The sequence below is a fragment of the Ascidia mentula genome, chromosome 3, assembly GCF_947561715.1.
Source record: "Ascidia mentula chromosome 3, kaAscMent1.1, whole genome shotgun sequence".
NCBI classification, from domain to species: domain Eukaryota; kingdom Metazoa; phylum Chordata; class Ascidiacea; order Phlebobranchia; family Ascidiidae; genus Ascidia; species Ascidia mentula.
In genome coordinates, this window is record NC_138568.1 from 18,814,203 (window position 1) to 18,873,464 (window position 59,262).

A 59,262-nucleotide genomic window follows, 5' to 3' on the forward strand; every position below is an offset into this window, starting at 1 on the left:
ACTGCGATTTTTTTGTTCGTTTTGCTCTTTGACCCCTTCAAACTGTCTCGATTTACAATGCAGGAAATTGGGTGGATTAAGTTCCACATCCATTGAAAAAGGATTTGGTTCGGCCGCACTGCTTTATTACGCGGTTTCGACTGTTTCCGTATTTTTGTTTCGACAAAGTTTTGTGGCTGCGAGCTTAGTAGCTCATTAATGAGTGGGAGCTAGCAGCATTAGGTGCGAGGCATTAGGTGCGAAACATTAAGTGCGAAACATTAAGTACGAAGCGTTAAGTGCGAAACATTAAGTGCGAAGCATTAAGTGCGAAGCATTTGACATTTTCTATAGAGACGGTAGTTCAAAAGAGCAAAAAGAGTGAATGCAATTTAATTGTGACTTTTAAATGTCAACGACGATAACGTTTCATGATATATATATATATATAGCTCTTTGCAGTTTTGCAATACAACAGCTGTTTTTTGCACTAAATTTACTCTGACAATGATTAACAGTAATGCTTATTTTCAAAGAATCCTGTAGTCTCGAATAACCACAGTTTGTGAACTTGTTAAAACAACTGAATATATTTTTCAACACGATGGCTTGGAAACAAGGACTCTTCGGCTGCTTCGGAAATATGGGGCTTTGCGTGTTGGCTTTCTGTGCGGCCCCACTTGCTATTGGAAAGAATGCTGAAGCCGTCGGCGAGGCGAGCTCTGTGCTGTGGGTAATCGCTGTTGAGGTCGCTCCTTGTATAGCTGGGGCCTTGCTCAGGGGGCTTGTCCGCAAGAAGAAGGTTAGTATCACAATCTTAATAGCAATTTTATTCGTAGGGACATAACAAACAAAACAAATTCAAAACAAACAGTAAAGCCCATCTAACTACTTACAATCGAAACGTCTGAGAAATAAATTTCTTCAGTTTGTTACATGGACTTTACTTTTTTTTTGTAAATTTAATTCGTTATCGTGAGAGGTGTTCGGTCGCTTCGCAACGTGGCTAGAGCTAATGACGATTGTACGTGTAACTTCACTTGCGAGTAAGTGAGGATCTGGCATGCCGAGAATCTAATATGTGTGGAATGACCTCGAAGTAGATCCGTTAAAAAAATGGCACTTTCAATTAACGAAACAAGTGCTTTGGTATTATCATTTGCTCGGTGTTATTTATTGCGTGCTGTTATTCAGAAAATACCAACATGGGGTTAATTTATGATATAGAGGACCTTTACCAGCGAGCTGAACTTTAAAACTCATTAGGCCAAACACGGAATGTGCTCTCATCGTTTCGCGTTGTGATTTAAAAGCGTGGTTTGTGACCCTCTGCCCTTTTGTGAATCTCGCCATTATATCCGACTCTCAAGGGGAAAGTTGTGACGCAATTAGATTAACTACGGACAACTGCATTGTTTTGCTTTAAACGGTCACAACATATTTCTGTTGCGACGGCCGTTGCCTTCCTTATATACACCCTGCTCATCCCATGGACCATGCAAACAAATTTTTTTATTAATGACAGTCAAATTTGTAAAGTCAACGACAAAAAAGATTTTTATGAGCAAAGTGGAGTTAATAATATGATTTCTGTGAGATGCAGACAAATGGCCGCTGTTTCGACGAACAAGGTCTCATCAGTGCAGCTTTTTGTGACTTTTCTAGACGACTTTGTCGACCAAACGGCCAGGCCTCGTAGGTCGAAACAGTGGCAATCTGTATGCAGCTCACAAAATATAAAGCTATTTTAAGCAATGTAAACGCCCAAGCAAAGACTTCCACCTATATAGTCACCACAAAGTGGAAGTCTTTGCTTGGCCGTTTGGTCAGCAAAGTCGTCTTTTAGTCACACCAGCTGCACTGATGAGACCTTTTAGGTCGGAACAGTGGCCATCTGTCTGCAGCTTATACACATTTAAAGCTATTTGTATAAACGCCAATTTCGTTACAACGTTGCCAAATACAATTACATCACATCTAGTGTGCGGAAATTGTGCAGTGAAAGGTCAAAGCGAGTGAAACATGTGACACGCTGAAGTTGCACCCATCGTATTTCACTAAACGCTGAAGCAAAACCCGTGAAATGAGTTATGGGCACACGTCATTGGTCGCTCGAGCACCGCCCCTACGTCTATGTTTAACAATAACAATATCTCAGAGCCATTGCCTTCCGCGTGGCATTCGTAATGAATGGTGACTTTGCGCCGCCTTTGCGAACATCCCAATAAAGAAAGAGTGGTTTGATTTCTACTGTGGCTCAAAAATTTCTATCAGGGGTGACACTTAACTCAATGTTTGAGTATGTAGTAATTATTTCCCACATTTAATTCTCATCTACCTTATAATATTTTTATTTGATCTCTACACTTTGCTAGTAATTGTATAATGTAAACATTACTGGTTAACTATAATTATTTGCCAGAAGGGCCCTGTATACAAAACAATCATTGTATTCTTATGCAATTAATTAAACTTACAATGGTTATTAAAGTAATACTGTCATTTGTCCCTACACGCTTTCCTTGGGTTTCGCTGCCTAAATATCGATTTAAAAAAAAACGCAAATGAACTGTTTTTTGTTTCAATGCTGCAGGGTATAGAGGGTTCGTTCACTACAGATGTGTTGATCTGGTTGTGTGTGCCCTGCTGCGCCCTCTGTCAGGAAGTGGCGGAAACTGGGAGTATGGACTATCTCCAACAGCCCGAGATGCAGGCGATGCAGCGCGAGGTCACCAACACATCTTAAGAGCACCCCCAAATAACTCCGCAATGAACAAACTAACTATTGTTGCCTCACAATATATATTCTACTATAATAACCCTAGTATGGCGACCCCCACACACGGGGAATTCCCTCTTTGATGCCTTTGTTCCCCCTTGAACTTGAACCGTCTTTGAACCAAGCCTTATTTCATGAAGACCTCGTGACTCATGTCTCAAGGTCACTGCGTGCCCCCATGCGTGTTCTGGTTGCTTGAACGTTTTTCCTCGGCGCCAATAATCAAGTAAGAAAGCAATATGTGTTCACAGGGGTTTCGATTTCAAACAAACATTGTTAACGCCTTGTATATAGTTGTGTGCATGTTGCTAGACACTTTCACGTCGTTATATACATGGTAAAGCAGGTTGCTTTCTATTTTTGTGGTATTAACTACCAACGCGTACTTAATGAGGTTTGGACGATTTCGCGCTCCACAGCGCCACCTCTCGGATTTGTTTGCCCTACCCGTAGCTTCAGTACTGATTAATGCACCATTGCGTAATGTACAACGTGCTAATTATTTACTAACACGCTATAATGTTACTGAGTCTTTGCATTTGAGTTTCATTGCATTGTAAACTTATTATTCGATCGACGTCCAAATTATTTGTCCCAAATCCTACTTAAAAGAGATTCTCCCACAATGTTGTCTGTTTTTGAAGTTAAACAGTTTATTACCAGGGTTAAAACTATAAGCTTTATTAGCTCGCTGCCCAGAAAAATTTACAGACGAAGTGTTGCTACAAAAAGGTGATACCACCACTAAAACTTTTCTCTCTCCTTGAAAAGAAATTATTGCAATTTTGTGGAAGCTAAACTTTCACAGTGGGGAGAGGAGATGAAAGGGTCGTGAAAAACTGTAGCTTGGTTTGAAATGTGAAGAAAACTTGTTTGCGAGTTTTCTGTTGAAAAACCCTTGTTAAAACTTTTATTGCCAAATTCGCATCGCTCACAATTTAACGCACGGCGTACGTTCGGCTCAAAAATAAATAAAAATAATCCAGGATTTCTTGCGCTTGGTCGGTCAACCGCAACAGTTACGCTTGGACTCATCCACGTGCATTCCGAGGTCGGTGATGTCTGGATCGCTCTCGTGCGGTGAATAATTTTTGTCGTTGACGAGGATTTGGTTGACAAGAAACTTCGCCGCTTCGTCAATATTCACATTCGACTTAAACAAAAGAATTTTTAAACTTTGCTAATTTCTGTTCATCTTTCTTGAGAATTAGGTATATTGGGTTGCCACAAGATGTACCAAAAAATTGAATCGAGAAATTCTTTTCGCTGAAAATATAATGAACCCCGCTAATGAATTATTTTAACACGTGTATGGCCCTAAAGGTTGTTGGAATACTGAATTTTAAGCATGCCGGGGCGTTCCCAACCCATGTAACAAAAATATATTAAAAAGCCTATTGTCTCAAAACATACTAGCGATATCTGGATGATTTTTTTGCTATCGGAGGGTGTTTTATTAATTCGAAGAAAATTCACCTTTGCTGAGGTTTCAAACCAAGCGGCGAATCCTTTCTCTTTGCAATATTTGTCCATTTGATCCTTGTTTCTTGTCAAGCCTTCCTTCATTTCGTCACACTTGTTGCCTAGCAACACAGCAGGAATGCTTTTGCCATCTGGAAGCATCACCTGTGCGGAAGAACGAGACAAGTTTTGTAAATTCGCATTAAAAAATACGGCAAGAAGTTTTGTATTTATGTGTAATAAACCATTAATTTGAAGTGTGAAGTTATTTGAACAAACGTTTAATTAAAGAGCTCAACAATTTGATTTGTAATGCAAGCATTTCTCAGGCCCATGTTTTTATATGCAAAAGCAATTGTAAATATATTTTCATAATGCATCTTTATAATTAATACAAGAAAACTTTAGGATTATAAACCAAAAGGTTTGTAGTTGTACTGCTTTGAAACAAAGGGCTTTGAAACGCTCACGTGACCGATCCACATGAGAAATTTAAACAGAAACAAAGCGTTTCTTATGGTGGAACATCTGACATTAGTTGGACATTCTGATGATTGTTTCTCAAAATCACTTTATAGTGTTATATGGTACTGTTTCTATCAGACATTGTATATTTATGGGGAAAACCAAAAATCCTCTTTTTTAAGAACTGTTCTTCATACTTAAAAAGTCGAGTCTATTTTATTTTAAACGACGTTTTGTCTGCCATCCGGCGTGATTCTTCAGGGTTTTGGCGTAAGAATTCACCGTCGGGTAAAATTAAACAGAAGGACTGTTTTTTTTTCCAAATTTTATTGCATGGGTGGAATATTCTATTATACCTTGCTATCAAGGTCGTTTTTCCATTTTGCAACAGCTTCAAATGTGGAAGCTCTCGTGACGTCAAAGACCACAAAGGCACCAACGGCTTCTCTGTAGTAAACCCGGGTCATGTTGCCAAACCGCTCCTGACCTGGGGTTAAATAAACAAAGGTCTCAACAGTTGTATGCAGGGTTACCAAAGGTCAAACACTGACAGGTGGAAAGCTTTTGTTTTACTGCTTTCCAAGAATGGAAAGTGACGCTCCAAGTCACTGATGCATGAACTGATGTTTCGAAATTTAGTGTATTTTATAATCATGCAACAACATAAATAAATTGTGTAAGCTGCAGACAGATGGCCACTGCTTCGACCTAAATAGTCTCATCAGTGCAGCAGACGACTTTGCTGTCTAATCACCGTCATCCGTTAGGCACCAAGCCAAAACACTATGGCTAAGCAAAGCTCAACCAATATAAATAAAGTTATGTTTTTCAAGTTTTGTTTTTTTATTTTGTTTTGCCGTTTTGTTTTATTTATTTTAACCGCGGCAAAACGGTTAAATCACCTGCTATGTCCCACAGTTGTAGTCGAACCAATGTGTCGTCGTTCCAATGAATGACCTTGAGAGCAAAGTCAACGCCAATGGTCGCTCGATAATGTTGGGAAAATATTTGGTGCACGTATCTCTTTATCACACTGGTCTTTCCAACGCCTAAATCTCCAATAACCAAAACCTTGAAGTGAAAAATATCGTTTGTAATTCTGTCTCAAAAATATTCTTCGTGCAAAAACCTTATTTTAAATTTGTATTTAAAACGATAATTCCAATGACACAGTTAGGGGGTAGATAAACTTTAAAGTAACGCATTCATATACGCAAAATGTTGCAGAAAGTCTGCAATAAAAACAAAGTTCATGTCAACTTGTAAGTAAATAAACGTAACGTACAATACAAATATTAGAAATGCTGTTTATCGTGAAGCTTTATTGGCTATATTTTGACTTTTTTGCAAATGTTAGTATTTAAAAGAGGTAATTATGTTAAAAGATTTCCATTTCACATAACGTTGCAGTCGCTCACCTTAAACAGATATTCCTTTTTTTCTTCCATTTTGAATTAAAAGATTTTCACGTAAACTGTACAGTGTAGTTAACCTAACAGCCTGCTTAAATACAACGTTTTATTTGTGTTGTTTCAACAAATAAACCCTTTTCCAATCATTTTATATTGTTTTGCAGCCACGTCAAACCGATATGTCTTAACCTTGTCCAAGAATTATGACTGTGCTCTGAAAACTAGCTTTATAAAGTTTATTTAGGCGATTCATATTAGAAGTAATATGACAAGCTACTCGCTTTGCTTAAATGTCAAATAATTTGTTAATTGTTACTTTTTGTGTTTTTGGTGACAACCTGTCTGGATATTCAAAGTGGATATTTGTGACAGTTTGCTTTATACTCGTATACTCAGTGTTGATTTACATCCTACTTTCACTGACCTTTGTGACTGTGGGACCAGCATAGAGATTGGCAAATAACGTAACATGAGGAGACATGCAATTCGCCAAAATCGATAATTATGAAATCCCTGCTACCTTTTTGGTCATTAACTGGAATACATCAATATTTTTTGAAAACAAATTTTATGCCAGACCTGACTCTTGATTTCCGTCGGCGCCGCAAAACAAAAAAAATCACACACTTTTTGCCGTAATCCGTACAGAAAGGCTCTTTTGACAATAATATTTATAAATATTAACGTTTCTGTTGCTATGCAGCATGTTATGACTTATACTAAACCATATTATTGTCGAAAAGCCTCAAATAAGCTTAGATGGCAAATGCAAAATCCGCATCACCAAACAACAGTCGGCGAATATTTGTCTGAAAACCAAATGTGTCAGTTGCTATGATTATGTTGCTTGTACAACGTAGTAACCATATGGACACTCTGATCTCATGACGTTTTTCACCCTGCCAGTCCATTCACTTAAATCAACGACAACCATCACGTGTTGTTGCATCTGCGTTTCGACACCAAGTCGACTCAAAGCTAAACTGTGATTGCTTGTGTAAAGTTCCTCACATTGCTGCAAGTACGATCTTGAACGAACAATGGCGCAAGTAACTGTGTTGGCGCAACTGCTTGTATTATTTGCACATGCACTTATAGCAGTGCCAAAATAATGCGCGAAAAAGTCAAAGATTAACTTGCCTCGTGACCGACACAAATCATTATGACGTCATAGAGCAGGATAGCTGTCGGAACGCATTTTGGAACTGACCCATTGTTAAGGCGATTGTTGCTTGTCAGCTTCAAAGTACAGACGGATACAGTTGGGATATTATGGTGTAATAGAATATTGCCTTTATAGCTGGGACTTATATTAGCGGGGATTTTCGCAGCTTTACGAGGATTAAACAGATGGGTAACTTCTGTTACAATCTTTGGGTTTTAAAATCGCTGTGACTTCCTTTTCATATGATGTCGTTGCTGTTTGTTTAACGAGGCTGACTAGTGTGGTTTTGCACATTTATAGCAGATGCGGTAAAAACAATCATTTACACCAGACCAATAAACAACATGTGATTAAACCAATCTTTTCTGTCATTTGTTTCGTTGAAATTAAAATATAATCAGCTTTCGTTTTCTGTCTCGTAGTAAAAATTTCCCCTTATATCTGTGTGTTTACCACAGGTTGTACTTCTATCCAAAACCACATAGGCTAACAGATTTGCCATTTTTAAGCATTAAAAAAGAAATCCTAATTATAAAATTAATGGCAGTACAAGTTGCCCCCGAGTGTCTGATACATCTTCACGCGTTTCGCCAACAACCTGCCGTTACTGTTACCAAACAAAATTATAATACGTTTGTTTTTTGGTTAGATCGGTAGTATAATAATTTACCCAAACAATTTGCATCGATTACATTGCATTTTCCGCACATATAACTTATATGTAAAGCATTTATTTTACAATAGAGCTTTTATTTCGTCGATTAATCAGCAATTGTCTATTGAATAACCGCTCATCATGGACGTAAGTTTCCATGTGAAATCCCTGCCGGATTTAGCAGGGCAATCCAACTTCGCTTTGATGGTTAGGCCCACAAGGACCCACAGGGCCGTTCCAAGATGCAAGATAGCCGTTGCGACGTACGCAGTGTCGCGTATTAAGATTTCTGTGTTTAGAATCCACTTTAGCAGGTAAGAACCACACAGACATCGCACAAAAACGAAGGCAACGCAATGCAACAGGGAGAGATTCTGTTGCAAATTCGTGCTGGCGCGGTTTTCGCTTCTTAGTCCTCTCTCGCGTCTCCATGCGGCCACACCTATAGCCACAGCACTACCACAGTCTGAAACTTGGTTCCTAATACATTCCTCTGGCCTTACATGTCCTTTAGATTGCCTCGAAACCCGTAAAATCTGCAGAAGATTGCTGAAAATAAATGGCAACTCGTGAGCGACGAAAGCGGCCGTCAACAACCACCCGATTTCTGAGTTCTTGCCCAGTAGGTGATGCGCGAGAGCTTTTCGATGCGACTGAGTTGGCTTATTCCAGGACGATGAAGGGTGCAGATCCATTAACATCGGAATGACTGCATTACGCCATACAGACATCTCATTAGAAAGAGCCCTAAGGCTCAAGGCCACCATGGAGGTTGCCAGAAAGCCGTGGAAAAGGTTTCTTGTACTTGCCTGTTTTTCCAAACTTCCTTTTACTGTAAAACGATCTTGCAATTTCCAGTACATCTCATACAGCTGGTACCCAAGTGAACATAAGTACAGTGATGAATGGGCTTCAACGTCATGCTGGTCAGTGATATGCAAGAAGGCCGCCCAAGCCACAATCAGCACGGAATGTGTAAACGCCAAAACAATACGAATCAGATGATCGACCTGATTTTGAGTACCAGTCAACAGGCGTATTGTAAACGATGGAAGCTGGTGCACAATTGTCCAACAGGCAACAGTCAAAACAGACTGGACCAGATTTTGATGCACCAGACAAATTAACAGAATCATTGTGCTGGCTAAGATTTAACTGTTAACTAATCCGTAGTTAAAAACAATCCTTTTGTCTACTTCAAAAAGATTTTATTACATCACAATGAAATTGTTGCGTCAACTATCCGCCGTAAGCAAGCAGTTTTGCATTGTTTACAAACACCATACTTACATTTTACTACAGCCAAAAACGTGTAATTAGTCGCACATGGCAGCAAAGCCACAAACACAGGAACAGGATATGCAAGGATATGGCTCAGCTGCTGTCAACGATGGACAACAACACCTAACAATACCAAACACGTGGCTTGTGCGCCGCGGGTAGACTTCGAGATAAAAAAGAAATAAGCGAAACTAAAAGGATATATCCGGAGAAAGGGCAGGGCACGACTAAACACACTTCGCGCTTGTAACACCAAATTCCTGATGACGTAAATCATGGCCAAGGCGGTTGTTGCTGCTTGTTTTAGAGATGTGATCACTACATAACATTTATTTTTCCTTGGAACTGCTTAAAGGTAGATGACCTGTGAGGCTCAGTAAACCAGACTTATAACACTTTCATAAGTGTTGCAAATTAAAACTTAGCCAAGAGTATTTCTGAACTTGAACTTTGCACATTGTTTGACTGCATTTTGTGGAAAAATATGTTCAGTCATAATCTTGCATTAATTGGGAAAATTTCGTTGTGTCCACATGTAATGACAGAATAACAATCGAGAAGGCTATCCGTTTTTACACACGATGTGGCAAGTCGGCACTCGGCAGCAACTAGTAAAAAATGCTTGCAGCACTGATAACTGAACACGCATCCAGCGCGTGATCAGGTTTATTGTCGGTCAAAAGACGTTCACGCCCCCTTCTATAGCGAGAAAAACATTGCATATTTACTCCCGCGGGGTACAGGCATCGTGAAATAGTGGCGGCAATTGAAAAAAACTCTTGCGGAACGAAAAGAAACGAATTTGTTGCTCGCCAGCCGCCGGACGAACAGAAAACCACAGAAAATAAACATTCCAGAAAAAAAGGAGAGCGGCGGAAAAGAGGAGACGCGCCCACTGATCGGATTGGTTGATGCCGAAAGAGTGAGATAATAAAAGAAACAAAAGTGGATTTAAGCGAGCGGATAGAGTGGTTGAAGCAAGCGCGTAAACAACTTCGCGAACAGCATGGCCGTCGTTTCGGCTGCGGGCATGCACTAGAACGATTTGTTCGCGTTTTCTTTCGCTAATTACGCCACATTGCACTGAAACAAGTGATAATTTAGAGCAAAGTTTTTGGACAAGGCAACAGGTTAAGTAGCCAGTTGTTGGTTTCTAATCGATTGCATATTTGTGACCTAGCAGATCAAGGTTTTGATTGTTGTTGCTTGCTTGTAAAATACGTAGTAGTCGAGAATTGACAACGTATTTTTCTCATAATCTTTAGCATTCCCGCGTACTTGTTAATATTAGCTGTTAAGTGTACTTGTTTGCTCTGACGCTGAAGCCATTTGTGGTCATTTGCCGAAAGTCCGAACTTCGCTCACCCGTCGCAGAGAAATAACCACAGTTCAATCGAGTTCGAACAAATGCACCAGAAGAAAAATGCCGACAAAACGAAATCGAAAAGATAGCGAACGATCAACTGGCAGCTCTGGAACACCCAGTCTTACATCTGCACCAGATTTGTCATCAGGCAGTGGTATGCCACATGTTTTAAATGTGCTAATGTGTCATAGATATAGTAGGATACATAGTAAAATTGGTAAATTATGCTGTGCTGCAATCGGTATAATCAAGTTATAATTTTTGTTAATAGCATGTACTCAACAACTCCTTGTTAGAAAATAATACTACCTACCAATACTAATTCTTTTCCTTAAAATATCTTTGTAAAACCAACAACTTTACTTTTTGTAACAATAGAGTTATTGTATGCATACAATTCACTTGGTAATTCAAAAATGTTTAAATTCTCCAAACAATTTATCAATGCCTAAACTTATCCTATCAGGAACTAGTAGCAGTAGTTCTGGTTCTGTGGATGGCGAGAGTGAGGAAATGACTTTAAAAACCTGCTGCTTTCCTAGTGGTTGTCCTCTTGGCGAAGACACATTGACTGAAGAAGCTGCTGTAAGTTGATTAAAGTGTAATATTCTAAAGGTGTCTACTTAGCTATTTAATAGCCTCATTACTTGCTGAAAACCCACAAAACCAGGTGCGCTTTGTGTACTGTTGGAATCGTATCACCAAAAATTAGTGTTTTGCAAGTGAGCACCTTATTGTGTTGCTGTTGGAATCTTATTAAAAATGTGTTGCTTTGCTTTTAATTGGGCTTAGTTAAATTGCCCAAAAGGGCTGAATAGTTCTACATTTAATTCAGGAAACTGTAACAGGAAAATATAATGTTGGTAGACTGTGAGATAACAATGAATTAGGCTTACCCATATGCTCGAGTATTCGAGTATTTAAAGCATTACACTGCTTTTCGGTTTATGCTTTTTGAATTTAACTTCATGGTGTTTTGTGTTGCAGATGGTCAAAGTCATATGCAATTATGATGCTTGTTCATCAGGTCAATTCATGCATATGGAGTGTTTTGCCCACTGGGAGGAAGGCATTTTGGCACATCTACGTTCCCATGGTAAATAAGTTTTAAAATATAAATCTGTAAACAACAATTTTTTTAACCAAAAGGCAAAGTTTCGTTATAACATTAGTAGGCAATGCCGAGTCATATTGCAGCATTGCAGGTATGCATCACACTCTTGTAAAAGTTCATCATTATATTTTGACTTGTCTGAATTAACTTTTGGTACCTTAGTTAATTTAGGGAACTGACTAATTTCGTGCCCTGCATTGTTATTGTATCCTAATTTTGGGACCTGTGCGGGCAGACATTGGCGACCACGTGCTCACAGATCGGCGCGTGTGTACGTGATATCATGCTCGCGGTCTTTGCTTGTTCGTTTTCCTTGCGCAATTTTAATGTTATTGCTATGCCTGGTACGTGTTCCAAGGAACGTTGCGATTATTGTGTCACACTTCTTTTTACGTCATAGGGTTGTTGCGCAACGTCATAAATTACACTTCAATTGTATTTCAGTTTTTTAAGATCAAAATTGTTCTTGCCTCAACCTGTTTCAAATTGGCAACAAACGTGCAACGCTGTAATCGAAACGGCATTGAAGCCAATACAGGAAGTTCGGCAATTAAACGCCAACGCCAAAGTCAAACAGTATCGCGTGCTGTAAATTTGATGTCAGCAAACATCTGCACCTTTTATGTCCATTAGCATGCGAGGCAATGAACATTCGATGTAGGGTCGTGTTTTTTTGCACGTGTCACAGGAGGCACAACAATATGCCGCAATGTAAGATGACGGTTCTGGTGACATACAATTTTGTCAACGTTTGCACCCTCGCAATCCCCCACCTATCCCAGCAAAAAAGGTCGATCTTTGTAAAGTACCTTTTCTGTAAAAGCCAATTTTAGCAGACCCTGAATTTGAACAGTTGCACTCAATCCAACCAATTCTTGTGTAACAAACCACTAAACTTAACCGATCAACATAAAAACTAGATGTCCTAAGAGAATACAGTACTATATGTGTATTATAACCTCACAAGCAGCTATCATTAATTGCGGTCAGTTGCCGTGCATTTTTTTTTCAGCAACCGTCACAAAGGTAAACAGCAGTGTGTGGAAAGCATGTCAGTGCTTTGCTTGCATAAATACTTGTGCGGTTTAACTCGCGTGTTGCAGTCGTTGTTGAGAACATGTGGAAAATCACTTTCTATGCAGTAAACAACATTACGTGAGCGCCCCCAGATCAACCGGTCCGTGTTTACACCGACCGGCCGGCCGGCCGGCCGGCCGGCATGTCCTCAATTCAACCCCCCCAAAAAACGCCGATCCGCTAAACCCGAATGACATCATGACGTCACAACATGGCGAAAATTGCTTGTCACAGATTTTTTTAAACTCGTTTGATCTTTGCTCGATCGATGTCGCTTCGCTGTCCCCTGTTGTTGTGAGGTTGTGTTTGATGATGGCCACCCTGTATTGGCGTTCGAGCACTAATGCTTGATATTCTGTGCGAACCTGCTGGTGTTGCTGATATTCAATAGTGAATGTTTGTCAAGCAGGCAATTTGTAGCACTTTCTTTAAAGTGTTTATAGTTCTTGAGTACATTGTCCATGACATAATAACATAGGAAGTAATTTGTGCACCGAGTTGTTACCAATTATATCTCTGGACATTGCTCTTGCAAATTTCCCAAATATGAGTGTATTTTAATTAGAAAACACATCAACGCAAATTAATTGAATTTGTTTTAAAAGTAATGTCTGTTTGTTTAGGTCGTGCCCGAAGTTGGTCCGAAAAGCAACGTCGTCAGAACCTTTGGACAAAGCGAGGATATGACCTTGCCTATAGAGCTTGTGTGTGCAAGTGTAAACACGGCCACCTTCGTAAAGATTTGGATTGGGTTCCTCAAGCTTCTGCAGGTAATTGAAAATAATATTTTAAATGTATCATATGCTCTTACCCATCACTGCAAGATGAGCTTGACTGTTATCGTTCATATAAATTAGGGTTAAAAGGTGTTGATCGTATTTCATGAATTATTTCCCTTAGCAGAAAGTCACACATTTCAAAATGATTGTTTATTATTATTTTCATCCACACAATCAAACAGACTCCTGGGAAAGTTTTCAGATATCTTTCTCCAGTTTCACACCCGACACCGCTACTATGTGCAGTGCTAACTAACAATAATAGGACGATTCTTCTGTTGTAATGTACACTCTGTATTACGTCACAGGCTGTGAATGTGGTGATTGGTTTATTGTTCCCCAGTCAATTGTTTCTTCCATGGTTTGCTGTGTGTAGAAATTGACAAGTATCTTCAAGAGCTGGCCTTTTGTGTTATGTAGATACTAAACATGTATATTTCTGAGTGTGCACATGATACAAATGACAAACTTAAATAGGATTGACACAGTGGGCCTAGAACATTCCATAAAAACATTTTTAAATAAAATTAGGTGTCTGTCTTCACAAAATAAGCAAATCCCTTGTTTGCAGGTTTAAATGCTGAAGGTGAGGTGGCCAATGCCAAGAAGAAAAATCGCAAGAAGCACAAAGATCTTCCTGCTCTTGGTGCAGCTAAATATGCAAACATGGCCGGTAGAAGCAAGTCCAAGGCAATTCCTGACAGGTATGTAAACCATTTAATAACAATCATGTCAAACAATTTTGTTATTTAAAAAAACATGTATATACAGCTTTTTCATCCACCAGCTCCTAGCGGAGCTAAAATACACTGGCCAATAGAAAAATATAATTAATGTATTTCTTGCATAAGAAGTCAGCAATAAACATTATGTCTTTTTTTGTTTACAGCAAAGATGCTCGAATCCGTCATAACTCGACAAATTCTGCTATTTCGATTGATCAGGGTTATAGTAGCAGCTCACCGAGCACCACCGAAATAAGCCCCTATCTTTTCTCACCTCCTTATCATCACCATTCTCGTCCCATGTTTAACTTCCACCCCACCCAAATACCCCCAAGTCGTTGCTCCAGCGGTTTCCATACACTTTCTACATCACCCTTACCTGAAATACCCGATGACATGATACTTCAGTCACCAGTGTCTACCGATAGAGGGTCGATTTTAGATGCGTTTTCACCCCCTCTCTCACCTGACACCCCCTCGTGCAGCAGCAATGGCCTTGCTAGAGATATAAACATGAATGACATATATCGAGCGTTCCCAAAGGCATCAGAAAACAACCGGCCTTGCACAGAGAGCGATATACAGGCTATGAGTCAACTGATTGACAATTTGTGGAGAAATGGTAAACAGACGAGCAATCAAAGAGCTGATGCCAATGCTACCCCTACCCCCTCTATACCTGTGCCACAAAATACTGATTATTTTCAACCCTACCCGGCAAACCAGGACCCATTTAACTCATTCAGGGGGTGTGATCCAGGTAGTGCCCCTTTACCCACCTTTACCAACTCCCCCCGAGTTCGACATACATCTCTGCCATCCAATTACCAACTCAGTATTGGCTCTCTGCCCGGACAACCAACTCTGGACCGTTATCAGCAACTCAATGGCCCCACTGAACAAGAAGCATGGCGCAAAATGGTGACAGCATGTCATGGCATGGCACCTCAAGATAATCCACTGCAACACAGAGAACAGAAAGATGTGGAGAAAAGGGAAATAAACAAGTACATCCTCAGTATGATGAATACTGAGATTAGTAAACCACAGGTAAGCTTTTAATTTGTGTTGTTTTGGCTGAGTATGTGAAGTTGTCTTCCAGCGCTCAAAGTCTGATTGTGTATTAATTGCTGGTTATGAGAAAGGATTAGCTTGTTCTCATGATTTTAATTGAGTACAGTCCAGAAATTGGGCAGTGTACATATGGTTTCCTGCTACTGTGCAACTTCAAAATTTCACTCATGTTAAATTGTTATTTTATATATTTTGCACACAGGTGATAACTATTCCAAATGACAAATATAACAGCAATGGGCACAGCCACACAGAAATACGTCTCGTTCCAATGAAATCCACAACATTCGCCAAGAGATATGATTTCTCTGCTTTCAAGGTATACACACGATTATTGACTTAACATTGGAAGCATATTTTTCCAACAAAATTTATTTCATATGTGCAGAAAGTCCTTCCACGCCAACACATTAACCCATACAGAATTAAAATGGAGGGAGAAGGGTATGGAAGTGATGACCTCAGAAACTTAATTTTAGCCAGTCTCAGTATGGTTAACTGCTCCCAAGTATGTGTTTTACTTGTACATTTTTCCCTTTCAAATCTGATAAGGTTTAAGTTTTCCTAAATAGGCAATTACAAAACACAATTTGGTTGAAATGTACTTGCGATTTGTAAACACTTATTGCAACAATGGTGGTGTTCACAATAATTATCTCATTGCATTTGTATTCAACGATTTCACCTAAAACTTTGCACATTCTCAATATAAACATTTGTCCGTTGAAATATTAACCGTCTGTTATTGGAGATTTATTGAGACAATTTGAGTGGGTCGCTTACTCAAAAAACTAGTAAATTTGTGTGTAGTTTTCCAGGATTTTCCTAATTTACTATACCCTAGATTTGTAGTGAGCAAAGTTGTATTTTCATAGATGAACTGCGTTGTCTGCGGAAGCGACCTTCCCATCTATGATCATTTCCCTCTAGTGGACGGAACAATGTTTCTTAGTCCGGAGTGCAACGAGCGCACTGAGAAGAAATGTTTCAAGGTATATTGTTAGCAACACCTCAACTGCTCTTTGATTAAAGTGTTGAATTGTACAGCATTGAAATTTGGTTGTCTTGTGGTCTTTGAAATGTTTCTTAGTTGAAAATATTGGTATTGCAAATTGCAATTTTATAGAGAAGCTTGGATTTCTAAAAATCATTAAAAAAAATGTTTGTCCAAAAAAAAAATTACTATTTGTGTTAAAATTCTTCCATGAAATTTATATATTTACAAAAGTCACAAATGTAAGATGGTGCTAAAAAAAGTTTCACTGAATGCATATAACCACCAGTAATGAAATGCAAATGCCCTGTTTGCATATTCTGCAACCGTCTAGCAAACCAACACGTGTGAAATAACTCGCCAGTTGACCAACAGCACAAATTCCACTCGATTCATCATTGAAATATCGCACCGGAAACTGGTGTCACACATCCACCGTCTCTGCAAAACTTTGCAGCAAAAATTAAATTGTGACGTCATAATGGTGATCATCAGCGAACAGAGGTAGCGTTACTTCGCTACAAACAAGACGTGATTGTTCGGTGTTGCCGCTTTAAAGCAACCGCGTTACAACGGAAAGAAATAGTACTTGTTTGTGCGCAAGTGTTGCATTTGCTGTCTATACCGGATTTAAAGCATATGCATGACATATAAGTTATTTAATTATATTTTTGCCAATTACAGCAAAATCCAGTGTTAGGAAAATTATTTTCGTTTCGGTTCCGCCCACAAAACCAACAATAACATTCCGCAAGATGTGGCAATGCCGTAGAATCTGCCCTTAGTGAGGCAACAATACGAAGTTTATTACGTGTTCCACCAACAGGGTATTCCCCGAGTATTTCACCTGGGATATAACATGGGGATGGGGGTTGTGTTATAAGTGGAACCACTGAGCAAGCATGTTGACCCACGCCTACGCGTTAGTAATGTAAACCTCGATCGCATATTCTGTGCTTTGTTAGGAGGTTTTCAAAATACCCCAAGGCAGAGAAAAACATCAAAAGTAGTAATTATGTCTATTATAAAGTTGTCCATGCTGTAAACAACGCAATGTTTTTGGGTGACCACACACAATAAATTAAACCTCTGCATGTCATGACAATTAAAACTACAAACGACTTCCAAAGCAAAACATTACATTTATTGAAAGGAAAACGTTGTAGTCACATTTTAAGCACAAAATGCAAGTGCCATGTAAACTTACAGACTTCGTGGCCCAAATTGTATAAAATAATATCCATAACCAAGGCATCAATGTACACAGTATAGCGTGTGTTTGGTAAGTCCCGAGGCAGTGCAGTGACGTAATAATGTGCTATGTCGTTTTTCCTTCAGATCAAAGTGGAAGGCAAGCACGAGTTCGTTCACGCAGCTTGTATGAGATGCTTGGAAGGACTGCACACGATCGTTTGCAGAATGTGCGACTCCAGATGGGAGGGAACCCATCACCAACTTGGTAGGTGTAACTTTGCAAGTCCAATTACTGTCCACGAATCCCGTTCTTGAAGATTTTGTCGCGTAATTGATCACGTGATCAAGTTCTTCATGACCGCGCAGTTGATAACGTGATCAAGTTCTTCATGAACGCGCAGTTGATCACGTGATCTAGTTCTTCATGACCGCGCAGTTGATCACGTGTTCAAGTTCTTCATGAACGCGCAGTTGATCACGTGTTCAAGTTCTTCATGAACGCGAAGTTGACCACGTGATCAAGTTCTTAATGAACGCGCAGTTGATCACGTGGCCAAGTTCTTCAAGGGGTGCGCAAAAAAAATATTATTTAATTTTGGAATATTTTATTATGACATCACCAGTTTAAAAATTGTTTGGCACCGAAATCCCCCAAGTTTTTATTTCGCGCAAACGAACCCGAACATCCTTCAAATTTAATTGAACACATTCTATGTTGGATCCGCTGTCACTGTTGGGATTTGGCAAAATATTGCAAGGTCAGCACAATTCAGTCGAACGAAATGATCACATCTCAAACCTTAATGTACACCTGTCAAACGGACTTGCTTACTGCAACAAGCAATTCTGTTCCTCTAACGTCATTGCGGCTTTCTGATTCAATTGAATGCTTGACGTGACCCGTATCGAATGTTGTGTTCTCTTAAGATGAATAGCTCGGTGTGGATCGGTTCAACGTATTGGCTCTAGTTTAGAGGACGACATTTTAATGATTAATTTATGTGGTTATGAACGACCTCGACCTTATTTATCCACGTTACGCTTTGGCACATGGATTGAATTCATTCTATAAGTGCTTACATATTACTACCCTGCACGATTGATGATCCGAAGTTATGTTAAAACCAAAGGATAACAGACTTTTTCATTTGTCAAAACAACAAACGTTGAAACTCAATTCTCAAACAAATATGTCAAGAAAGTTATCCAAACTCCATATGAAGGCCCAACTACAAACTAAGCAGTTTACTTAATAGAAGTCAATAGGTTTTTGTGAGCAGTTAAAAATGTAGGAGTGTACTGTAGTTGGTTTGCTGCAGCGTAAGTTGCATTTAGGCGACCAGTACCATACCTTTTCAAACAAACAATCTGCTTTTCATTCCGAAACTTTCAGCAGAAAGCATTAAGCCACAAAAAGACAATTTTCGCAGTGAAGTAAATTAAATGAAACCAACCAAGCAGCAAGTTGCTGTGAAGTACACCGGATATAGTATGTTGTAACGCGGCAGTGTAATTCCAACTTCGTGGTATATGCCACATACAAGCTGGATAATTTCCAGCACGACTCAATAGCACGAAGTGCCATCTAAAGATACTCAAACAGCAGTGCTTCCTTATTTGGTCAAGCAAAGCCATTGCTGCACCCTTGCTGTAGTATGACGCCATAGTGGAGATTATGACGCGATAATAACAAAACCACTTGTGGAATGCACGCGGTTTATATACAGATGTGTTCCATGCCGAACAGAGTTTTAATTGGCGGAATATAATTTAAACTTAATTGCTTCTAAAATTAAGAGTTTTTATCAGTGCCAACACACAAAAACTTTCGGAAAGATTTGATGTTAATATTCGACCCAACACCAATACCTTCAGCCAGCCAATAATCGTCTGAATCCCAATATTAAATAACGTCATTAATTCTCATAATGTCAGTGAAAAAAATCCCTGCTTTGTCCACAAACAACACTTTGTATTTTCGCTGTGGCGACAAATCTAACTTTTTTTTATCTTATTCTTGCATTAGTTTTAGTAGCGTTGGTTTAAAATCCATGCATAAACGAAAGCAAGATTCGGAGTACCGTCATTGAATTTGAATTAAATTACATTTCAAGGACGTCCCGGCTAATCATAAACTTGTTTTTGCTTCTCGGGATTGTTGCATTCAGTTTAGTGCCCAACGGATGACGGTGATTGTATAGTCACCATAAAGTGAAAGTCGGTGCCTGCCTCGTATTATGGGCATGTAGCTTGAATCATGCAAATGTTGCAACGCGTTCTTGAAGCAAAAAAAATCGTCTCTTTCGGAGCCATGTCTGTTTGACGAGCGTAAATGTGCGGACGCGGTTAACCAAACTATCAAAACCAATCGAGCCAGCGGAGCGACACGTAATATTTGCATTATCGTCTCGTGATGAAAATATTTACACGGCCTTGCCTCAAAGACTGTACGTAAATATTGACACCGGTTTGCGACACAAACTCCTCTTGGCCACAACGTTGCAAAAACAGTCGAATACCTTGTGAAAAATCTACTGAGAAACAACTTTCAGATGTGTAAATTTCATCGAAAGAGTTTACAAGAGAAAGAATATCAAACCGAAATATCCAAGGCTGCTTAATACGTACTAGTTCCATACATGAACACCCATGGGAAATTACTAAATAAAATGTTTCTCTAATCAAATTTGATGAAATAACTTAAAAGTTGCAAAAGTGCAATATTTAGCTCCCGTATGGCGTTTAAGTTTCAACAAATAATTTGTGCTTATCGTTGCAGGTACATTGTACATGTACGACATATTTGCAGCCAACCCTTGCTGCCAACGCCGTCTCTGCTGCAAGCACTGCGGTAAGACCAACACACTGTTCCTTCGCGACCTCTGGTGTCTATTAAAACTTTATATTTCACTCACCAGGTGGCGTAGTGGTCGATATCCGCCAAGGCTTGAAGTTCTACAGCGATTACAGCAAGTCACACATGTGTCCTTCTTGTGGAAGGAGCAGCTACCACTTCGTACACCCTACCACCTCTTACCAACTAATGGGCCTCGTGCTCTCCTAGACTCTTGACGTCATCACATTGAGTGACGTCACGGCACTGCCGCTTCGCTGCTTCTGTTGTAAAGTTCACATCAGCTTCATGCCGTATTTTGTTGTCGCCTTAAAGTGGGTTTAGTTTGTTACTTGCAAGTGTAAATGATGACGTAGCATCTTTTGAAAACATCAATTCGACGCCTATGATTTTTGTGTGAAAAAATGAATTTGTTTTCCAACCAGCGCCTCCCCTAAGTTTCTCTCCGTTGCGCAAAACGTGTGAAAAAAGTTTCAGTTTGACAACGTTATGATTTTTCGGCCTAATCATGATTGTTGTTTTTCGTCACCGATGACGTCACGCTTTGTTGTAGAGCTCGAGTACATGCTTGTATATACGGTGTTTATCTTGGATGACGTCATTGTTGTGTATTTTTTTGTTGTCCAAGGTGCTTTCAACGGAGGTGTAATTGCTGTAAATTGACACACATCAGGGTAACACTTACGTCACAACCATTTTGTGACGTAACAAAACAGGTGCTGTAAGTGGCACCGTTTAAGTTGCGTTGTAAAAGTAACTGAAGACGCAACTTTTAGGTAATTCCCCCATAGCACAATTTTCCCGTTTTTTTCGTCGCTTTAGTGACGCATCGTAACAATGCAGTTGTGTTGCTTGGTAACGGCGAGCTTGAAAATCGCTTTTCGATCTTGTACAGATGTATATTTAGTGGCCCCGCCAACTCAAAACGTTTGCTGATAGAATCAAATTAACTCGGATGAGGTTTCGACATTCCTATACACGCTCGTTGGCACTTGTATATTGAATTTACGGTGACGTGGCATGCTACAATTGGACGTTAGATTTGTAAACGCTTGCTTTTGTTGATAGGAAATAATGATGAATAAACCCTATAACAATACTTGTGTGTGGGTTTTTGCTTTTTCATTGGTGTTGGGCACCAGCATTGGGGTTATTGTGCAAACTGTGAGACTGTAGGTTCAAATTCCGTCACCTTTTTGCAGCAAATGTTGTTGATAAGTATGGCTTTTAATTTAGGTAAGCAAATGTTCTGTGTATACGAAAACCGTTTCAATGTTGGCCAGCGCAAGTTCCTTTTCATATCATAGCCAAGACAACGGTGCTGAACTTAATTGGAAATCGCTCTTCCCACAAGTCACAAAAAGTTCAAATAACGTCAGAAGTCAGCCAGTCTGAATGATGGGTTCCTGGTGCAAATCAGGGTAACTTGGGGTAAATTAAGTCCTTTTTGTTGTTGTTTACTTGGAAGTGCTGCAAACTGTTGTAACAGTCCTTGCTTAGTCCTTATTCGCAAGCCGAACAAAAACTAGTACTACAATTGTATGAAACACAATGGTTAAAGTACTCAAAACACAAGTTTGTCTGCACTTGCATCACCAGTTAACAATATAAATAAAAAACAGCATTATTTTCTTGACAAGGGGTTAAAAACAACAGCCTTGATAAGATTATTTTCCAACACAGCGGGCAAATATATTTTGCAAATGTTCAAATCAGTTGCAGTCATGTTTCTTTACGTTGGGGCATTTTGCTGCCATTCCTTGACTAAAGTGGTCGATCAAATATGTTACAGGTTTAAACACATAATGCAAATTACCTTTTTTAGGTTAAATCAGCTTGCGGCTAATTCAACAGGATAAATTTATCCGTCAGTGGGCAGCAGAGATTTAAGTAAAACACTTGTATCAATGAAGCGGGCGATGGGTAACATCGGTTAAGCGCCCGATGCTATCGGTTTTTGGTGGTTTAATTTTGCTTCAACCTGTTCCTTTACTGACCCACGGCTGTTGGCTGCTAGTCTTCCACTTACTACAGTACAAATAGCCTAATTAAATTTTCGAATACAGAAGAATAATTCGAAATTGTAATTGCAACTTTTATTTCCGTGTACTTCGCGCGTCATCATTGGCAAATAAACAGCGTTAAAAGCGCGTTACCACCCGCTCTACACGTATTGTGACGCCACTGGTATCTTCACCAGTTTTTTGCCTGGTCAGTTGATTAAAGAAGGCGGAACCGCGTTGAGTAAAACTTAACGATGGAACGAAATGTCAAAAAAAAATCAAAATTTATAGCGGCACAAAATTGCACACCGTGGTGTATGGAACTTATGCAAAAAAACACAAGAAAAACTGCGAATTGCACCGAAAAAATTACTTTCCAGCGAGCAGCCATGTGGAACGTTTGTTTGAGGTTTCAATTGTTACGACACAATCAAACAGAATATTTTGTCATTGCAAGTCTGTCGCAACAATTGCTTTGAAAGTAATTGTAATATGTCAAAAACAAAATCAATTTCGTCTTGCTGATGTCACTATTATGACGTCACTAGCGGCACCGCATTTTCACGAAACTTGAATTGTTCCGTGACGTTGATGGGAAAGGAGGTGCGGTGACCGCTGGGGCGGCGACAGAGAGGCGGATCTGATTGCGTGATCCGGTGACGTGTTTGACGATGATTGGTCGGGAGAATAGTCCGCTGAATATCTAGTGACGTAGATGAGCGATGGAGGTGAGGATACAGATTGTCCCGGATATGACGTTGCAGGCACGTGTTCGACCAATGGAGGAGAATCGCTTTCATCACCAGAGGCGCAATGGAGTTTGGCGGGAGAACCGACTGCAAAAAGATAATGAACTTTAGTTTTGCAGCCAAAACAAATCGGATTTAAGTGTTTAGAAATCTTTGTGTGAGAGTGAATATATCGTATGTTGATATGACGTCAGGATTTAGGTCGTAATTATTCTGTTCCATGGAGATTTCCGCAAAAGTCTCACAGTTGCTGTATTGTTAGTTTACAAGCTTTAGCGAATCGAGTGACGTATGTAGCAAAACTTTTAGCGATTGCATTAAACTAAAATAAAAACTACGTCACGACTTTTACCTGTTAGATCGAGTGGGGAGGAGGCCCGCTTTCTTTTGTTGTCTCGTCTGCAACAATCGTCGTCACGTGGTCTGACGTCACGCATTGGCGACACGGAACGAACCGAAGACCTCCTGCTCTCCACAGAAACCGGGGAACCCCGAAAAACGTCGTTAGATTCACTTGCTTGTGACGTCATACAGGCAAGTTGTTCTTTAAATTTGTCGTACGCCGCGCGTTTGTTCTCGACGCCTGACTGCAAAAAAGCGACATTGGTGAAATTCGGTTCGAATCTTCCGATAAGAACTGCAAGAAATATCAAAACAAACCTCACCTCAGATAAAATGACGTCATTGTCGGCGTCTGACGTCACTTTTGCATCACGAGGTCTCATGTGAACTGCAAGGTTGCGGAGACCCTCCCCCATTCCTTCCAATACAGACTTCATTCTTTCACGTTCCACTTCTAATTTTTCGCGGGCGTCGCGTTCCCGCGCATGCGCAGTACGGTAGTGAGCGAGTTCGCTCTCTAGCGACTCGATGCGGCTTTGAGAGGCGGTGAATTGCGCGTACAGGTTGGAGTACTGAAAATAAAATATTACCGTTGAATATTTCGAAAAACATGATTTCTATGTTTTTGACGAAAATGGACTGAGCAGTGTTTTAAGCAAATATATTAGCTTCATTATTGTAGTAAAATAATGCAGAATAATTTAAAAATTTCTACAAAGAAATGGCTGTGCGATAAATTTTAAAGCAAGAAACTGCTTGTAAGTCGCCGGACTTAGAAACGCCCACTGCTGCATCGCAAGAGGTGCAGATTGTATTGTTACTTTCAACACAAAAACAGGTTTCCAGGAAACTTGTTAGAGCAGAAAAATTTAACCTAGAGGTAAGCGACCCTCGCACTACCTGAGATTATCGTTTTGATACCGCTAAAGCTCTTGTCCTGCGGGCGACCTCTTTTTCGCAGAAGTGTCGCGCTTACATAACTGAAAACCGAATGCGAAATTGCGATGAAGGTATATAGGCTTCGGTGGAGTTTATATACAGATGCTAAAGATTACCTCTGCAGGGGATCCGTCTCGGCCCAGAATCGAATGAATCTTGCGTAGTTCCATCTCTAACTCTTGAGCTTTACGCTGCAATTCCACAGGCTGTAAACAGATAAATTTCGGTTGGACTTATTTCGCTGTTGCTCGGTAAAATGGCGAACGATTCGGACGCCCAGGACGTTACTGTTCTTTCACAGCTCAACTTTAGCGTCAACAATCATTTATTGTTGTTCTTGAAATATGGTGCTTTAAATTTGAGTAAGCAATACATGCGATTTTGTGTTTGAAAGTTGTTGTTTATTTGTAGCAAGTTTAAACAAAATACTACAACGATAAAAATGTCGTGTTTCATTTTCTTGCCATCAAAATTAATTACCTTCAATGCCAACAAAATGTACGAGTTTAATTTTAACCTCAAATGAACATGTAAATTTTCTCAAAACTAATGAGACACTAAATTTACGTTGTCAACAAATGTCAAATAACTTACGTTTCTTCGTAGACCGTCGGTGCTTGACTTGTTTTCAAGGACGTCCAATCGTTCAAATAGCTTTCGCTCATCCGACCTCAACTTGTCGTTTTCCTCTTCCAGTTTCCTTGCGAACGTCTGCAACAATTGTTTTTGACTTTTAAATAACGAGAAAGATAAGGAATTTATTCCCGCAACATTGTGTTTGACGTAACAGTGTTTGCACCTGTTTTCTGCACTCGGTAGCAACGGACCTCGCGGCGTTCTTGCGCACGACACAGGTTTCACGCGCTTTAGCGTCGAACGCAGGAACGCATCATTGTTACGTATAGCGCGAAGTTCTTCTAACCGCAGCAAACGAAAGGTCGCGCGTTTCTGCCACTTTCACCGCCACAAGCCGTAAGTCGCAATCCAAAAAACGGTGTTGTGAGCTCACAATCGGTTTTGTTAACGTCATAGAGTTATTGGAACTCACCAATTGTTCTTGGTATTTGTGCTCGGCGGCCAGGGCTTGTGCGGTCATCTGCTTCATGTGATCCACCACAGCGGAGGTGTTAGTGAATCCGAATGGGTGACGAAACCCAGCTGACGCCGAAAACCCTGGTGGGTTGGAAAATGGGGCGTGAAGACCGGGTAAAAGGGGGTAGCGGGAGTTGATTGCGCTCAAATTGCCGAGAGGTTGGTTGTGTTCGAAGGACAGAGCGTCGCTGGAAGTTTGCGGCAGAGGCAAAGCATGTGTGGACATCGGGGGTTTGAATGGGATGCCGGCGGGCTGCGAGAACCAAAATCCGGGTGCAGTAAGGTGGTTTGCTGTCGATGTCAGCAGAGGTGTTGGTCTTGGAGGCGAAGTGCTGTTAAAGCGCTGTGGAGTGTTCTGCGACAATATGGAGAACAAGCATTGAGCACAAGGTTTTTAAACAGTTGCATCAAATAAAAGTTGTTGTTTTTATGTTTACCTCTGATGAATTGTTTCTTTTGTATTGTGTGAAACCTTTGGCCCAACTGTCGTCCTTTCGGTCCAACAAGTTAAGAAATGGTGACGTCGGCGAAACGTTGTTTGATGATGTCATACGTTCTTGGTCTTGACTTTGGCTTCGTTTGTAGAGTCTCCGTCGAATTTGGGAACCTAAATTTAGAGTTATGTTATTTCGTTAATTCCATTTGCGAAGTTTATGATACTAATGTTACAAGACCACTTCAAAAGACTCTGTTACAACTCGTTCTAATTATGGTTGAAAAATCACTCATTCAACCGCTTTCCGGGAAAAAGTGCCATAATAAAATTACAATCGTTGGAAAAAAATGCCTTCAACAAACCTTTGGTAATATTGGTTTAAACCACTTTTTATGATGAAATTATTGGTGGTAGTTTTGATGTGCAATCACCTTTTGCCCTATAGTTACCTTTATGCACAGGAGGAAGCAGCTGGTAGACTCGATACGGTTCACTGATGTCCAATCGGCTGCGATCTGGAAGCTCACGGATGTCCGGCATTTTGTTCAAAGCACACCTCAAGCGTGTTTTCCACACAATGGGTTCGGGCTTGTCAATCCCCTCCCTGTATCTGCCGCTGTGCTTGGCCCATGCCTGTAAAAAACGTAACTAGGTCACTAGGAGCACCGAAGAGCTGCTGTCAGAAGGTACTATAGGGGGTTAGAGAAGAAAAATGTATATAGGGCGTGCGTTCATTTCACATTAATAAGTTGCAGATATGCCGCAATGGTTTATGGGAAAATATAAGGAAAAAAATGGTTTTCTGATAAATTTTTGACGTCAGTTTGTCATATTTGTGTTCCAAATAGATATTTCTAGCAATGGAATAAATTATTCTAGCCACTGCAGAGAATAATTTCATTTAAAACTTACTAAAGCATTCCGCCATGTAACATAACCGCTATCATGTGTTGTAATACAAACTACCACGCAAAGTACCCTATAAGCACATTATCACTATGAGCTGATGCTGGGAACTTTCCAAGACAGTTATATCTCTTGCACGCGACAAGACGTAAAACTTATTGGGAGTTTTTCATTGTTTTGAGAAGTTCCCGCGCAAAGCGAAAGTGTTTTTGAAGATCCTTAAAAGCAACTGTATGATACTGGTTTGTAATGATAGTCCGCAAACGGTGGCGGTCGGTTAAAGCTGCTATTTCCGGGAAAGCGGAGCCCGATTATCTGTTTTCTGCCATTGAGAAAATGCCTCGGTCTGAGGCAATAATGGCGGCGCGATATATTTAGAAGGAAATATCGTCCAGTTCCCGATTCGAAGTTACGATAAAGCGGGGATATCATTTGTCAAAAAAATCGCTGTGTTATCTTTTTCAAGCGAAAGTTACAGAATAACGATTTCGTCTGGGGGTATTTATATGCGTGGCGTCTTTCAGTAAATATAATTACTAGATTGTTTTGCATTTAGTTTAAATAGCCTTGCAAAGGATATACTGAATGTAATAACCTTTTCCATGTTGTTGAATAAACTTTATCAAATAGTTAAGAATGTCCGTAGGGCAACAGCCGCCATTTTAAGTACAGAGCGCCGAAAGCGCACAATCGACTCTTAGATATTTTTAAATTTTTTTAAATGTTTTGATCTAATTGACAAAAAAACTCAAGTCAAGTATTTTCCTAAATTCGGTGATTCCCTTATTTTGTGTCACGCACGTATGACGTCGTTCGATGCAGATAATTACGTCACATGCAAACGTCAGACGATTACGAGTGTCAAGCTTTTTTCAATTTGAAAAAATCCCTGAACGCAACTGAAAAGTCTCATTTGGGTCGTGAATGGAAAGTCACGTAAACACCCGTGTTCAGTAACTCAAAAAAAACATTTCATTTGGAGAAAATTGATTTTGTTTTCGTGTTTTCGAATGGCGCAGTTATCGGAAATTTTATGTGTTTCAAATTCGTAACTCATTTTCTAAATATTTTTTCAGCATTTTTACGCAAAACGTGTAAGATATCAAGACTCTTAACTAGCCTAAATTCTGTGTTACAATGGAATATATTTACAGATAACAATTTTACTTGGTTTAAGAAAATTTTCTTTTCTTACCATAAAAATTTTTGAATCTTCTTCGAGATTGTAATCCTGTCTTCCCGCATGTTTCCATGGCATCCGGAATATCGTCTTCTCGTCGTTTTCCCAAACAAGTCCGGGAATGGTTCCACTGTGACGCAATACCAGCGAATTAAACTCATGTTACGTCACAAGGTAGCAATACATAAAACTATGAAATATTACAAGGAAAGTTTTGTGCAATTTCTGCTTAAAATTTTCTTAATTATCATCGCATTTTTGGTGAAAAACAAGAAATTGGTCGCAAAATATATTTTTGTTATAGTGGATTGCAACTATGTTATCGGTTCTTAAGCAACGGCCAACGGTTATTGTTCAAGAGCTTTAAAAAACAGGATATCGAAAGGACCCAATGAAGTCTATTTTCCTTTTGTGTTATAAATATGCAATAAATTAAGTTTAAATATACATGAAATAAGCATTCATTTTACGTTGAATAAACTGTACGGAAAATATTACTTTTATCCCAACAAGACAACTTTAATCAATTCCTTTTCCGTTTGTGATGTCAATAACAACACAACACGTTTCATGTCAAGCAATTTAACAAGTATTATGAGATGCATACATATATGGCTACTGTTTCAAACTTCATCGGTGTAGCTTGGTGTGACCATGGATGATCTTGCCAGCCAAAAAAGTTATTGAAAGTATTGAAAGAAAGAGAAATGTATATTGACCAACCTGTGAATCATCTTGACGAGCCAAGTCCTCAACCTGTCCCTGTATTCTGGCGCATAAATATCCGAGTCTGTACAGTCTTTTCCATTCATCTCTTCCCCTGTACCGCTCATGGTTTGTTCAATAAAATATTTGTTTAAAGGTTTGCCTAAATCCTGGGAAAACAGAAAAGTTTTTATATATGGTCAAGGTGACCTTGCGGTCATATAGCTACAAAAAAGTTAACGAGCAGATCATAAACAATAAACATTCCCAACAGTTAGTTCGTTCCCGTAATGCAACAAAACTGATTTTAATTGCCTTCCACATTTTCTCCGATAGGCACTCGATGAATTAACAGTAAATTTTTTGCAGTTCTGTCTATTTATCCTCAAAATTCGAGATAGCCTTTTTCCTCCCTCTCTAGCCCCTTCTTCTTACGCCCTCTCTCGTCTGACCACGTACGCGCGAAGACTCGTGACTACAAAACTTTTCGTGGAAGTTATAACTTTTGGCCTACATGAAATGACGCATTACTTGACGGACTTTGGGGTCACAAGGGCCACACCCGGGTTTAAATTTCGGGGTGGCTGAAAGTTAAAAGTATATGTGACCACCATACATATTTATTTGCTAGAAGAATCCGATGCGTGGAAAAATACGTAAAAATTACTTAAAAAATTAAAATGCTGTGGGATATTTGAAAGTGGTTTCTTCCTGAACACAAAATTACCGAAATTTTTCTGTTTTTTAACAGTGCCAGAAAATACAATCACCAAAATGTTCTTCAACGTTAATTACGAATTATGGCGCAATCGCACTTTCTTAAAAGGCCGAACGATTTCGAATGATGTTGGATGCTCGCAATAAGGCAGTCACGTGAATTGTTAGGTGATTGTGGAGTCACTATGACGAGGCCAAACGCGAAACAAGACCTAATCGTTCAAAATTTGCAACAGAAACTTGATTTATTTCCAGATGCGTGACTTGCAGAATTGTGGTTGGAATTTACAAGGGTCTGTCCCGACGGATTGGTTGTGACTTTGGGGAATTCCCTGCTCCGTTTACCGAAACAATAGATTTGAATAGGCTTGTTTGGTTAAAGTTCGCCAATGCAGTGCGTTTAGAAAAAAGGAAAGTCGTCACTGTTAAGTCGGTTAAAATCCACCAATGATGGTTTGTTTCCCATGGTATAGACGCACTGATACGCTGACAAATTTCTAGTTATTTTGTCGGATTGTTTTTCAAATTTTGTCAACTATGGGAGATGTCACTTGTTTGAGACGGAAGGCTGCATTTCGTCGAATCGATTGTCGCGTCACAATTAACCAGCGATTGATCGCGGGTGATGCATTTTTCCCTAGAACGTGCGCGACTTTTTCGCACAACCGAATTCGCGTCAGATCATTCGATAATTGAGATGATTGTGTTTTAGGGCGAGGTGGCGAGATCCCGAAATTCTATCGGCGGATTTTTATTCATTGCTGCGGAGCGATATTCGAATGCGGATAAATATCAGTAGTTTGTGACGTGTCAATGCAGGGATGTTTGTAAATTGATTGACGGATCACTGTTGATTGGGCAGCTAGTTGGTAAAACTACAGTTGGCCACGAAGCCTTGTGAAACCCTCACGATCTGTGCCTGCTGACATTCAAACGACGCAAAAACGTCACTAACGAGCGTGGAAGCGACCTTTGCGGCGCACGTGCGCGCCAAGAATACCTGCAAGCGTTTACGTAAAACACAACACGCACAAGTGTATTCCTGCGCAAATTATTTGCAGTGGTCTTCTTTCGTATGCAACTGTTAACGTTTGTGGGCGTTTTTGGCCTTTAATAGTTGCGATTCCGAGTAGATTCTCCTTTTTCAGTCCTATTTTTGTGCCGTTGCATTGCTTTAAGGCGGTAAACGAGTCGGAAATAGACTGTAGTCGTTATGTATTCGAACGCCCATGCACTTTACGCAAAAGGTCGCATTCAATTTGGTACACGTTTATATGCGGCATGAGACGTGATTTTATTAACTCTGCCCTTTCAATATCGCTCATGTGTACTTGCAAAAAGCACATGTTTGTTTACACACCGATATATGCTCCTGTATACCGCTATACACATAATAGCGTAGATGTTTGGATATGAGCATATACCCACATGAAAATATCTTGCAATTTTGCAAATAATAATAAACAGAACCAACGGTAGAAACGACGAGCGTATAAACAGACAAAGGTAAAATATAGGTATAAGCTGATGTTTTACCAAAAACTGTCAATCTTTATTTTCCCATTAGCATTCTTCTTGACTCTATTTTAAACTACTAGAACGATGTCGCTTCTCCCTAACAGCTGACTGGTTAGTTTTTTGTACAACTCTTTTTCAACATGTGTACTTTCTGCCCAGGCTAACGAATGACGGCAAAAAATCTTTTCCCGGTTTTATCAACCAAACTCACGAGTTTATCACGCGACGGTGGCGCCGGAAATCCCGGACACGTGACTTTCGTCCAATCAGAATAGAGCGTGGGTGACAACTTGCGGTTTCGCGCTCAAAACCCACGCACAGTGGCAGGAAAAAACCTATGATAAACTGTTCACCTGAAAATAATTTGATTTGCACCAAATTCCGCAGGACTTTTTTGTCGAACTTCGAGACTTCACAGTTATTGCAAGGGACGTGTTTATCGGTCGCACCCGAAACCGTTAATTTTATTCAAGTACCGAAGTCTCACCGAGAATCTAAACCTGTAAAACCAGTTCTGGTGCCGCCTGTGCAAGAAAGATTTTTGTTTCATCGTTGGTGACTGACGTTTTACAACAGAGAAAATGTGTGCTTGTGTTTCACAACTAACTTCTCCTTCATTTGACCATTTCGCAATATTAAAACTATTTTTTTGACGTACAATCCTTCAACATATGCATGACATGAGCCAAAATGTGCCCTCCCAGTCACAATTACAGACGGTCTGCAGACGGACAGTTTGGGTCTGCATTCCGCCTGAGCAAATATTGTGAGGGAAACAGATGGAAAACCTGTTACAATCGAGCGTGACCGACGGAGTAGTGGGTGGCGTTGTATTTATTTTTTTGGAAACACTTCAGTTGTTTGGAATTTCTGCTTTCGGAAATACTGTAAAATTAGGTTGAGAAATGTTTTTTTTTTGTATTTTTGCATTGTCGAATTTTCTTTTAGGTTGTTGAAGCATCAAGGCTGTTATGAAACGTAAGTTTTCAAAAATGAACAACGACAACACTTTTTGCGGGTAGCAATCACAAGTATGATTAATTAAAGATAATAATTTGACTTTGGCTTTCTTTTAATTCTTTAATCGATTTTGCGCCAAAAAAATTACCAACATTTTGCACTCCCCTTCATGTCCACCGCCAACCATACGCATCTCACTGAAACTGCAGCGACCTCTCCGAACACGTGATCATCAAGATGCGAAAATTCCGCGGGACGCTTAAGTAGTGAATGACGCGATTTCGAGGTTTAGAGTTTTGCCCTGCAGTGTATTTGCGATAAAATGCCAGCCTTTAAGCTACACATTCGACTGGCGGCCGCATCCATAAACATGTGGGACGCATGCACTCCACCCTGCTCACGTTTAGCATTTCCAGTGCGGTAGCGCACGATTACATAGGTAACGTTTCACTCTCACGTCTTCGTCACGCTGACAGAGAGTTTTCTATTCCGGTAAGGTCGTCTGCTGTACGTGCGGTTTTTAATCATGCTCATTTATATGTTGTCGTTTACATGCCGCACAGTGTGCAGTTTGTTCTGGGATTTTTTTTCTACGGTTAAAACACGATTTTACATGCTCTTGAAATTCGTGACATTTCTGTGAACAGAGTAACTCTTATTCAATTATTTGGGAAGAACACATAGCTGATAGGATTTGTCGAGATTAAAAACTTTGTGGGTACGTTTGTGAGAAAATATCTTTTCATTTTCCCTCTATTTATTGTTCTCCTAAAATAATTATTCTTTTGTACAAGTTATAGCATTTAAACTCACAAAGATGAAGCAAAAATGATAAAATAAATTTACAAGAACTTGTTTGTTCCGAGACTGTGAGACAAACTTCGAATAAAAAAACATTCTTTCCATTCAATATTGCGACGACACAAAACCATAAACGGTTTTCCTGCATTATTTCGTTGAAGAAAACAACGTCTAATCGAGATCTACATTCTGCCACAATTAAGAAACCAAAGTACCAAGAAATTGTTAAAACTCATCAGCAAGGATAAAATATTGTTACGGAAGTTTGTTTCGCACCAACGCCGCGTGCTTAAATGCAGTGACACTACAACATGCAAATGAGGTGCCATCAATGGCGCGGTTGTTTCGATTTCAAACCGTTGATCAACCGCAAAGTCACGGACAACCTCTTACACAGAAGCTAAAAGAAAGCGCATCACGTTCTCGAGCACGATCGCGCCCCGCCCAATCTAATTCCACGCCTCGATAAGCCGATATTTTCTCGACGCCGTCACGCACCATCGCACGCGCTGTCATGCGCCGGACTATTCGAGACGCAGAGATTGCGCTTAGAGTCACGATATAATGCCGCAGTGGTTCGCAAAAATATCCATGTTTGTTGTGAATGAACTTTGGCCCCCACGAGCGTCCCATGCGCCTGATGCCTGCGGCGGTTCTTTGGTGTCAGGGATTAACCTGGCGTGGCCGATCCCTCCCTTCGTGACGGGGAGACAACTTTATCTCCTGCACGTTGTGCGAAAGTCCACCCAAAACCGACAAAAATCATTTAAAGTTTGGACTCTTGAGCATCACAATATATCACCCCATAATATTTGTCAAGGACGTTGCCGGATTGACGATATTTTCGAGAGTGGTTAAACACGACATTTCGCGTGTCCTACGCGTTTTTATTTGTGACGTAACAGTTGGTATTAAAGCAAGGGAAAAGTCGTTGACGCGATAGAAAGTGCGTATGTTGCAATATAAAATTTTCCCGGTTTTATGCAAATCGCAAGTAAGCAAATGCAACCGAAAAAATTCTAGCCTATAAATCGAGAACTATGTCAAATAAGGCCTTTGCTGCGTCATATTGGGGTAATGTAGGTTAATTAGGCTACACCGCGGGTCAGCTTAGGGCTGCTTAAAATTAGAAGCAGTCCCATGTGAGATTCATACGCACCCCGTCTACCGCCCGATGCGTCATGTCACCAATGCGCCATACCCACTTGATTATTGCGTCACAAAGCAGCGAGCTGATTCACTCTGTGAAAAAGCGAAACTGGATATTGACAAATTAGGAGCGTGGCAAAAACGGTTGCAGGGGGATCTGCGTCAATCAGAAGGAAGTCGGCTCTTTTCGTTTTCCTTTTCGAAGAACCCATTGTTACGTCATATAGAAGTTACTTTCTGATTCTTGTGACCAAACATTGATATCCCAAGTGATGACACTTCTCCTTAATATTAATCTATTCCGATTATTTTTTTTGTATACATCTTTCGTGCCTTATTTTAACGTCACCATTTTAGGGGGAACGCAAGAAAAAACATATCCGTTCACTCCCCTCCTCCGCAAATAGAATCTACAAATTCAACCTCATGGCATAAGATTTACTTCAGTTTCAGCGAAAATATATCCACTATATATCCATAAAGTACAAAACGCTTGAACAATGCACGTTCCTTGTAATATGTTTAACAACCTTTTTCAATCACTTTGCTGCATTGCATAATCATAAACATTTACCGAATGTTTCCTCAAAAAAATTACCAAAAATTGACAACACCGAACAACAACAGTTCATAACTAACTCAACATCTAACTCCACCGCTTAAAACTTCCCTTACAAAGGGCTGAGAATGTCTGAAGCAAGCGACGGAAGGAATTGACTTGACGCCCTCTTCCTGGCGAGTCCCCTGCTCGTTAAGCAATGATTGACGCCGTGTAGGGAAACATGATATATACACTGAGGCTTTCTACACTCCCCAAGCAAGACTCATTCGAAATGGCTCGCACGTTCCATTTGGGGGTACTTTATCTGATGAAAAGCACGAATATTACGTAACAACACTCTATTGTCTGACGAAAGACAATTTCTTGAAAACGCGTGTCGAGATTTCTACATTTTTAGAAGGTTTTTGTTTAGTTTTTCCTACTATTATTTCCGGAAGCCTCGAGGTTGACCAAACGTAGCTATAATATTACTATTTCCGTTTTTGCGTCATTTCCGTTTTATTGTTAATTTGGCACACTTAAAATGGAATTATATTTTCATCATGAACAAAAAAATCTTCCTCTTATGGAAGGGAGTTTATATTATCAAAATCCCTTGATAGCTTTATGGCCATGATAGTAGATAATTTTAACAACTTTTGTAACAATTTAAAAGTCGTTTGTTTCACAAGGTTTTCAATAATAATATATTTATATATATGATATACATGTATATTTCGACTGTGCTTGTAGCCTTGTAACCATTATCAGTATCGCTTAATCATATAGAATCTTACGGAATGTGTATTACAAGATGAAGAACGCAAGCTTTAAATTGAAACAGGATGACAGCTTGCGCGTAAGGAGAAGGGCATTAAAGTAGCCGAGCAAGAATTATCTCCTTTTAATCTTGAAGCCGGTGCAAAGTAGGTTGGTTTTCGCGTGACAAGGTTTAACGCCGGGGCTTGCCAGGGAAATACTCTGCCCGACTCCACACGCAATCGCGTGACTTTGAAACGCAATATATGACCTTGAACTTGGTGGGTAATTACCAGAGTGCGATACTTAAAATCATACGGTCGCCCCAATCTGTCGCCAAATTATTAAAGTTTACAGTAGGTGAGGGCTAAGTTGAACGCCACTAAGTAGGCGCCTGCCTTAATTTGGGCCAAGTGCTGCGTGTTCAACAGTAGCGCGGTGAAAATAAACAATGGGATAAGAAGTCGAATCGCCCGCGGCGGAAAGGCGAGCCTGTTCGAATATTCAACATCGTTGTTTGCCATTGTAAAAATCGCTCGCTTTCTCGGCACGATAATCGTATCGCTTAGTATTCGACAAACGATACCTGGCGGTGAGGTAACGCAAATCAGCATACATTAGCGCCACTAAACAAGGCGTAAATTGGAGAAATTAGAGTTGACTGTGGTCATTGATAACCGCGGCAAACAAGTACTTGTTCTATTTTGACATGAAATTTAAAATTTAAATCTTAGCAGTGAAATTATCGAAATTTGGAGAAACTACTGCCGCCAACAATAATGGGTGCGCCATATGGCAGTTTAAGTTGAATACAAGCCTCAAAATCCGCCTTTTTCTGCTTGAAAGAAATGGTATTTTGTGATTACACTAATTTCATATATTCCTTCACACGAGTTCGTGGCAAAACGCAAAAAAAAACACGAATATTGCCAAAATAATTTAAAAACACAAATCAACGCACGATTAAGCGCTTCAACTTTAACCTAAAATATGTTCCTGGCGTCCGGAAAATAGGACCGCGAAAGAATATAAACGAGGAACCGTTTTGGCAATCTCCTTCCGCTCCCAACACCACCTTTGCCTTGTGACGTAACAGTGAGCCATTACACGAGTGTTCGCGATGTTGCTAAAAGCGTTCTAACCGGAAGCAGCGTCACTGTCTATTGTTCGACAACAAACCACGCACTTCCTGTTTAGCTTTCTTCACCGAAATGGATTGCGCATGACGCCATACGGGGAAGCACCCAGAGAGTTGACCATGTTGGGCAAATGGTATTTTTGTTTGTTGCGTCACAGAACGACGTTTGTGACAAGTCATTGCCAGATGAACAATGCCCGATAAATTTTATAGCCGACACGATACATTTAAATATGACAAGGGATTTTTATTTCCCATTCACTTTGGCTATGTATTATTGGACGAAAAAAACTTTCCAAAATTGGCGTCTCCATAACGTTTATCACGATATAAGCATATTTTTTTTTTATAAATGTTCCTCTAATAAGGAAATTCTTTTTTTGTCCAATTATGATATTGTCAAATACTAGTCTTAAAAAACCTTTGATGTTGTATTTTAAAACTACACAGAAAATCGTTTCGTTAATTTTTCTGCCATTACAAAACCTGAAGCTTTGTACAGGATATATGTTAAATTGATGAACATTAAGATTGTGTCATAATCTATTGAAGTCTAATAAATATGAGAGTCAAATTCAGCTAACGTCAATAAAATTTCATCCGGTGCTACAGAGTCAAATTAAAGGGTCGCCAGGTAAAACCACGAAAACAAAATCTGAGATACTATTTACTTACATACACACGATTAGGTAATCCCATAGAATTCAAAGAAGGTCGTACAAAGGCTTCGCAGCCAAGATGGATCAGCCACTTTTTCCTGACAAGTCGGAGCAAGATTTGAAAAATCAAGCTCCTGTGGTTTGAACTCACGACACTGGGCTAACCAGGCCAACGGCTCTACCAACTGAACTACAGAAGCTTAACGTGTTCATTGGGGTACATTGTGGCCAAGTTACACTAGCGCGCAACAGGAATAGGGGGAAAATGCATGTGCTGGATTTACATTGCAGTTAGATACACAACGCAACCACCTTTACCCGCATTGTGACGGCATAACCAGTGCCGCGCGCATTCATTGTTACGTCATAAAGTCGTGGCGTCTGGGGGTTATTTTATTTGTAACTGTCACAAATGCGCGGTGCAAAAACCCGATTTTGCTTTGACATTTAAAGATGCCAGATTAGTGACGTAATTCCAAGTCAGTTTTAATTTTGTCACTTTCAGTTTGTAATGATGTAACGCCGTGCGCAAAATAAGGGGATTTGTAATTTTTGCGGTTTTTATTGCGCGAAATTACGTCAACACTTGTTTGACCTCTGGCACATTTCGTTGCACAGATTAATTTTTCAGCATTGTACCTACTTTGCCTGAGAATTAGACTTGGCGACTGTTTCGTTTTATTATATATATAATTCGTCCCAAGTAACCAAGCTATAGCTTAATACGCTGAAGAAATTCAAACGTAGAAACAGTGGCAACTCAGTGACATTTTGTCACCGATGTCAAATAAAGCGTTCAAATCAACATTATGTTAATTTTCGATTCGTATTTGCAAACTCTTGGATTGGGAAGTGAAAATGTTTATTGTTTAGAACTTGTGCGTTTAATGTCAACAGCGATACGCCCTCGTTGCTAGGTTTGTTATATGTTCTATTGTTACAAGAAAGTGTGTTTCAAGTAAGATATTTTCTCACAGGTTTATTGGAGCCGCCGCTGCGACATGGGACAAACTCCATAAACTTTTACTTCAGTTGTAAAACATGTAGATATTTTTTACTTTTCCTTCGAATCATTGCTAATCGATTCCGTTATTTCTTGCTTAGTTTTCGGGATCGTGAAACTGCAAAACGTTCGTGGAACCCATTTCCAACTACCACAGAAGGGTCGGCAAAATTACAACCTTGCAATTCGAACACGATTAAAGGAACTCTTCCTTGGTGTAAAAAGGCAACCACAAACAACCGAATTTATCCACAACGAGATCACGATCTGGTGAAAAACCAAATCGACCGCCGGAGAAAGCAAAACGCTGATTCACGCGGATCACACAAGTATAGATTTTGTTGAGTCATTCGTCTGCCGGATTTGTGAATTTGAATTTGCGTTCTAAAAACTACTTCATTTATATATTGAACGCTACACCCATAGCTTAGAGGATTTATGGTGTAAATTGGACCGAAGGAACGACAGAGCTTGAATCTATGAAGGCGCTATTTGAACACTGTATATAAATGCCCTAATATTTGTGTCAATCGTGCAAACTAATAAAGATTTTTGGGCCCTTTTTGTCAGCGTATCAAACCGCATTTTTTAACGCTGTTCACTTCAGTTTATTAGTTTTGCGAAATTATCGTGCTTTCCGCAACGACGAAAATATTTTTCAAATTTTGAATGAATGAATTAAAATGAATGGAATATTTGTTTCACCTTCATGCAATGTGAGTGGGCGATGTTTATTGTCCGGACGGGTGTAAAGTTTAAATGCAAATCTCCAAACGTGAGGATCTTGTAGGAGGGGTAGCTATTTGGACGAGAGTGCTATATTTAGCCTTAAAACAACGGGCGGTTTTAAACTTCCATCGTGAAGTGAGGTCGTTACCAGATATAGAAGTAATTACATGCTGGAAAGGTGAGCAGTAGGATAGCCCGCAGCGCCGCCATCTTTGAGAAAGACGCCTCACGTATTTAACGCAATTAGCAGCTCGCACGCCGACTTGCCGGGCGGTTATTTCCATGTGATCCGCGGATGTCGCCGTTCGTGAAGGGGCTCCGTTATTTTAGATAGCGGTAGAAGGATTTTAAAGCGTCTTAAAAACAAATACGCGTGCCAAGTTGTCACGTGAAGGGATTTCCGTCTTTGATTGGATACACGCCATGTATGTAGTGGTTAGTTAGAGCAGTAACCAGAACGCTTAGTAAAGGTTGGTCTCATTATCCTGTATATTGCATTAAAAGCGTGATATTCTATACAGGTCAACGAACCTAGAAATTTGCATAAAATCTCGGCCGTCATACCATTGACTTCAGACCATCAAAGAAATCTAATTCATGCTGACAATTTGTATGCAAATGTACCAATTGAACTCTTTTGAGAATCTTTGTTTATCGGTGTGGCAAAATGTATTTTAGGTCATTCATCGAGGGCATTGTTTCCATATGAACCAACCATATGTACTTTAAAGGCCTTTAAAAAAGGATTCCATGACTTTCACACAAAACAAAGAAGTGTTATTTTGAGGGGCAAATTTTTGCTGGTGGTTTATGTACAGATTGCCTGGTTATTTAATGTCTGGATAAGTTCCCGATAAATCCGCAGTAAAACATTTAAAATTAGCCCATAATATTTAATGACTCTTTTCCTGCAATCAAATGCGCCAGAAGCTCAAAGTCGGAACTTAAAAAGATCAGGACATTCCCACTCCGAAAATACATGATATTTTGCGTCTTGCGTTAAACGACCGGATTTTGACGCACGAACGCAGCCGACGTAACCTAATTTAGCAGCGGTCTAGCAACTTACAAATTCGTTCAACTTGACCCAAATGTCACCAAGATCCCGAAAAGCCATCGCCCTCCACAATATGGCGCCGATCCGGTTTTAATTACGACGTTGAATTTTTGTCCTAAAAAGCCGGAGGCGCGGATTCAAATAATTACACGGTTCCTTCGAGGGGAAACACCTCGTGTGGTCACGTGAGAGCTTAGCGAGCGACCCTTGACTGTCCTTTTTCGATTGTGATCGCGCAACCACGTAAGGTAAATATCGGTATCGAATTTCGGGCGTTAAAATTCTGGGAAGATTAAGAAACGTGCCCAAGCTTTCAATATCGAAGTTCGACTCAAGTCCGCATCACGATTTGCTGCCACGGCACGGTTTGTCATGCCTTTGTTACGTCATAAAATGTCGCGTGCGCCTTTCCTAAGTAATGCGACCATTCCACACGAGTTTGATTAAATGATTGTATGCGCTTCCGAAATAATCGGAACAGAAATAAACCATAGCAAGGATGTTCGTTGCTCTCATCTCATTGTGAGGTCACAATCATTCGTCATAATGGGGGTGTGTTTCGTATGAATGTGGCGTTAAATCAACAATTCTTGTCGAATATCGACACTTCACAATTCGGCGGAAAGCACACCAAAGTTTTTGGGATAATTGGTTGATTTCTTCAGGCTCAAGCGCCCCACAAAGGGGCCAGATGGGGCTTAATTTGTCGCCGCCCCAAGCAGCGATCAGCGAACCACGTCCAACCCGAAAGCGGTTACCAGGGCGACGGAATGACAATGTCGCGATAAACCGGATGCGAAATCGTTGAAGCGAAATCAAAATTATTTTGCTCAACCGAATCGGTGTGATTATGACTGACACTCATCAATTTGTCCGGATTTGCTCAAGAATGGCGGTTTTTCACCACGGTTAGTGCAAAAGTGTAATAATATGAGCACGAATCAATGTGAAAGAAACGAGAAAACAGAAACTTGCCTCCCCAGAAAGCGCGAAGTTGTTGTTACGTCACAATTGGCCGTGACGAAGTGTTCCATTATGTGATCGATAAACAATCCACAATTCGACCGAATCTTATCGAATAGCGTCGATCGGCTTTGGGTGTAGCGGAAGAAACCCGGAACAAAAACAAACAAGCTTCGCGCGAGAATATTCTCGAATGCAGCGAAATGTTTTGAAAAGTTGTACACCCTAGTCGAAGTAGGGAACAGACGCAAAAACCTGTTTCCATAAATAGCCTAAATGTTTAGTGTTTTACATCTCGTATGCCATTATGAAATAGCACAAGACATCCAGACGCAGTCTCCCACGACCAATCAACGATCGTTTTATCACGTGGTTGATTTGATTTAGCCAATTAGCGGGAGTGGCAAAACAACGTTCCCGCCAATTTTCGCACCATCCGACTCACGACGAAGAAAAATGTTTCAGGTCGGTGGGGGGGGGAGGTCAAAAAGGGAATTGTGGGTAACAACAACCCGTTTCCGCGGGGGCAGGGAAGAAATAGGACAAGGTCACCGCCTTGGTGTTTTAAGTTCAATGCCTCTTCCACAGAGCCTTCTCTTAGACAAGTCCGAATCTAGAGAAGTTATAATTTTAAAATTGGAACGGGGATTTCCCGTGACCCTAGACAGGAAGTGACGCCTGGCGTTCCTGTGAAATCCCGGTGAAAGTGTGACGCAGCATCCGGTGATTAACGTGACAAGCAGGCAACTGGCAATCCACAATTACTTTGGATTCGTGACGAGAGAATGGAGTGTAATAATGGATTTAGCGTAATAATGGACGGTTGGCAAGAAGTGTTCTCAATTATTAATTCCCTGTTTCGACACGTGCACGCAGAAGCGGAAATCACGAACGCCCGGGCTACTGTCGCGTCACAAACGCCAGAATTTTCCTTTTTCGCGTGTGTAAAACGGAAACAGTTCGACACAACACGAATCACCCTTTGTGACGCAACTGAAACGTGCAACAAATGAGTGTTGTACTTCAAACCGGGTAATTTTAGCGATTCTTCTGCAGCGTCGAGCAGACAGTGTATGACATGACGTGTCGCAGCTATTATAACCTCAGCCCTTACTGGGAAGTATTCACTCAACAGTATACTGATGGAGTATTTTTACGCCCCGCGCGTGGTATTGTGACGTCACAGTAAACGCGCGCGAGGGATTTTTGGCACGCGCGTGTATATTTACCGGCTGTGACAACCCAAACGATAGGAAATTTTACACGATGATGTAATTGTTATGTTATTGTTACGTAACAAACAATGTGACCTTTGCACTTGGGACATGTTTATGCAAACTTTTAAAAACACAGTTTTGTAACCCTTGGGTCATGGAAGCAATCAGGTTGACTGTATTTGTAACTTTTTTCAACAAATTATGTAACATATAAAACTGGTTTATAAATAAATCTGTGTCGCAAAAATTTACCCACAATATTAGACTTATGCAACGATATGTTGACGTGTTGCACAGAACACAGAGTAACAAATTATCAACTTTAAATATCATGTTTCAACGACAAACAAGAGAACATGGTTGTTTTGTTTCTTTGTATAACAGCGCGCACGCTATGAGCCAACACGAAAGTCATTTAAACTCGACCGAGCATTAGATGTAAAAAGTCACCCGCACCGTTTGTGTTTTCGTTGTAGCTTGTACTCTCTTGCCGTTATTAGTGCGCTAAGTTCGTTACATTGTTTGTTTCGTTCAAAATAGCTAATGACAAAGCGAGATTCAGTGCCGTTGTTGTTTATCGCATTGCGTTTGGACTCCGCTGTCAACATTCATTTTCGGTGTTCATATTCGCATATGGCAGAATATTGAAATACAGCCTACATACTATTTAGTTGAACCCGAACATATGAGTACAGACCCGCATATTCCTGTTATATCACTATTATATGAAATTCATACCGTGTCTTGTAAGAGATGAAATCCAATCATGAGTTTGTTTGGCATAAGAAAATAAGTTTAATTTCGCGCTGTAGTATTTCCTGCCTTAAAACGACAGTCTCGCCAAGAAAATCTACACCACTTGATCGCATCATACTTACACACACGCAAAACTTTCTAAATGCACACAGAAAAACTAAATTAAGTTTACTTGTGAAACTTTTGTGCCCAAACGCTCTAGCGGGAGTAGGAAAACGAATAGGAAACTACTATGGCCGTCCTCTACTCAACTCCCAACAAAATACCCCAACATAAAAGAACCAGTTTCTTGCTACAACAACTGCCCCACGATATGCTGAACCGCCCTTTCGACAATATGTTTATTTTCTCTTCCCGTTTCAGCCAGAAACAATTCTCAAAACACTTTCGGGAGACAACGTTTTCCGCTACAGGCCTCTATCAATGGAACAGATGCCTGTGAGTGTAATACAAACAAAGATTGCATGGAAATCAGGATGGATTCACGGCATCAGCCTTTGCATGTAAGTATGCCGAAACAATAGGGTAATTTACGCGTCATAGAGCGCTACATTGTTGCAACACACTTTCCATTCGGCGGTCGGGATGAATTGAAAGAAAAAAAATTAAATCTTTCGCCAGTTTCCAGCAACATGAAACCCTGACTTCCTTGCTATGTTTGGGAAAATGTTGCCTTTTTGGAAAACTTATTCCTACAAACCACTATAAGACTGGTTTTAAGAAAGACTGGTTATTGTTTTGAAAGCAGTTTAGAACGGGGTACAGGAAAAACGATTGTTCAAAAAAACTTTAAAATTGGACATTCGCCTTGCGAATTATTCCGAGTGAAATAACATTTAAGAACTAATTTTGTAACAATTAGCCACAGCTATTGTTTTCGTGAACAATTTCGAATAAATACTTAGTCAATTTTATCACGCAGCAGTGTGCACAGTAACCACACGAGCGCCGAAAAACTTTGCATCACTTTACCGCCATCTAGCGAAAAGCATTCGTATTTGTAAGTCTTTGTATTTTGTAGCATACACAATGCTCAAGAACAACTGTTGCTTGTTTTTTACGCGAAAGAAAAGGAAACGAAAATATTCACATTTATTTTAATTTAATGATAGTTTTGTTGTGGGAGTGATCGATAATTCTTGTTCACTAAAACAAACCCTGATAAATTGAAAACAGTGCTTATTCCACGGCGGGCGTTATCTTTCACTTGTATTCAGGGTTTAACATGACAACATAGCCTACCTACATTAGCACACAACAACATAAGAGCATTTAAATATACAACTCACATACCGCATCGCATATCCTTCCTACATCGCGAGCTTCTAGGTTAATTAATGTTTTGACATCTCGTGAATGCAACAGAAGTGAACACTTCCTGTGCAAACTCACAGTTTCCTTTGCAACTAACCAACCTTAAGGTGCCTTAAGGTAGACTAAGGGCTACTGTTTACCTATTGTTGTGCCAACAATGCATTATTCTACAAGACAAAGTCTTACTAAAACGTCACAAACCGCAACAATGAAATGTTTGTGACGTTTCAGTAAGACAGTTACCATCGCAATTTTAGGACACTTTTGGTTATATGTCTTTGTATACGATAAAAATTTATTGAAATAATGTCGTTTTTAATATTTGAACATTTAAAAACATTCCTTGCAAATGAAATATTAGTGCATACAGATACATTGTTATGACGCCTTGGCAAATTTATTAAATGCAAGTGTACAGTATTTATAAAGGCTTGATCATATTTGCCTTCCTTAAAAATAAAACAAAGGTTACTAAATAAAAATTACCAATAAAAAAATTATTTCCAAGTGAAAAAAGTTGCGTTTAATTTTTGCAGCCATTGCAAAAAAAGGCCTTCACGGCAAAAAAATCTTACATAACAGCTGTTTGCAGCAAACGTGATATTATAGCGACTGTGCTGCAACCGGCAAACTAGTACTCGTGACTTGATTAGCTTTAGATATATACAGTAAGCCGAACAACGTGTTTACCGTAACGCCTTTTGGTATAGCTTTAAGCTCACTCATGCCGGACACCAATGCATTTGTAAACAAAATTTTGCTGCTGCTTCCTTTATTGGCATATTAGGGTTATGTTAACCTCCTACCTCGACAAAATATTATCCATTTCGCGGAAAAAGATGTTTCGGTTTTCGGCAGAACGCTTTCCGACGTCGCCAGCTCCCACTGGGGGTGATTTGTCAATCACGCGAAACTTGAGCTGAGAAGCTGAGCGGGACGAACGCGTTCAGTTCCCTCCCGCGATCAACCACGCGTTTAACCTCAACACAAACTTTTTCTCAACGGAAGTCGACACGGACTCCGTCCGGCGGCCAAGACAGCGCCTCGCTTACCTTACAACAACTTCCGACGTTGTATTCACCTACTATATCAGTGGTACCCAACCTTTGGTTCACGGACCCCAAGGGCGCCGTGGAACGGTTCCAGGGGTTTCATAACTGCAAACATTTAAAGCCCCTTATTTTGAATTTGTTCTCAAACTTTCCTATTCGTGATGTTAAACCCATTGTTTCTAGTTAGAATATAACGCGTTTCGTGATGTTACACCTACAGAAGATTGGGAACCACCGACCTTTACCGTATAGTTAGAATACAATGGAGCAGAATGGCAAAGCAAGAACGCCACGAATCACAACCTCTATACTAACTGTTCAGCACCTTGGTATGAAGCTATGAGCGAACAATTCTGATAAATCTCTGCAACGAGAGAAGGTCACATTATATGTGGATACTTTGGTTGAGCTAAGGTCGAGAAAAAAAGGCATCCAGCGATCGCGAAACTAGTTTCGATTTCGGTTCGCGTTTATTTTTCAACGAAAACTGGCTACCGCCCCGAGAATACAAAATTTCGATTTGTCTCGTAACTGCATTAAAATTGCCGTTAACCCATCCTGCCTTATGCTGTAGATACGTTTATTGTCAGTAAACTGTGGTAAACACTTTAATGGCATGCCACTGAATAATTTGACATACAATCTAAAATGTATTAAGTGCTGTATCGCTTCGGACCCGAATACGTACTGTGGCCAACAAAAGACTTACAGGGAATAACAAAAATACAACACCTCTGGTATATTTCAGGACGTAAACTGTATCACAATAATAGTATCTGTCCGTCTATGACGTCAAACATTGCTAAACACGAAGACACTGTCTTTGCTTCTACCAGAAAACAGCTGACCATTAACGCGCCTTGATATAGCTTGACCTGAAACTATTACACCTCCAAATACATCTGCAAATGTTGCGCTTTTGTATGTCTAATCTCCAAGCACTTCATTCGCACACTTGAAACCATGTCACTGCTGATTGTAGAACGCGTAACAATGAAGACGCGATTAACCTGTCGCGTGGTTTTGATGAGTCACCACTTCGACCGCATTTGCCTTAAAACCTGATTACGTTGCATGATGTTGCAATGACCAGTTTCATCAATAACAGTTACCTAACAATCGTCCCATTGGGAACCAACGAAGTACGATTGGAGAAGTGAAGTTTTTATCATTTGAAAACGAAACTGCCTCAGTCCACGCTCGCGCGCTAAACCTACAACAATGAAATGAGAACGTTGGCGCGTTTGCGCTCAGGCCCTGTTTGTGCCCCTCTGGGCGCACTTTGACCAAGTAAGTCTAGCAGTTAGCTGCGCTCAGTTCATAGAGTGATTTACAATCGTGTGTGCCAAAGGCTGGCGGCCCGATGTTTGAGCAAGACCTCACGAGTCGCTGGATTGTGAAACTGGGACTAATTACAACTTCCTGTCGTTTGGGAAGTGTGGGGGGGGGGTGTTGAAAAACATGCCTTGAAATTTATGATACTTTGTGGGTGAGGGACCCCACTAGAAAATGAAGTGATTATATTGTATCAGTAATAGCCTTTGGCGGGGAAGATTAGTTACACCAAGCTGCGCTGTTAAGACCTAATTGGTAGAAACAGTGGCGCGAAATAATGTTTTGACAAATTTCTCAATTTCTCATAAAAGAAAATTGTGCTTTATGAAATGTGATGACTCCACATTAAATACGCCGTATACGAACATTGCGCCTGATTTTTCCGTTTTTGGCTTGGTTTCAGTCTCGTTCCACTTATTTGTTGTACGGTTTCCCAATTAGGTGACATACGCCCTGATATATCACGAGTAAAAATATTGCCGCAACACTTTTCCTTGCGAAATACTTGAAGTTGGAGGCAGCCAACCTTCACTAGAAAATTAGACGTGTTGTTTTGACACTGCTACGTGTTGAAATGACACACTTCTGTGTTGCCAAACGTGTTGTTTTATAAGCACCGAGTGAAAACAACACGCTTGATGTGTATTTCTAACACGGCGGTGTGTGTTTTTGCGTTAAAATCTGCAAACAACACGTGTGTTCTTTGGAAACAACACGGCAGTTTCTGGCAAACGTGTTGCAAATTTGCATAATAACACATCAACGTGTTATATGCACTACTGTTAGCAACACGCTTTCCGTGTTGTTACAAGACATCTATGTTTGCATAGGATATTTACGGTCAAAATTCGAAGGCTGGTGACAAGATAAATTACTAAAGAATGTTTTGTATTGCATATCAATATTTCTATTGAAGTAAGTATTGGCGATGGGAAATGCCCAACATGTATTCCTCTGTCATAATGTATTTTAATTTACGTCATAAAGCAAGCAATCAGCAAAATGCATTAATGCTGATTTTACTGCTAAGCACAGTTGTATGCGCAATTGCTAGTGTATAATTAAGAGCGTTTTGAGTTAGATATTATCAAACTATACTCCTATCGTTTAAGGGCATTGCGAGTAAAATTTAGGTTCTCTCGCCCACGTTTCGAAAACGCACAATCCGAAGCATGGGGATCCGCCCAATGTAAGTATAAATTAATTACTACCTACTTATTTGTCCATTATTTTTGAACGTAAATTAACTGTATTAATACAATAACATCTTGTAATGTCAGATTGTTATAAACTTGGAAGCTGAGAATTTTTGGGACTGTGTAGACAAGGTTTTATTTACACCTTGCCTTGAAAATATTTCGGCGGGAATTTGTGGCGAAATGTTTCAAAGCAACTTGCCAGGTTGGCTTGTTAACTATGTTGTTTCAACTACAAGGGTAAGTCGTGCCACTTCGTTTTTAGCTATGTTAAAATGTGTATTTTGCCATTTTTAATATGAGCTGTTTGGTTTGCAAAATTCTTTTAGGTTATATTGTATATAAACTAGGTCCTTGTATACTGTTGATCAACTTGTTGCAATACAAATTGTGGATTAGATGGATCACCCTGAGGTTAGTTTTAAGCACTTTATCAACATGTGTGCTTTTTAAGCATGTGCTTTTATTCACTTCATTAGCAATTGCATGTACAATAAACCAAACATCAGGCACTTTAAAACATACATGACAATAAATGTTGTGCAGATGTTATTTTTGTTGTTGAATGTTTTGTAGAATGTCTTACTTGCTGGTTTGGGCCTGATACCAGAAGAATATGTTGACACATGAAAAGTAATGTTCAGTAAGTATTGTCATTTCTTATCAAAGTAACAAATATAGCATTTTTGTGTTCTGTATTTCGCCTTTGCCCTTCGGCAAATAAAATTTTTCAACAACAATTCCTTTTAGGTTAATTAATGTTGGGGTGGACATCATGAAGATACAAAGGAAAAAGTAATATCAGCAAGCATTCTACTGCCATTTTTGTTCTGACGAAGGTAAATATTTTTTTTATTCACAAACTATAAGTTAGTTTTGTAAGTAGTATGTATGAAGCCGCTTACAAAAACAAGTTACTGAAAATGCTCATTTTGTGGTAGCAAATTACTATATGGCATTCTTGTTTTTCATTAATTCGCATATTCGAAGGCTGAAAACATGTTGGTGATAATTCATATTCATACATTGACTTTTCAAGGCAAAGTTGTATTGTTGTCTCAATTTTGACATGGTTTTAAAAATAACTAATTGTGTTAGTGTCAATGCTGTATTCATATATTTTATCTTATGCCTATTTATTTTATTTTCAGAATGAACAGCCCAAGATGCTAGCCCATGCTTGTATTGTAATCAATACAAATAATGTTGGGTTCATTGGACTGATGTCCATTGCTGTGGATATCTCTATATAAAGTAAAGCTACCAAACATATTTGCTTGGTTGGCTGTTCATTATAGTTTGATTTTGTACTTTGCAGCCATAAAAAGTTAACATAGTTGAAGTTAATGCCTTAGACAAATTTCTAAAACAACTGTTGACTTTGACATTTTGCATGTTCAACACAAAAATGTGCATGATATGTATTTCAACTACTTATGCTACATGATGGTTTCAAATTTGGTTATAATTAGTGCCATATACAAATTTTCACAGTTGTATTTGTTTTTCTGCATCTCGTTCCAGTCCTTTTCAATTGCCTTTACTATTGTAATACAACTTGGTGCATATATAACTGTGTGGTTTGAAACAACACGCATTTCCCGTGTAATGGGCTTGTAGCCGTATACGACACATTACACGCGTGTTGTTTAGGCAGGATCGCAGATTTTCACGGCAAAACAACACGTTAGGTGTGTCGGAGCATTCACAGGGAGAAACAACACGGCTGTTATGCAACACGTGTACAGTGTTGTATACGGCTACAGAATTGCCGTGTTGAAACAACACGTTTCACTTTTCTAGTGTTGTCACGCGACGCTAGTCACGTGCGGGACAAACCATTCTGACGTCACAAACGGAGATGCATTCCAAAAATTGTTGATTACTCTATTGGCAATCAGACAAAAGAGAAAGTAAAAACGCGTACACAGAGGAATCGAGATTAGATGTGTCGCATATTGGCTTAAATACAACGCATTCGTGTTCATATTTGCAGTGAATCGATTGCAGACACACCAGGCTGGCGCTTTGTCTTCATTTGTGACGGTTAATTAAATGTGCGTTGTCGCAAATATCATTCGTTTACTTTCGTTTTATGGAGATTCGATCAGATGGCCCAATTTTACGGATGGTTAGGTCGAACGTAAATATTCCCTGATTTGCGTTGACATTTCTAAGCGCGGTCGGGGGAACAACGCGCCGTACGCTTAGCATCCCTTCATAACATTCATTCAACAAACCCATTTTCCGTTCGGTTTTGCCCCTGTTTCGACATAACAAGACCGACCACGCCTCGTCGGATTTGAAGGTCAAAGGAAGTGACCTCTAAACAGACCACGTGCTGCGTGATGTTACGCAAGGCGCAGAGCGGAAAAGCTTAAATGTCGAGTTGAGGGATTGTTCCAAAACTACCGCCATTTGTTGTCACAATTTCGGGAATTTTTGTCGCTGGCCAACACCTGTGACTGTTGCTTAGCAACCCAGTTCTAAACATGACACAAACTTCTTATAGTTGTGTTTGAAAAACTTTTTTTGAGATAGTTGTTGAAGTAATTTTTGAGCGTGATTGTGTTCAATAATTTGTAATGATGCCTTCTGCCACAATCAACGCAAATGAAAATACGTTATTTTAATTTATTGTTGGTTTATGAAGGAGCAAGCCTGTTTTTCGGTTTCTTGGTTACTGGGCTTTTTTTAGTAACCGAAGTAAATTTTCCAGAAAAAATGACGTGGAGTAAATATTCGGGGGTGCTTGAAATTTAATTTGCACTCAAAACATTGATAAAGGTTATGGAGCATATTTGCGCGGAAACCGCAATATGTCTCTGTTGTATTTGTTATTTGCACATACATACGCCTTAATATTAATTTCAATTCCTTATTTCGTATTTGTTGGGTTAAGAGAGATAAATGTCCCCGTACCTTTTTACATTCCGCAAACACGTAATCCAACTAAAAAGTTTCGAATCCCAACGTTTGAAAAACTCTCTCAGTCATGCACTGAAATAGAATGCTATAACAGGGTCCATTAAGACGCATGTATAAAACATATAACATGCAGAGCACAACAACAAGCAAAAGGTACCCAGGGCACTTGTAAACTTAATAATCTGTGACTGTTCACCCCGCGAAGGTCACTGCAAGGTCAAGTGAAAAGCATGGCAATTACACGGGGCCCTCGAAACCCCAGGCCGTGCGGCTGTTGGTTGTTTTTCACTGGCAGATGGGGGTTGGTTTCGGGGTCTATTTGTGCCGCAAATCATTCCGGGCACTGATAAATTCGCTTGATTTTCGGATTAAATAATACGACCTTGAATCAACATGGGATGATCTGTGGCGTAAATACGACGACTGCTGATCGCTTGTATCTTTCGTGTCTTCATCCGGTTTGTCCAATCTGTTGCGTACATTAAGTTGTAAATCCTGTTGAGGTTTTGGAAACATCCTCAAACCCGGAGTATCGGTAAATTACAACCCATTATTTAATACGAATTACCTTTGATGGCAATAGAATGTCATAGTGACAATGGTCAAACAAAACCATGAAAAAAGGTGTTTTGTATTAAACGAACATGGTTTTAATTCAACAGCTTTGTTTGAAAGATTCGTTTTTCCACCATTGGCGAAACAATGTTTTTAGCCCTGGAATGTTTTCATGCCGTCAAAGCACCACAATACATGGTCTTATCGTCACTATTCGTGCACTTATGGTTAGTATGAGTTTCGCACAAAATTTATGTTAAGTACTAAGCAGTACCTACACGCGGAATGCGAATTTAAACAGTCTTGCGCAATTGCCGAAACACCTTTCTCACCATTTGGTCTTTTCGAAACTTGGCGGTATTTGCTCATGGTAAATCGTATTTAGCGAGTAACAAAGGTCACTTTGTTGTGACCAAACACACCGTTATTGTTGCTTAACCCTTTCCGCTTACATAAAGACCAGTGACTAAACTTTTACTGCACTCGTAACGGTTTAGCATTCGGAAATGGAATTGAGCAACGAAAAAGCGAAAGTTCCACGAACCTTGTCAGGTTATTCAACCTATTGTTTGTGCAAAGAGTGACATACGATGTAAGCACCTCACGACAACATACGAAACTAAGAATTAGGCAATTGACTTATTTGTTCGCAAACAAAGACTTACATCAACTTTTCCGCTGATCTTTAGCGCCTTGCCTCGTGACGTCACACAGGGCAATTGAATTGAGTTTCGTGTTTGAATACCAAGAATAGTTTTCATCTTGTAACTGAAGCTTAAAACGATAAAATTTTCAGGTTTGACGGAGACAAAGTTCATGTACAGTTAGTTATTCGGCGCTGAAACAGTTTTCTGTGGAACAATTTTAGTCGTTTTGGCAAAAACTGCACACAGAGAACTTATTTCATTTGCAATGCGTTTCAATGAACGACCAGCAGCTTCACTTCCTTATTTATACCTTTTCGAAAGCATTTTTTCGTATTAATTTGCCTCTTTGTTACTTCTCGCAGAGCAGAGTCCTCGGGACGTTAAGGTATGTCGATGTGAATCAAAGGAAACGTTCTGAGAACCGAGTTGGCGTTTGCGTTTCGATGGGTTTTGCTTTGGCCAGCACGGCCAGGTGGCCACCTTTCGTCGCAACCCATCGCCTCCCAATGCGACTGGCTACGATCCTACGGCAGACGGTGATTCTCCGTGAGGAAATCACCTTTACAAGGGCGCTTGACTCGATAACCTTCATGGTTTTATCGGTGCCCATGCCATTTCATTTCCTTGTTTTTTGTTCGTCGCGTAGTTGCTTTTCTCGCAAAAATAAACATGATTTGATTTTGGTTTGATCATAAGAGTCCGATACTCAGTTATCTGTGACTTTTGGGCCATCCCATAATCAGAGACACTGCCCTGATTCAAACCAACGATGTCCCGATTAACACTTTGTCGTGTGTCATGGGACAAGCCAGATATTTTTAACGCAGAACAGCAAAGTTATCTTAGGTACGATGGACAGCATTTTTATTAACTTTAGCAGGCTGCAAGTCATTAACTTTTCCCTCATAAACTGCACCTACTCAAACAATTGGGTCATTGTTGTGTCATAGACCCCATTGTTTTTACCTGTTTCGATATGGAAGGTTAAGTATTGGTTGTTAAAACCTTCCACAGGGCATTCCTAAATGGGAAATCTTTAATCTTATTTAACGTTGTTACCGTATTCTAGGCGCCATAGGGAGGTAAACGTAATGTATTTTATCACGGGTAAAGTTCCACGATATAATATCCTAAATACAATACTTGACATGTGCGAATAAAAATTTTCCCACAAATACAACTATGCTGTGAAGTTGGGTAACTAGGTCGGTTGAGGAAAACATTTATTGGAAACCTTCTTTCAGCCAACTATTTACGACCGCTCAGCAGCATTACAGCGAGCGCATGGACAAACACAATGACACGGTAAAAAAGAACGTGTTTGCCGAGACAGCAAAAGCGAAACTCTGAGCGCCGAGCTCGACGAGTTCTGTAAATTATTCACTTCAACTTACGTTTGTGGCGTCACAGAGGGGTATTGTTTGTCGTGCCGGGACACAGTGAACCCTTGCCTGCCGAAGGAAATTATCTGCGCTGCCGTATTGCCGTGTTTGTCGCGGTGTGGGATATTTACGAGTAGGGGTTGTGTCGTTGGGGGGAGGGGCTATTTAGCGGCAAGTTAGCCTTTCGTTTTTGATCACGTAGACACTCGACGATTGTGACGCCACAATCATCTGGTTGTGAAATCCGCTATTTACCCCTGTACGTCCTTACGATGTGATCATTGCATGACAGTATCTCACAATGAATGTCGCTAACATATTTTGGGGGCGATTTATAACCCATATAATGATGAAAACTACAGGAGACATTCGTTATTCTCATTCGTCTATTGCAGTATAAGGAATTGTATAGGGTCGTAGGTGGGTAATTAGTCGGTACTGAAATAAACGAAGGTAGTTGGAAGAGAAATATTATATTCTGTATTCACTAATTGTCGCAAAGTTATTTGGTCATTAATGCGGTAAAAATGATATAATTGAAATATAAGTTCCAGGAAATAGAGATTCCGTTGGAAACTGAAAGTAGGAAATGAGAAATAAAGGTTAAGAACCACTGGTTTATTGAGTCGGCCTACGTGATTTACTCAGTACGAAAACAGACGATTGTTCGGTTTACAACTTCCATTGTCGCTCCATTGTCAACACGCTTTGTACATTTTCCCGAGTGTTTGTAGTTGATCAACTCTCTGCCACAATTCTGCAACCTGAGTCCAAATCCGTTTTGCAAAGCAGTGGGAATTTCACTAAACCGCGTATATTGCGCGCACTTTTACGTATTTATGTTTGTTGCTTCCCCTTTTCCCAACAAGATATCCATAAAATATATTCTACGAAACGTTTATTGTTACGTCACGTCGAGCGGGACGGCTGAAAAACTGATTGAACGGAGTATGTCTTTGACCGAATATGATGAAATATCTGCGTTGTGTTTTGACACGCGCGATATTTATGAATCGCTCCGCCCTTTATGACGACACAGTGATTCGTTATTGAGTAGCGCTGATGAATGATGTGGGCCTACCCCATAAACCATGGACATATGGGGCTGCTTATTTTGAACTCCTCGCTCCAAGTTTCGCTTTCAAGCTCCGTAGGCGTGACCACATAGGACGAAACGAAAACTTGTATCAATTATTACGTGGTAAATTCGTCATAAATCTCCCTTTTGTGCGAACCACTCAAGGCGATTGTGGGTGATTGTGACGACATAAGTTGTCAGCGGAAGATTTACAGAGACTTACTGTTTTCGCGTTCGTGCTTGCTTTAAAATCCGATGAGTGAGTTTTGCCCACGGGGGAGATTTTAATGAAAAAAGTTGACAAAATTCAAAGCCACACTAATTTGTCATACATTAGTTATGTTTCTTATGACTACACATGTTCAAAAATTACTTCAGCTAGCAACGCGACATAAAAAACACTGTTCCTTTATTGTGTGTTGTTTGTTTATTGGAAAAAGTTAATAAAGCCCCACGGCGCAATTGGTTAGGTTGGATGGTTCTAGTGATATATTAACCTTGGCACGAAAAGAGGATTTTTCAATTAAGTCCAACCAAAGTCATGGGAGCGAATCGTAGCGTAGCGTAATTTTAAACGAAAGCAATTTGACCTTTGACCTTTTTATAAATTCACCCCAGGATTCCTTCACGCTGATGGGTGACTTTAATTTCCGTCGGTGTGGACTGGTTTATCATTATACATGGCAACATACTTATCAAACGTCAAATTTTTCGCTTTTACATTCAACTGGCCATGAAGGAAGTCTGCCTGGAAAGGCATTGTACTACGTGCTATTGGTGTCAGTTCCAAGAAACGCTCGTGCTGTCGCGATTGAGTTTCACAGTTTCGCGTATGCAACATTCTGCATTTAATTTGTAGCGTATGTGGCCAAGGGCCAACGATTGGCCACATCAGCCAAGCGCCCGGCCTATATAAATAGGATTCCGTCCCAGGATGTCCTGGGTTCGAATCCCGGTGTGGTCCGAAAAAAATATGTGGAGAAAATGACCACAAGCACTCCCGTTGAAAATTAGTAACGGGTCTGGTAAAAGAAATAATAGACGACTATGTGTATAAGAGATCATACCAACGTATATTGTGAGGTGAGATAGTGGAAATACGTAACGTAGTGGTATTTTTGGCTATGGGGCAAAACATCTTACTGTCTCAACTTATATTCAACGGAATGATCCAAATATATCCCATATAATTGGGAGAACTTGACGGGTCAGCAAAGTTTACCTCGAAATGTAATGAAAACAATTCGTTCACTAGTAAATGCGCCAGGAAAAACATTCGAAATCATTTGTCCCAAAAATTTTATCCGAAGTAGGTGAAGATCCGGATAAACCGAATACCGATTAACCGAGGCGATTGTGATTCAAGAGTAAAAAGAACGTGGTTGTTTTTTGTGAAAAAAACAACTGTAAAGTACTTTCGCTTGAAGCGTTTAAAACAAACTCGCATCGCGCAACCCTTGTGTGGGTTCTTCTTTTGTGCGTTCTTTATAAATCAACTCTTACGTACTGTTTGCACGATTTCGTGTCAACAACTACACCAATTAGTCGCGCGACGAGCGAAAAACGAAAGAGATTGCGGTTGCTTAAGCCTTGTTTAGGCCTCACCGCAGCCTTATTATTTTCCGTCGCGCGTACCCGTGCTTGTAACACCCGATATCTACTACCGGTGAAGAACAATTGGACGATCGACCGAGCAAAAAGGATCACCACGGAACGCACGGAAGCTCCCAGCTACCGTTTCGTTGCCTTAATGGAACGCACACTTTCCCACACTGCTTCCTTGTTTAAAGTGAAACTTTTATTTCGCGCGCGAAAATGGGGGGTAGAAGGGTTGGTGGGTCGGATGTGCGGTTGCTCCGCTGGCTTGAGATAAAGTTAGCGATCCATATATGGTGCGTGGTCATATAATATAGTCATGAACCAAATTGAAGACGAATTATGGACGTAATGGTGGGAACACGGATAGTTATGTTCGGACGTAGCGTTTGATTTCTATGCTAAGTAATTTGGTCAATCAACAAAATTATGCATAAAAAATAAGTTTTAAATTTAATAACATTAACCAGAGCCTTCAGAAAAAGAAACGTAAGGTGCAAGATTATGTGGACTGGGCGTGTTTTTGTCGGGCATTCAAACTCTTTCGCTTCAAAGTTATCTTTCTTCTCATGGTTCAAAATCGTTTAACCAACGGATCGGATCGTTTGAAACCCTTCTACCCGTCGAGTACTTTCGTTAGAAAGAGTTCTTGTTTTTTTCGAGTAACTTTGCACTCGTGAGACTCGAGTAGTGGTGAGACGGGCCGTCTGTTCGTCACAATGCTAACTCCGACACAATAAACGTCATTGTGACGTGGTACAAAATGTCTCGTATTACGTTTGGTCTTTAGATGAGCCGATACACCAAACACGTTGCTGCAACACGGAAGCAAAAGTTTTCATATATCTTTAATACAAACAAAATAGCCAATCCAATCTTTAGGTTTAGGTAAACTTTTTGGAGCAATTGTAGTTTGACAATTCGTTCACGATTGTTCCAACGGATTGGACTAAAATCGCAGTTCCGACCATCTACAAGATTTATCGTTAATTGAACCTTCAATCGGTTGGTTCCTGTATGGATTTGTCGCATTGGCGAATACTCAACGATTTGGTTAAATTTTTGTGAAATGTTAATAAGGTTTACTTTCGACATTCATAAAACCATTGTTGCCGCGATTGCTTGGAAACCATTTTGACAACAAAGGATAAAAAAGAATTAAACGTTATTACGGAACATCTACAAAATTTTCGTGCGAATCGCGGAACGCTTTTTTAATTTTACGCCTATTGTGACAAAATCAGGCTTTTGTTACGTCACAAACCGCCGTTGGTTTAACGCCCGTCTGTTAGCTTTCGATACATTAGCACGGAATTTGGTCTTTTTTCCTGTTTAAATTCTATGTGTTTTTACAGAAGGTGAATAAAGAAAACACGCGGCCATTAAACGAGCTTCTGGGATGGAAATAACGCAGACGACTCCGGAAAAGTAGCTGTCATCACCCCGCGGTAAAATTACTTGTTTCGACGCGTTCTCTGGAAAACGCGCGATTGTTGTTATAGCGACACAACCCCAGATTTTTATCGCGTCACAACGGGGTTCGTTGGGGGTAAATGGTAGTGACGTTGCCATACGGAATGTTTAGTAGGCGGCAAATATTGTATGGTTTTAAGCGGGTAACAGTTGTCGGCTTGAAACATTTCTTAACGAGGCAGAATAAAACTTGATTGTTCAGCCGTAAATTTATTCATAAAAATTCAGGAATCGCATGTTTGGTGAAAGCATCCTTACCAATTTTTTGGGGGAGGGGGGCGTGATCTCTTTGCCTTCCCGCCGGCCTTAATGGTTATGTATGCCAATGTTAAATGGGCGAATACAAAGCCGATTTGACAAAAACAAGTCGACGTTAAGGTACCTGGTGAAATAGAATGTGAACACGACATCTGGTCAAACAAAATTTACTCATTTTGTACTTCACTGAATTTCGTGAAGTCAGGACATGGGCGTTGTTTTCTTTTAATTTTGCAAAAGCCGATGGAGCGCCATCCAGTGTAACATCTCATTTCAAACCATGAAACGCGAGCGTTATCACTGTATCACCTATGATATGTCATTAAAACGTATGTTCTCTTCCAGTACACTATTTACCTATAATAGAAAATAAATTTGGTTTCGCTCAGAATGTGCGAAAAAATACGTTTGCAGCCAACGGTGGCAAAGAAGTAAACTGATAATTAAAGGTTTTTGTGTTTACAATACCGTCACATTTCGGAGGTAAATGTGATCTGTAGATTTTGAAAAAAGAACAGCTTTGGAAATAAACCCGGTTTCGGCATGCAGGGTATTGCCGAGAAAAATAAGTTCAGAAGCTATTTTTACCCATAACAGGTCATTTAGCCGAAAACGTTCCTCACCAAACAATGGAGCAGGAAACCCTTATCAAATTTCCAATCAAATTTCGTTCCAGACTTCTTGGGTGTTCTTCCCCCACTCGTCACGTGTTTATTTTCGTTTCGAATCCGGAACAAAGGGCGGGAAAGTGGGACGCGAGCGAAAGATTTTTTCGGCTTCTGTCATAATATCAACATGCCATTATCGTTCGGTAAACGGTAGTTCCGTTTACCTTGAGGTAAACCAGTTCCTGGCAACTTTACCCAACGTAGACGTTCCCTAATACGAAAATGTCCCACCAGGATCGAGCTTAATCTCGTCCTCTGGATCAATATCTTGTTAGACAGTTTCTTCAATCCATATTCCTCGTCATATTTACAGTTTCTTCTTGTGTTTATATTGAAACCATTTGAAACCTTTCAATGCTTTTTTGTTTGAAACTGTAATTTCTGTAGTGTTTTCCTTGTTTGACCGAAAGGCAGCGGCATATGTGAGAACTTACCTGATCTCGTCGGTACATACATGTGTCACAAACGACGGTGGTGACGGCGTGCTAATCAGAGTTAAGGATTCCACATGATGGTGACTTTGTAGTCGCCGTCAATTCGTTGGGGACAAAACTAGGTACAAACAGCCTGATACACTATTGTCGTTAAACTGATCCTATTTTCCATTTGTGAAATGCCTATTTTTACTATGATGAAATTACACCAGTTAAAACGCTCGAAAAATAATTAAATTGCAAACTTCACCAGCATTGGAACACAAGAAAAATATAATACGTCAGATTCCTCACGCAATTAAGCAAATTCAAGTTTATCCGTATCTAAAATCCACTGAACTATTTGATTTTTGACGAGATTGCGTTTGATTTAAATCTGTTTACGACTAAAACAGAATCTAAAACTACCGGAGACGCATTACAGTGGAACACTCAGTGCAAAGCGCAATGCCTACAACTCACCCATCAATATTGTCTACGTTGACACTGCAAGAAATAAAAATTATTGAATTTGCTCAATGTAAAGCGAAGTTCTTTGACAATAGGATTATGTTTACAGTCCTAACCACAAGCGGAAACTATAGGTATTTAATGAATCCGCAAGATGGCGGTATACCAAGCAGACGAATCTGCTTTATTATGGTAGAACGAAC

The 59,262-nt window shown here is 40.0% G+C and overlaps 5 protein-coding genes and 1 long non-coding RNA gene across 7 annotated transcripts; 3 read left to right on the top strand and 3 right to left on the bottom strand.

Moving 5' to 3' along the window:
• Positions 1 to 518: 518 nt before the first annotated feature.
• LOC145896169 (uncharacterized) lies at positions 519 to 3,371 on the top strand. Its single transcript, XM_082985047.1, has 2 exons — positions 519 to 781; positions 2,573 to 3,371. Exons 1-2 carry the CDS (start codon positions 584 to 586, stop codon positions 2,723 to 2,725), a joined length of 351 nt encoding a protein of 116 aa, XP_082841173.1. The 5' UTR covers positions 519 to 583; the 3' UTR covers positions 2,726 to 3,371.
• Positions 3,372 to 3,560: 189 nt separating this feature from the next.
• On the bottom strand, positions 3,561 to 6,191 carry LOC145896168 (ras-related protein Rab-32-like). 2 transcript variants are annotated; one of them, XM_082985045.1, is made up of 5 exons: positions 6,103 to 6,191; positions 5,587 to 5,755; positions 5,041 to 5,171; positions 4,235 to 4,384; positions 3,561 to 3,911 (listed from the first exon to the last, which is right to left on the bottom strand). In XM_082985045.1, exons 1-5 carry the CDS (start codon positions 6,130 to 6,132, stop codon positions 3,765 to 3,767), a joined length of 627 nt encoding a protein of 208 aa, XP_082841171.1. In that variant the 5' UTR covers positions 6,133 to 6,191; the 3' UTR covers positions 3,561 to 3,764. The 2 variants fall into 2 exon arrangements, with proteins under 2 accessions (XP_082841171.1, XP_082841170.1); XM_082985044.1 differs by having other exon boundaries at positions 3,789 to 4,384.
• A 1,835-nt stretch (positions 6,192 to 8,026) lies between these two features.
• LOC145895869 (uncharacterized) lies at positions 8,027 to 9,052 on the bottom strand. The gene has a single exon (XM_082984650.1). It carries the CDS (start codon positions 9,050 to 9,052, stop codon positions 8,027 to 8,029), a length of 1,026 nt encoding a protein of 341 aa, XP_082840776.1.
• Positions 9,053 to 10,466: 1,414 nt separating this feature from the next.
• Positions 10,467 to 21,465, top strand: LOC145894249 (headcase protein homolog). Its single transcript, XM_082982777.1, has 12 exons — positions 10,467 to 10,717; positions 11,030 to 11,148; positions 11,551 to 11,659; positions 13,378 to 13,524; positions 14,105 to 14,237; positions 14,423 to 15,308; positions 15,535 to 15,651; positions 15,721 to 15,840; positions 16,208 to 16,324; positions 17,665 to 17,785; positions 20,300 to 20,371; positions 20,439 to 21,465. The coding sequence occupies exons 1-12, from the start codon at positions 10,621 to 10,623 to the stop codon at positions 20,582 to 20,584; spliced, it is 2,184 nt and encodes a 727-aa protein (XP_082838903.1). The 5' UTR covers positions 10,467 to 10,620; the 3' UTR covers positions 20,585 to 21,465.
• A 1,003-nt stretch (positions 21,466 to 22,468) lies between these two features.
• LOC145894502 (uncharacterized) lies at positions 22,469 to 28,938 on the bottom strand. Its single transcript, XM_082983114.1, has 10 exons — positions 28,745 to 28,938; positions 28,037 to 28,151; positions 26,385 to 26,568; positions 25,937 to 26,106; positions 25,456 to 25,854; positions 25,002 to 25,118; positions 24,524 to 24,613; positions 23,792 to 24,040; positions 23,479 to 23,713; positions 22,469 to 23,213 (listed from the first exon to the last, which is right to left on the bottom strand). The coding sequence occupies exons 1-10, from the start codon at positions 28,852 to 28,854 to the stop codon at positions 22,939 to 22,941; spliced, it is 1,944 nt and encodes a 647-aa protein (XP_082839240.1). The 5' UTR covers positions 28,855 to 28,938; the 3' UTR covers positions 22,469 to 22,938.
• Positions 28,939 to 47,918: 18,980 nt separating this feature from the next.
• Positions 47,919 to 49,093, top strand: LOC145895319 (uncharacterized). Its single transcript, XR_014401613.1, has 4 exons — positions 47,919 to 48,004; positions 48,167 to 48,233; positions 48,341 to 48,429; positions 48,742 to 49,093. It is a non-coding gene; the product is annotated as an uncharacterized LOC145895319 (long non-coding RNA).
• Positions 49,094 to 59,262: the final 10,169 nt, after the last annotated feature.

Bases quoted from the DNA above. Each gene is read 5' to 3' on its own strand.
- LOC145896169 (XM_082985047.1), top strand. From the start codon at position 584: ATGGCTTGGAAACAAGGACTCTTCGGCTGCTTCGGAAATATGGGGCTT. The intron at 782-2,572 runs GTTAGTATCACA...TCAATGCTGCAG, and splicing joins GGCTTGTCCGCAAGAAGAAG to GGTATAGAGGGTTCGTTCAC.
- LOC145896168 (XM_082985044.1), bottom strand. From the start codon at position 6,132: ATGGAAGAAAAAAAGGAATATCTGTTTAAG. The intron at 5,756-6,102 runs GTGAGCGACTGC...TTTCACTTCAAG, and splicing joins AAAAGGAATATCTGTTTAAG to GTTTTGGTTATTGGAGATTT. The intron at 4,385-5,040 runs GTATAATAGAAT...TCTTCCGCACAG, and splicing joins AAAACGACCTTGATAGCAAG to GTGATGCTTCCAGATGGCAA.
- LOC145895869 (XM_082984650.1), bottom strand. From the start codon at position 9,052: ATGATTCTGTTAATTTGTCTGGTGCATCAAAATCTGGTCCAGTCTGTT.
- LOC145894249 (XM_082982777.1), top strand. From the start codon at position 10,621: ATGCCGACAAAACGAAATCGAAAAGATAGCGAACGATCAACTGGCAGC. The intron at 11,660-13,377 runs GTAAATAAGTTT...CTGTTTGTTTAG, and splicing joins GGCACATCTACGTTCCCATG to GTCGTGCCCGAAGTTGGTCC. The intron at 14,238-14,422 runs GTATGTAAACCA...TTTTGTTTACAG, and splicing joins TCCAAGGCAATTCCTGACAG to CAAAGATGCTCGAATCCGTC.
- LOC145894502 (XM_082983114.1), bottom strand. From the start codon at position 28,854: ATGAGCGGTACAGGGGAAGAGATGAATGGAAAAGACTGTACAGACTCG. The intron at 25,119-25,455 runs GTGAGTTCCAAT...CAATTGTTGCAG, and splicing joins ACAAATACCAAGAACAATTG to ACGTTCGCAAGGAAACTGGA. The intron at 24,041-24,523 runs GTAATCTTTAGC...TTTTATTTTCAG, and splicing joins GAGACGGATCCCCTGCAGAG to TACTCCAACCTGTACGCGCA.